We start from the raw sequence: 72,089 nt of genomic DNA, 5'->3' as shown, positions 1-72,089 counted from the left end.
TTCTGCATCATCTCCCAACAATAAACAAATTAAAAATAAATTAAAATTATACATTTTTTTAAAAAAAATCAATTAAAACACTTTTTAAAAAGTCATAAAAGCATCTAAAAATAATGATAGACTCCAGTTTTGAAGCAATTAAAACAGCATTTTCAAACACCGTATGTCTTGCAGAACGGTGCTGTTGAGTCCCTCTGCTGGAAGCATAATAAAGACGGTCTTAAGCTAACGTTCTTGAGTACAGAATACCAAAGTTTAGGTGAGGCTACAGAGAATAGACTTGCCTACAGATCTGTTTTCATCCATTTCCTTTGGTACCTTTGGTTCCTTTGGGAGCCTGCAACAGTAAGGGCTCCCAAACGAAAGCACACGGGAGCAGATCTTGCCTCCTCCTCCCCATTCGGCATCACGGTTTAATCTTGTTTTCTTAATCCCAGCAAACAAAAAGAAAACCCTTGATCCCTGAAAACTACTACCAGTTACCTCTCCTCTAGAGTAGAAACAACTGTAAGGAAGCATTAAACCCAAAGCAGAAAGGAGATTGAAATGTGGGCGTGCAGGGGAGGACAGCTCCAGGAGATCATCGCTCTTCCTTATCTGAAAGTGGGGAAGCCTCCTTAAAATGCCTTGGAAAGAGTGTGTGGCATGGTGTAGAGGCCTGAGAGAGAAACCACGTGTGCCTGCCTGCAGTGTCTCTCCTCTAAAGTAGAAACAGCTTAAATGCCTAAAATGTCAGGAAGGGAAGCCTGGACAGCCCCCCCCCCCCCCCCAAAAATGGGCCCGATAGAAAACAAATCTTTCAGTACCCCAGAGCAAAAACAGATATCTGCCCTCCTGAATTCAGGAGGCTCCTGAAAAATTGATTGGGGCCCCCACTGAAATCTGGGACACCAAAATAGATCATGGTTTACCTGGAATGCACAAGTCTAACAGAGAAAGCCCTGTTAGGTGTACTCACCTAACTTCATAACATGTTGGGATATGCTGAAGACCATCATCTGATAACCTCACATTTCTGGAAGGCTTTCTGGGATTGGGCAGTCCATTAGAAATCGTGACCCCTAGTCATTAAGGGCTTTATAGGTCAATACCAGCACCTTGAATAGAGCTCTGAAACAAATAGGCAGCTAATTGGTAGTTCTTAGAGGGCTACTGTTATATGGTTTCTAAAATGCACATTTGACACCAGTTCAGCTACTTCATTTTGGACTAGTTGCAATTTCCAGACACTCTTCAAAGGCATTCCTACAGTTGTGTGAACAAGATGTATCCTAGGTATGATCCACTGTAGCCAAATCTGCTTTTCTCAAGAAAGATCCCAGCTAGCACATCAACAAAAGCTGGATCCTAAGCTAGGAGCTTGATCTTTCAGAAGAAGTGAAAGAAATCTTGTCCAGAAAAGGCTGAGACCACAGCAGTACTTCCATCTGGATTAAACCCAAATCTATTCACTTACATCCAGTCTTTCACTGCATCTACACAATATTCAGTACTACCACAGCTTCCTTGGCATCAGTTGTAAAAAAGTTTAAACTTGCTGTGTATGGGTGGCAGTGGGGTGGGGGGACGGGATGGGACGGATGGACGGATGGACGATGACAACATGATGGCATTAAAAAGGTAAAGGTTGTCCCCAGACATTAAGTCCAGTCATGTCTGACTCTGGATTGTGGTGCTCATCTCCATTTCTAAGCCGAAGAGCCGGCATTGTCCATAGACACCTCCAAGGTCATGTGGCTGGCATGACTGCATGGAGCGCCGTTACCTTCCCGCCAAAGCGGTACCTATTGATCTACTCACATTTGCATATTTTCGAACTGCTAGGTTGGCAGAAGCTAGGGCTGACAGCAGAAGCTCACGCCGCTCCCCGGAATCGAACCTGTGACCTTTCGGTCAACAAGCTCAGCAGCTCAGTGCTTTAACCCACTGCACCACCGGGGGCTCCGGGGGAGGAGTAATGATGGCATTACTCCTCCCCAAATAAGCACCCCCTCAGATGAAATGAAGACATGGATAATTCCTCACATTTACAATACTTATATTTGCTGTGTTATTTTTGCCTGCTCCTTTTCTTTGGATGCCTAAACTGTATATCTTAAAGCTCACATGAAGTTGAAATTAACACTAAATATCTGAGGACTGGAGGAACATTTCATTTGAAGAGGTAAAATTCATAAGTGGGGATGCCTAAGTTTTATGCCCCTTCCCTAGCAGTTACATTTGGATATAGATAGCTGAGACTACAGTCATCAATCCAACACATATGTGGTTTAGAAAGTAAGATTCAGTACTACCATAGCTTCTGTTCTGTTGAAGAAAAGAATTCACAATTGAAAAACATGCATGTGACTGCTCTAGTCTGGAAGCACAGATGTACAGTATATACTATGTGCATATGTGTGCCTTCAAGTTGCCTGTTGACTTATAGTAACCTCATGAATTCCATAGCATTTTCTTAAGCAAGCCTTTGTCAGTTCCTTTCTACAAGTGCCCCCCCCCCCCCCCCACTTTAAAAAATACTTTGTTTTGGCAAACTTACAATGTAATTTATGGCGGAAAACATTACAAAACATGTCTCCTTATGTGAGAATTCATCCTTTGAATGTGATGCAAGCCCAAAAGCCCAGTGACACAATCCATCTCAGAAGCAGCAATGGCATGTTCTGGAATGTTGTCTTATGATTTTTAAATAGACTTACACGGTTGTCAGATTTTTTTCCCAGTTTTGACAGTCTAAACATGTATAATTAAATAGTGCCGTGTAACCACTTTAAACACTATTATTCTCCCATATGTGATGCATTCCTTAACTTACTCTGGAAAGAGGAAACCATGGAGAATAGGAAGCCCTATTGAAATCATCATCATCATCAATCTTCTATACTTACACTCTGCAACACAGCAAACTTAAAATAATAATATTATTATCATTACTTTCTTTTGTTTATGACCTGTCTGTCTTTGTTAATTGTAGAACAGCATTGAGTGTTTGCCGTATGTGTGTACTGTAGCCTAAGTCTGCTCAGGAAGATAGGCTGAAATAAAATATATTATTATTATTCCTCCCTCAAATGAGACCCAAATGAATGAGTTCTGCTGGAAGTTATCATAAGTCACCTTGGAAGATATGGAAAATTCCCTGAGAAAACATATTTTGTTGGACTTGTATAGGTTAAACTGCAGTCATCAATCTGACACATATGTGGTTTGGAAGGTAAGATTCAGTACTACCACAGCTTCTTTGGCATCAGATGTAAAAGAGAGATAAAGGGGGTAGTTTAAGCTTTAAGGAATGGGGACTAAATGAGGGCATTGCTGCCACCAAATATTTTATTTTAGGACTTTGGGAAAAGGTAGCCAATATGTCCCTTACAAATTAAGGTTAAGGTACCCATATTAACTGCCATATTACACTTGATCTTAGCCAAAAGGCCGAGAAGCGATATGGGAGATTTAACAGCATCCCTTATAATGAACGGAGTTGTATCTGCGGGGCACCTGAATTTGAGGATATAGCACACATTTTATTTGATTGCAAATTGTATCAAAAGGTGAGAGACTTCCACCTTGGTCCATATATCATAAGGACAATGTATTGGGATTCTCACATCAGAACAACATATTTTATGTGTGGCCAAGATCCAAAAATAACATATAAAACAGCTCTGTACTTAAGCAAAACAATATGTCTGAGAACCACATATGTAGGGCTGATTGGGGTAAATTGTAGGGGTGATAATGAAATATGATGTATATACTCAGCTTGATCAGTTTATCAGTTTTATCATGTCTTATCATATTTATTTACTGTATTATTATAAGTGTCTTATTTTAACTTACTACGTGGAGTGTGATCAGGTCTTGTCAGGCATGGTTGTTCTGTTTTTTATTGTGATATGGCCTAAGGGCTAATCAATAAAATTACTACTAACTGCCATATTATGAAACCAGCGGGCATGTATATATGATAATATATTAAACTGGGACCAAGCAAAAGAAAAATATGCATCTCATTGCCATATAATGATGGGATATTTCCATCCTAATTTTGGTTTCTGGTGGTATGTGCACTTGAAGACACTAATTTTGGTTTGTTATTCAATTCATTCAAATTATCGAAATGTATAATAAAAGGAGATGGAATGAGAGGTGACACTTTTTAGTAAGAGTTTTATCTCTTGGGTTGACTGATATAATTTTTAAAGGTTTTCAGCCCTGTCTAAGGAAATAATTAAGCCAAAAAGTCAGAATTGTTCTTCCCATTATATTTATGGAGAAAAGGGCTTCATTCTGGCTGCACTTAAATGATAAACCTTATGTGGTCTTCCATTCTGGGTTCTATGGTATGGAAAAACTTTTTTTTTTTTACAAAATCAATAGCCTTTTGTTTGGCTGTTTCTTATTTAATAACATTGTCTGTCTGCTGAATCAGCTGCAGTTTGATCGTGGTGTCCTTTCCTTGGAAAACTGTTATACTGTATTCTAAATGAATTAGTTAATTGTTTTGAGCTGCCTTTAGTTGTATCAGAGTGCTGGAAGTGCAGGACACAAATCCATGTATGTGCATACCAATATGGGTTATATTCAAGATTCCATGACTGCTAATTCAAATATTCCATATAATTTGGGGAATAAATTATTTATTGTTTTTTTTTCTATGAGTTCAGAATGGTGGAAATTACTCTCCAACAAATGTGCAGAGTCCTCATTTCTGGAGAAGTCTGTGTGGAAGGACTATTATTTATGGTATTTATAGAGGGAGAGATTTTCATGCCAGTATGTGGTGGCGCAGTGGGTTAAACCACTGAGCAGCTGAACTTGCTGATTGAAAGCTTGGTGGTTTGAATCTGGGGAGTGGGGTGAGCTCCTGCTGTTAGGCTCAGATTCTGCCAACCTGGCAGTTCAAAAACATGCAAATGTGAGTAGATCAATAGGTACCACTTTTGCAGGAAGGTAACGGTGCTCCATGCAGTCATGCTGGCCACATAAACTAGGAGGTGTCTATGGACAACACTGGCTCTTCAGCTTAGAAATGGAGATGAGCACTACCCACTAAAGTCAGACATGACTAGACTTAATGTCAAGGGGAAACCTTTACCTTTTTTATGCACACAACATGTTGTTGTATGTTGTATTTGAATTAGAAAGTTGTATCCTTGGCAGCAGCTACACCTCGCTGCCCCCACCCACCAACTGCCGGCAAGGAGGACGTGAAAAGGAGGGCAGAAGACTTTGGCTCCTCCAGAGTGGAAGATGCAGCCTAACACCAACTCTCCTCGGTGACAGCTACACTTTGGTGCCCCTCCCCATCCTCAGTCTACTGGCAAGTGATAGCTCACACCTGACTTATGACACCACAACTGATAAAAATCTATGTTCCTCTGGACTTTTACAAAACTGATCAGTAGCCTAATACCATCATCGGATAAGACTCTCCCTCCGCCTGCCCCAAGGACCCCATATCACATTTACCATCCCCTAAGAAGGCCCAGGACGTGTTTTTTTACCCTCCCCATTTTGTATTCAATCTGTATCTAAATAACTTTGAGTCTGATGGGATGGGGTATAAAAAAAGGGCTGAAATGCTATGGAGAGAGAGTTGGGGGGGGGGGGTTGGTGGAAGAGAAGGAGTCTACATTGTTAATTGCAAAAATAATATGTTTCACGCTTATGTCTATGTTTGATGTTTTTATAGTTTTAATGGTTATTTTCTACAGTTATATGTTATTAATTTGGATATGTGATATTTTTGTATATATGTGAGGCATTGAATTTGCCATTTATTATGTTGTAAACCGCTTTGAGTTTCCCCAGGGTGAGAAAAGCGGTATAGAAATGCAATAAATAAATAAACAAATATTGGAAGAAAGCCAAGGGGGAAAGTGCAAAACCAAAGTCACGGCGGAAATAGAAAAATAGACCACAGATTACTTTCCTAACTTCAAAGTAGGTGATGAAAATATTGAAATAGTTCAAGGTTTCCCTTATTTTGTCTCAGTCTGTAATCAAAATGGAGAATGCATTCAAGAAATCAGAAGAAAACTAGGACTTGGAAAGGCAACTATCAAGGAGCTAGTCAAGATCCTGAAGTGTAAAGATATATCATTAAACATCAAAGCCAGAATTGTGTATGCCGTCCTATTTTTGATCTTTATGTATTAATGGCGAAAGCTCCCATGAAAAGAATCAACTGCAGACAATCCCCAAGTTACCAACATCTGACTTACAAATGACACATAGTTAAGTATGGGGGTAGACAACAGGAAGTGAGAGAAAATTCATCCATGAAGGAATTATCGTGGGGAAATAGCGTCTCCACTTAAGCTTTTCCACCAATTTTTGTTCCCACAACAAGCCAAATTTTTTTCAAAATCCAATTGTCACAGGGACGAAAAATGAAGTGAAATCTTCTGAATGAAGACACAGCCAGAAAAACAAACACCACAGGGATGTTAACCCTTCACTATGTTATTGAAAGCTTAAAAGATTATATTTTTGGCTGGAGGTACAAAATGTACCTGTTTCAACTTACATACAAATTCAACTTAAGACCAATCCTACAGAACCTATCTTGATTGTAACTTGTGGACTGGCTTTAATTTGAAAGCTGATGCTGAAAAATATTCTGTGGATACCCAGGAGTGCATAAAAAAAGAAATAAACGACTCAAAGTTGAACCCTCTGTAGAAGCCAAGATGATTAAACTGAGATTGTCATACTGTGGACATGTCACAAGAAATAAGCTGACACAACACATTAGGAAAAGACAATACTTGGTTAGGTATAATGCAGTAGAAAAAGAAGAATAACAGTATAAGTGAACTGAGTTTGCAAAACCTGAGCAGGTCTGTTGGTGATAGGAAGATTTGGAGGTCTCTCCTTCATACTGTCATCATAGGTTAAAGCCAATTTGATGGCAATTAACAGCAACAACAATGTAGATATATACAATGTGAGCATACCACTTTGTTGTGGGCTAAACCATATGATGCTATGTTAGTTGTCTGTTAACAATCAAGTGTCCCTTTCATTTGGGAAGATAGAGTTTATTGTCTTCAAACTTTGAACATTCTTTGATAAATTATTTGAGAAAATCATTCATGTCTGCTTCAAAATAGGGCTGCATTGTATTTCTTGAGACAGAACAGAAATGCTGTACAAGTACACTGGGGCTGGTTTTTTTTTTTTTTACAACTTCTATTCTGCTTTTAATTTGCAGCCAAAATAAAATCGTATTCTGCTTGCAATTAAACATGCCAACAGAAATCAAAATCTGAGCTCTATTAACACCAGAATCCAATCCAGAAACACTGAAGTGAGCCAAACCTTGCCTGCATGTATCTGCTGAACTTTTCAATATCTCAGTTAATGCAAGTTATACCTTGAGCTCATTTTTATAGTTTGTCATAAAACAGTAAAATAGCTTAACATCAAGTATCAATCAGTCTCAAAAAATGAGGGATGCTGTTAGGACAGTGCATTGATTGGTTTTACGATAATTCTTCCACTCTTTCAGAAACCCCTATCTTTCTTTACACAGGAGAGTCTGAAATGGTAAATATCTAGGATTTTGGGATTGGGTGAAGGGTGGGAGAAGAACATAATAATTGTAGATCTTGGACAAGTCCTTGCATAGTTTGAATTTGGAAAATGTGGCATACACAACGTGCATTAATTATTTTTATTATTTTACAATATAAATATATTAGAACTGTGATCCCTCCCTCCTGAAAGCTGTTATTTAAAAAAAATTGATTATACATATTCTGTTTTAAAATTATTGTCTGCCTCCCAACATTTCACATACTAAAAACTGGACATGCACAGCCAAGAAACATTAGAGTGTCATCAAGATATAAAGGTATTAATGAAGAAGAATGCAGGTGAGAAGAAGCTACAGCAGTTTGCTTTTGCCTAAGGCTACTGTAAAGGATGGGATACCACTTCCTCCATTCTCTCTCCTCAAATTAATTGAGTCCAAAATAGTTTTGTGTTTTAACTCAGTTTATATCAGTTGGGGAGAAACTGTAGAGAAAGTGGGAGATGCAAGGAGCAGAAAGAAACTTGGGGCATATCTGGAGTGCCCCAATTTGAGGCCAATCTAGAGTGATGAATGCCACATTGGTCCTGGGATGATTTTGACCATCTGTCCCCCAGCTGCTTTGGAGGCTGTCTCTGTTCTGTTCTGTTCTTGCCTTCATGGTGGACAGCTGGGGTAACATAGGCTGGGAAACTTGGAAGTGAGGAGGAAATGCCTCTTTCCTTTCTCCCTTTTCTTTTCTGATTATCTTGTCACATCAACTAGTATCACTCCAGTTGATGAGTAATAGCTACTAGCCATGTTGCACCCATTTGTTGCTGCAATAATGGAAATAGGAGGGAAATGATATGGGTGGTAAGGGTGCCACCATGTGTCCCTGGGCTCCAAGGCTGGTTCTGCCTTGGAGCCAGTCCAACTACTTACATGAACCCAAAGTTGCACTTGGTGTCAGATTCTTGGGGAGAATTTGAAGTAATATATGACTTCTGTTATTGTGGTTCAAGAATGCATTAACCCAAATTGGCTCAGTGTGTTGTGCAGCCACCATGGATGTGACGGGGTGAGTGGCGCCACCTATGTGTAGAACTGTTAGTTGCAAGATTTAAACTGTTGTATCATGCTTAATCCTGCCTTTTTACCCTGCTTATGTATAGTTGGATTGATTGGTTATTTATAGCTGTCAATCAATGTTGTTTGCTCCAGTTGAATTGCTTTCTCAAGCTCAATTGCTTGGCTCCACCTCTTCCTGGAGGAGGGGAGTACTTCCTTTTTTTCATTCTGCCATCAGAGTGTCTATCAGATGGACGTGAGTAAGAGATCTGGCTCTAAAAGACCCTGATTAAATTACCTCTCAGAACCAATTCTAAGGTTTTTTACCCTTGGGACTCATTCTTTATGTCCAGATCATCCTGGACAACATTGAGGAGACCCAAGCGCCTTCAAACCGGTTCTTTTGGCACCAGAGGAAGGTCTTGTCCCTTCAACATAGGCCATTGGACTGGGGTTGTGTTTATTCCAATATTCACAGCCATTAAGGAAAGAGGAAACAGGAAAAGCTTCTCAGCTGCAAACTCCTTGGACTTCAGATATTGTAAAGTATATTTCCTTTATCCCTGTTGAAACATCAAGCTTATGCCTCAGAAAGATAACTCATTGTGAACAATAAATACCATTTCGAGTTATCTGTTGTGTTTTGGTCTTTGCGAGTTCCAGTTTTCTATAGGAGGGCAAGAAGCAATCCCCTGGGGAAAGATGCCACGTCCATGCCTCTTTCACTAAGAGTTATAGCCCCCAGGCGCGACGGCACAATGGAGCTGATTGACACCCCACCCCACTGCTTTTGAGATAATGGATCAGTGCAGCCGTGCCCTGGGACATTTTAAAACCATTTTAAAATGGGATGACAAAGGATTAATAAAAATTGTTCCTGAAAAATGGGCATAGTTGGAGGGTAAGCTGTTATTTTACAACACTGTCTTTCTGAAAGGTAGATCTGTCACAAGTTCATGGTGCTATTCTCCCATGAACTCAGTCAAAAGGTGTGGCCCATTTGGTTTTCTTCAAATGTACATAATATTCATACACATCTGGTCCTGGTCAACTGCTCTTCTTCCAGTAGTGATGCCAAGTTATCAAATGCAACACACATTTGGAAAACCAGACTACCAGGGAGTGGACGTTATAAGCATAAGGTTTCGACATAAAACTACATTTAATCTTGGAGGTTCTCCATATTTGTGGGCAGGTTCCATAGTTCATTCCAAAGAGTGATTCATTAATAGGAACCTTCAGGAAGGTAAGAAGAAAGGTTGCTTAACCCATATGACCTCTGGGGTTTACTTAAAGTTGAATGACAGTGCCAAGTATAACTTATTGGCACTAATTTATCACACTAAACATAATATTTCTGTCTTGGTAGACCAATGTGTATGTGTGTGTGTGTATGATTGATATCATCTATCTATCTATCTATCTCTCTCTCTCTCTCTCTCTCTCTCTCTCTCTCTGTCTGTCTGTCTGTCTGTCTATCAAGGAACGGTACCTAAATCCAGTTACTAATCCTGACTAACATCATCAACTCAACTGCAGAAAAGTAAATCAGTATTTTCCAACCCCTAGTTTTTTTAATGGGTTTACTTAGTTGGAACTTGTAATTGGCTCCAGGCCTATGTGTTAGATCTGTTAGTTGGATTTTACTTCTGGCTAATTCTAGATGACATTCACCAGCTGAATCTTTTTTCTAAAGTGTTTTTGTTTTGCACATATAAAATAAAATACCCTAGTTAAAATTTCCATCTGTGGTTTCATTTCAGATGCCAAAAGAAGAAGAGTCCTGTTGGAAAGTGAAGGCTTCTGTAGTTAAAAGCTTGCTTAAGCCTGATCAATTAGCAGACACTTCCCTTTTAGAAAAGAGGTTATTTTAAATAACATTTATACATATTTGATTACTTTGTATACTTTGATTACTGTATACTGTTTATGAAGTTATACAAATTATTTTATGCAATATATAATCAACAAGCAGCTACATTTTTAAAGGCTTGGGTGGAGAGGTAAAATAAAAACTGGCAATGTGTTCTTATACTAGGCCAAAGCTGAAACAGCTGAGGGCCTGATTCTGTTCAAGGATATAGGATAAGGATCTGAGTTGTATCTATACAATGAATTTGTAGCACTTCAATGCCAGTTCAATTGCCATGTTCCAATCAATGGAATTCTGGAATCTTGAATCAGTACCTTCCAATTATTGCAGTTACTCTTCTGCCATCCCACTTTTCAATTCCCAGTGGGTCCAAGCAAAAACAAACTCATGCAGCATCTCTTATCTGGTCCTTCCCTATATTGACCCCATTGATACTAATGTTATGTGGCAATGCGTATCCTGGTTTTCACCTGTGTAATTTTGAAAGGTATGTGTAAATGGGTCACATACTGTAATTCTCTACTATACCTTTAGAATTTGCTGGCAGAGAATTCTAAGTACTTAATGAAACTAGAGATCCTAAGACTCCATACAATGAAACCATTGTAGCCGAAGTAGCATAAAAAGGTTGTAACTGTACAATGTGGATAAACCCCTAGCTAAAATCAGAATGAGATTAGAAAGGAAGATGGGACGTTATGGTTGTTTTACTAGTTTCCCTTATGAGAGATTACTTAGACTGTGGAGGGGGCAACTGAGTCATCATAAAGCTTTCTGGCTGTGGAATGGCCAGTGGAGTCAACAAACAGAGTCCATCAGGTTAGTAATGAAACTGAGAATAAATGCAGTTTAATACCACTTTATTTATTTATTTACTATACACTGTATACCGCCTTTCTCAGCCTTATCGGAGACTCAAGGTGGTTTACAAGTCAGTACACATAACAGCAAAATACAAATTAAACATTAAAACAGTATAAAATCACAATAGAAGCAATAAAAACAATAAAAAAACAACATCATTATCATCAGCGTCTCCTAGTTAAATAACGTTGTCCAAGTTCCATTGTCAAGTGATTCAATTTCCTATGTCAGTTACACTGCATTTGTAAACGCTTGCTCATATAACCATGTCTTAACTTGTCTCCAAAACGTTAAGAGTGAGGGAGCCAATCTAATCTCCTTAGGGAGGGCATTCCATAGCCAAGGGGCCACCACAGAGAAGGCCCTGTCTCTCGTCCCTGCCAAACGTACTTGTGATGACGGCTGGATCGAGAGCAGGGCCTCCCCGGATGATCTTAAAGTCCTAGATGGTTCAGACAGGTAAATTGGGCCAGAACTTTAATGGCTGTGGCTTAATGCTATAGAAATTCGAGGAGCTGTAGTTTAATGAGACACCAGAACTCTTTGACAGAGAAGGCTAAAGATCTTGTAAAACCACAACTCCCAGATTCCATAACATTGAAACATGGCAGTGATAATCGTGTCAAACCTCCTTAATTCTACAGTGTGATGCACCTTAGGTTTCTGAAACATAGCTGTTGGCAACACTTGCTTGGAGATCTTTCAGATCTTGGAGGCTTGCATCTGTTCGTATTTGGCCTTTCATGACAGCCTATTTCTAAATTTAATACATCACGGTTTTATTAGTGGAAAAGGGCTGACACATGACATCATTTTACAATACAGACGACCATCTGCAGGACCTTTGGACCTGTGGGAAGAGCTGATTAAAATGAAAGAAGGCAAGCAAGATTCCAACTATATGAGCAGCTTACTTTTCAGCCTGGTTGTTACCGTAGCTATCGCTCACTAAAACATCACTGCCTTTCTTGCTGATGTCCTTCAGTTTGACAGAACATTTTGCACAAGTAATGAATTCAAAGTTTTGGCTTCAAATATAGTGATCCTGACACATTAAACTCATTGTCCCAAAATAGAGCGAGCAGGTGTTCTTTAGTATATGTTTGGAATGCATGCCCTTGAATTTTACAGGGGAATGCTTGCCAGGTATTTAAATAGAACCAAGTTTGCTTGCATGTCTGCTTCAGGTATGTGCTATTACAAAATCTTCCCCAGGTCCAGACTTTTTCCTCCCATTTTAGCACATGGAATTCATTTTCCATCACTTGCTGCTTGGATTAAATGGTCAACAACCAAAATTCAGACTCCAGATTGACCCTGAATTAGAGTTGATCTTTTTTCTTCTAGTGGTCCTTAAACATTTGACTATATTCACTGGCAGAGTGCAATTTTAGCATCCTTGAAATTCAGTATCATTTTAAAAATTTTGTTGGGAATTGTGTAATCCACTGCTAATTAAGAGATATATTTAGGTTGAAATGCCTCATGTCTTCTTCTGTAATCCTTCCTTTCATTTTTATCACACCTTTCATGTGGCACAGGACCCAAGATCTCAACAGCTGCTCTTATTTCTTTTTGGCCAAATATCCAGCAATATGGCTTGCAAAAGTTAATATAAATACAAAATGAAAACAATATGACAAAACAGAATCCACACATTTAAAGCAGCAATACATATTTAACCTTGAAAGCCTCACATTGAAACACAGTTTCATAAACAAACTCTAAAATGGATTTCCTTGAAATGCAACCCACTCCCCAAAAATGGTGGCAAGAGTAAAATACAATGGCTCATCCTTGGTCTCCATACTCTGTGGTTCAGTGAATTTCATTTGTTCAGTGAGTTCAATGGATTAAGGCTCCATTTACATTGCCATATAAAGCAGTTTCAGGATGCAGATTAACTTCATTGAACTGGATTATATGGCAGTGTAGACTCATATGAACCAGTTCAATGCAGTTCAATCTGAATTATATGCCTCTATATCTGCGAGAAGATCCACCCAGTCCATCCTCCAGGAAATAAAGGCCGACTGCTCATTGGAGGGAAGGATACTAGAGACAAAGTTGACGGACTTCGGGCACATCATGAGGAGACAGCAAATCCTAGAGAAGACAATTATGTTGGGGAAAGTGGAAGGCAAAAGGAAGAGGGGCCGACCAAGGGCAAGATGGATGGATGGCATCCTTGAAGTGACTGGACTGACCTTGAAGGAGCTGGGGGTGGTGACGGCCGACAGGGAGCTCTGGCGTGGACTGGTCCATGAGGTCACGAAGAGTCGGAGACGACTGAACGAATGAACAACAACAACATATCTGGATCTACACTGCCATATAATCCAGTTTCTGAATCCAGATTATCCAGATTATCTGATTTGAACTGGATTATATGAGTCTACACTGCCATATAATCCTGTTCAAAGCAGATCATCTGGATTCAGAAACTGGATTATATGTCAGTTTAAATGGGGCCTACACTTACCATCATAAATCAGTTCAAACTGCAGTGTAGATGGGGTGTAAGTAGGCATAGAAGTTAAGGGTGTATCTACACTGTAGAATTAATGCAGTTTGACACCAATTTAAATGCCATAATACAGTGCTATGGAATCCTGGGGGTGGTAGTTTTACTAGCTCTTTAGTCTTCTTTGCCAAAGAGTGCTGTTGCCTAATGACACTATATCTCCCAGGATTCCAGATTCAAGGCAATTATAGTGTGACTAGGCCAGGACAAATGGAGGGTGCTGTAGAAAGCACACTGTAGAATTAACATAATTTTACACTACCTTTGAAGTCTAAATTTAAATGCTACAGACTGCAGATAATGAGGATCCATGCCCAGTGAGCCTAGCTAACCGCCAATATTCCTGGTCAAAGTATGATGCACCAGTGTGACAAGTGACAGAGACTCTTTATTAAGATCTGCAGAAAGGATGCAATGTACACCACAGATGCTATAAATGTACAAGCATAACCATATTGTTGCGTGCAAGCATTTTTATACAGTAAAAACCCATTTGCTAACATTGCCTTTGTATAAATTTTCCACCCCAGTTTGTAATTGGCCAAATGTGGGGACTGACTGGCTAATGCGTGCATGCACAGCTGTGGATCAGGGGACTATGAAAGATTTATTATTTATTTATTTATTTCGGGTACTTTTACCCCGCCCTTCTCAACCCCCGAGGGGGGACTCAGGGCGGCTTACAAAAGGCACAATTCGATGCCTATACAAAAATTATACATAGTGTACAAAACCATAGTTAAAACAATTATCACAGTTAAAACAATCATAACAATCAATATACATCACATCATATAAAAACTATTCACATGCTCAGCGTTCGTCTTTCAGAGTTCCAAATTCCATTCCATTAGTCATTTCCTGGCCATTCTCAAAGTCCTTTCTTTATCTGCACGATTGTCCGAATGCCTGGTCCCAAATCCATGTTTTCAGTTTTTTTCCTGAAGGAAAGGAGTGATGTCGCTGATCTAATTTCCCCAGGGAGCGAATTCCACAGGTGGGGGGCCACCACCGAGAAGGCCCTGCTCCTCGTCCCCGCCAACCTCACTTGTGATAGAGGCGGGGTGGAGAGCAGGGCCTCCCCATAAGATCTTAGACTCCGGGGTGAGACGTAAAGGGAGATCCATTCGGACAGATACACTGGGCCGGAGCCGTATGGGGTTTTGTAGGTCAAAACCAGCCCTTTGAATTGTGCTTGGAACTGGATCGGCAGCCAGTGGAGCTGACACAACAGGGGAGTGGTATGCTGGGTGAGACCCAAAGATGTGTCTCTGATGGTCATCTTTGTTTAAGGATTAGATCAAACGGTATCAGAAATTCCTTTTTGGGGTCAGTGGGAGCTGGTGAACCTAGCACTGTCTCTGGCAGAAATCATAACTAGTTATTTATTTATCGTGTCATCAGCAACCATACCATTGTATTACATTTCTAACAGAACAAAACAAACAAACAGATGAAAAAAGACACATTTTGCAAACTTGGTAGTTGATTAAATGTCCTTTGACCAGTATCTGGCCACTTGGAGTGCCTCTGGTGTTGCTGTAAGAAGGTCCTCCATTGTGCATGTAGCAGGACTCAGGCTGCATTGCAGCAGGTGGTCCGTTAACTAGTTAATATACCAGTTAGGCATAGAGACATATAGGGAAGGGCGGGGTTGGGAATAACATGGGCAGTAGGCTGCAGGGAGGGATACAAAACAGACACATTGAAAGAGAGAAAAATATACATTTTATCAAAAGGGAGATTGGGGTTTTGTGTATTGTTGAAGGCTTTCATGGCTGGAATCACTAAGTTCTTGTGGGTTTTTTTGGGCTATATGGCCATGTTCTAGAGGCATTTCTCCTCATTGGAGTTTTGCTTTACAAGAGGTCCACTGCTGCAGGCTCAGTTCGCTGGGATGAATCAGCGCATATCTAGCACATATAAAATGGGAATAGGCCACAGGGGTTGCAGAGACCTCATGGAAAGAGAGGGAAAGGAAATGGTATCTAATTTGCTGCTATTGGTGGACTATATATCATCGGAGGGTGGAGTGCTGGGTTCAACAACACCTTGACTACCATGGAACTACCTTGACTACCTCTGGAATCATGGGAGCTGTAGTTTTACAAAGTCTTCTCTGCCAAAGACTGCTTCTGCCAAATCAAACTATATCCCCCAGGATATAGTCAAACTATATCCCCCAGGGCAGTTACAGTGGTGTCAAACTGCCTTAATTATACAATGTAGTAGCAATAAGATACTATCATTATTTTCTGGAAAAGGCTAACAACCTTGTATAACTACAACACCCATGATTTCAGAACATTGATCCATGGCAGTTAAAGTGGTGTCAAACTGTATTAATTCTGCAGAGTAAATTCACCTGGAGACTGTTCAAAATGTCCCACAGGCAACTTAAAGATCACAATTCTACTAGAACATCTTTGAGAAATGCATTTGTATGTATTCTCCAGATTAAGCTGTTAATCATGCTTATCTCCCCAAGCCAGCATGTGTAGACATTACATTAAACATCACAAACAAATATGTGGGTCAGACTAACTTACCTAACTTGTTTCATTATCTTTCTACTTTTCTCTTCTCCATGCCAGATTTAATTTATTGGGAAAAGATGGATGGTGCAGAAATATGGTATTGTCCTTCCACCCACGGAGTTTCACTCTCTCTTGGCAGTTATAACTTTTAAAGTCATGAATTTCCTGGTTCTCTGGGGAAAGAGATTTCATATGGAAGCGATTAATTAATGAAGTCACAATCTATCATGGAAGAGTGAGGTGCCAGGAGTAACACTCAAGCCAAATGCAGCCTCTATTGGAAGAGCTCCAACTTTCAAGCTGGTGCACTGTGGGCTAGTATACAACCAAAATACCATCTATTGTTGAGGTAATACAGAATTGCCAGACATCCTTTTCATAAATCCCAAGTCTTAGAAGAATGTGCCAATTTTAAAGAACTGCTCTATGTTTTAGGGTGCCATATGAAAATAGAAAGGATGGAATTATATCATGGCATTCCAGCACTATAAACCAAGATATGACTATACAATGCCATAATGTGTAATGAGTCTCCTTATGTAGAGAAAAAGTGGGATATAAATAAACATAATAACAATGATGATGATGATGCAGAATTTTATGGTGGACACAAGACACCCAACAGTCTAATTTATGTCCTCCACTCAAAAAAATTGATTTTGTCATTTGGGAATTGTCGTTGCTGGGATTTATAGTTCACCTACAATCAAAGAGCATTCTGAACTCCACCAATAATGGAATTGGGCCAAACTTAGCATACAGGGCTCCCATGACCAACAGAAAAACTGGAAAGGTTTGGTGGACATTGACCTTGAGTTTGGGAATTATAGTTCACCCACATCCAGAGAGCACTGTGGACTCAAACAATGATGGATCTGGACCAAACTTGGCACGAATATTCCATATGCCCAAATATGAACACAGATGGAGTTTGGAGGAAATAGACCTTGACATTTGGGAGTTGTAGTTGCTGGGATTTATAGTTCACCTACAATCAAAGAGCATTCTGAACTCCACCAATGATGGAATTCAACCAAACATGGCATACAGGACTTCCATGACCAACAGAACACACTGGAAGTGTTTGGTGGGCATTGACCTTGAGTTTGAGAGTTATTACCTACAACCAGAGAGCACTGTGGACTCAAACAATGATGGATCTGGACCAAACTTGACACAAAAATTCCATATGCCTAAATATGAACACAGATGGAGTTTGGAGGAAATAGACCTTGATATTTGGGATTTGTAGTTACTGGGATTTATAGTTCACTACAATTAAAAAGCATTCTGAAACCCACAAACAACAGAAATGGGGCAAACTTCCCACACAGAATCCCCCATGACCAACAGAAAATACTTAAGGCCATCCAGTCCAACTCTCTTCACCAGGGCAAGAAAATGTAATCAGAGCCCTCCTGACAAAGAGTCATCCAGTCATAAATATAGATAGATAGATATGATTCTCTCTCTCACACACAGATATAGTATCACAGTTTTGAAAGAGACCCTTAAAGAAGGACAATAATATGTTACATGTTCCAGAGTAGGCAAACCAGACAATCTCCACATCAACACTGACAAAGAAACAAGAAATACTGTTTACTCACAAGCATAAAGGAATGACATATATTAGAAACCAACACTTTCTCATTACTTGATTTTCCAGATCACCAGACTGGGCCACAGCAACGCATGGCAGGGGACAGCTAGTATATTATAAATTGATATTGGCATCTGCAAAAGTTTGGTTCCAGGATATTGAAATCCATGCACTTGTACATCACAGGCAATGTGAAGGTTTGCTTTTGGTGTTTTTTTTTTAATCCAAGCTGTGGATAGTTGAATCCATGGATATGGAGGGATGACGTTTTATGAGGCACCTTCTATATCAGGCTGTTAGGAATTGTGGGAGTTGAAGTCCAAAACACCTGGAGGGCCCTAGTTTGCTCATTCCTGCTCTATATACATGCTTGTCTATAAAGCTATTGTCCTCCCAACCCTGCTCTATGCCTGCGAAACGTGGACTGTCTACAGACGTCACATGCAACTCCTGGAACAATTCCATCAGGGCTGCCTCCGGAAAATCCTGCAAATCTCTTGGGAAGACAAGCGGACAAATGTCAGCGTGCTGGAAGAAGCAAAGACCACCAGCATTGAAGTGATGGTCCTCCACCATAAACTCCGCTGGACCGACCACGTTGTACGGATGCCCGACCACCGTCTCCCAAAGCAGTTGCTCTACTCCGAACTTAAGAATGGAAAATGGAATGTTGGTGGACAGGAAAAGAGATTGAAAGATGGCCTCAAAGCCAACCTTAAAAACTCTGGCATAGACACTGAGAACTGGGAAGCCCTGGCTCTTGAGAGCTCCAGCTGGAGGTCAGCTGTGACCAGCAGTGCTGCAGAATTTGAGGAGGCACGAATGGAGGGTGAAAGAGAGAAACGTGCCAGGAGAAAGGTGCGTCAAGCCAACCCCGACCGGGACCGCCTTCCACCTGGAAGCCAATGCCTTCACTGTGGGAGAAGATGCTGGTCAAGAATAGGTCTCCACAGCCACCTACAAACCCACAAAAATAGTAATCAAGGAAGACCATCTTATTCGTCCAACGAGGGATCGCCTAAGTAAGTATATACATCAATTCTTAGCACAAAGCTGTGTCAGAACACAGTTATAACGCAATTAATCCACTTTAACTGCCATGACAACACTACAGGAGGTTGGAGTTTGTAGTTTAGTGAGGCCCAAGGCCTTTCTGGCTGAGAATGCGAACAGGCCTTCCCCAAGCAGTCCACATGACGTTGCCATGGCAGCGAAAGCCAATAGTAATACCTCTGTAGGACCAATCACTCCAGCGAGAAGTCCCGCCTCTTTCGCCCCGCCCTCGGCCGGCTCAACCAATTAGATTGGACTCTAGGTTGTCTGTCAAGGTACCGAAACATGATGGACGGGGAGAGAAGGAGGCGGGTCTCTTGAAGTCACGTGACCTGGCCGCCAAAGCGGCGGAAGGGGAGCCGGTCAAAATGGCGAAGGTCTCGGAGATGTACGATGTGACTTGGGAAGGTAAAGCGCTGGTCCCGGAAAGGAGCGGGGGAGGCGGCGGGGAAACGGGGAGGCGGCGTCATTATGAGGTTTTCTGTGCGGGAGGCAGCCGCTCAGTCTGAGGGAGACATTGCCCTCGTCGGTGCCTCGGCTGTTTCCCTTCAGGGCCGAATTGCGCAAGGTGCGCTTCCTAAGTGGCATTCTCAGAACTCAGCTACGCAAAATTCGTATTACTCTCCCACTTAGTGTAGAATGGCGCAAGGTGCGCTTCCTAAGTGGTATTCTCAGACCTCAGCTACGCAAAGTTCGCATTAATCTCCCACAGTGTAGAATGGCGAAGGTGCGCTTCCTAAATTGTATTCTCAAAAGTCAGCTACGCAAAGTTCGCATTAATCTCCCACTTAGTGTAGAATGGCGCAACGTGCGTTTCCTAAATGATATTCTCAGACCTCAGTTACGCTAAGTTCGCATTTGTAAACCCCTAGAATAATAGAATCAAAGAGTTGGAAGAGACCTCATGGGCCATCCAGTCCAACCCCCTGCCAAGAAGCAGGAATATTGCATTCAAATCACCCCTGACAGATGGTCATCCAGGCTCTGCTTAAAAGCTTCCAAAGAAGGAGCCTCCACCACACTCCGGGGCAGAGAGTTCCACTGCTGAATGGCTCTCACAGTCAGGAAGTTCTTCCTCATGTTCAGATGGAATCTCCTCTCTTGTAGTTTGAAGCCATTGTTCCATTGCGTCCTAGTCTCCAAGGAAGCAGAAAACAAACTTGCTCCCTCCTCCCTGTGGCTTCCTCTCACATATTTATACATGGCTATCATATCTCCTCTCAGCCTTCTCTTCTTCAGGCTAAACATGCCCAGTTCCCTAAGCCGCTCCTCATAGGGCTTGTTCTCCAGACCCTTGATAATTTTAGTCGCCCTACTCTGGACACATTCCAGCTTGTCAATATCTCTCTTGAATTGTGGTGCCCAGAATTGGACACAATATTCCAGATGTGGTCTAACCAAAGCAGAATAGAGGGGTAGCATTACTTCCCTGGATCTAGACACTATGTTCCTATTGATGCAGGCCAAAATCCCATTGGCTTTTTTTGCCGCCACATCACATTGTTGGCTCATGTTTAACTTGTTGTCCACGAGGACTCCAAGATCTTTTTCACACGTACTGCTCTCGAGCCAGGCATTGTCCCCCATTCTGTATCTTTGCATTTCATTTTTTCTGCCAAAGTGGAGTATCTTGCATTTGTCCCTGTTGAACTTCATTTTGTTAGTTTTGGCCCATCTCTCTAATCTGTCGTTTTGAATCTGTCGTTTTGAATTCTGCTCCTGTCCTCTGGACTATTGGCTATCCCTCCCAATTTGGTGTCATCTGCAAACTTGATGATCATGCCTTCTAGCCCTTCGTCTAAGTCATTAATAAAGATGTTGAACAGGACCAGGCCCAGGACGGAACCCTGCGGCACTCCGCTCGTCACTTCTTTCCAGGATGAAGAGGAAGCATTGGTTGAGCACCCTCTGGGTTCGTCCATTTAACCAATTACAGATCCACCTCACCGTAGTTTTGCCTAGCCCACATTGGACTAGTTTCCTTGCCAGAAGGTCATGGGGGACCTTGTCGAAGGCCTTACTGAAATCCAGGTACGCTACATCCACGGCATTCCCCTCTTCCATAAAAAGCCTCAAAGCCTTTACAGGTGGATCATTACTTATCCGAAATGGATGGATTTCCTATCGTTTGAGATACTTTGAAGATGTGATCTCAGTCTAAACTCGAAATTCATTTATGAATCATGTAATAATAATAATAGTAATAGCCCAAGGGGGCTGAGGGCAGATTCCAACAGACAACAGGCAAACATTCAATGCCTTGAAAAATAATAGATACAAATACAATAAACAAACCAACCAAATCGCAACATCTAAAACCAAGTTATAAACATACAATCTAAAATTAATTAAGAACCTGAACTAACCATTACATTATATTAACATAATAAAATTGTTTATAAAAGCAATTTATAAAACCACACAAAAGATTATTTGCAATATTTAAAATTAATTATGTGGCCAGAAATGTCAACAAGGCTGATTTAATGTACATGTGATGTACACCTTTCACTGTAATTATAATAATTTTGTGAAGGTGGGTAGTATTGGACAGATGTGTTTTAAAGGCCATTTTAATTTGCTTTATTTGTTGTTGTTCATTCGTTCAGTTGTTTCCGACTCTTTGTGACCTCATGGACCAGCCCACGCTAGAGCTCCCTGTCGGTCGTCACCACCCCCAGCTCCTTCAAGGTCAATCCAGTCACTTCAAGGTTGCCATCCATCCATCTGGCCCTTGGTCGGCCCCTCTTCCTTTTTCCTTCCATTTTCCCCAGCATCATTGTCTTCTCTAAGCTTTCATTCTTCTCATGATGTGGCCAAAGTACTTCATCTTGGCTTCTACTATTCTTCCCTCCAATGAACAGTTGGGCTTTATTTCTTGAAGTATGGACTGGTTGGATCTTCTCGCTGTCCAAGGCGCTCTCAGAACTTTCCTCCAGCACCACATAATTTGCTGTATTTGCTGTATTTTAATTCTGTTTTTTACCACCCTGTTATTTAATTGGTTTTTAACCTTTGTCTTGCTTTTTTAAAACTGTGTAATGTGGATAGATGTTAGCCGCCTTGTGTCCCCATGGGAAGAAAGGCAGATTATTATTATTATTATTATTATTATTATTAATAATAATAATAATATATTGATACATCAGAAAGCAACGGTGTCACTCTCTCAGCCATCTATATAGACAGTATTGGAGTATTTTGGATTTTGGTATTCAGGATTTATTTATCGTGTCAGAAGCGAACTGAAGTTACAGTTGTAATGTATTTAGAAACACAAATGAAGTTTTAAAACTTGGCATTATACTAAAAGTCCTTTGATCAGTAGCTGGACACTTGGAGTGCCTCTGGTGTTGCCGCAAGATGGTCCTCCATTGTGCAAGTGGCAAGGCTCAGACTGCATTGCAATAGGTTGTCTGTGATTTGCTCTTCTCCACACTGACATGTCATGAACTCCACTTTGTAGCCCCATTTCTTAAGACTGGCTCTGCATCTCGTGGTACCAGACTGCAGTCTGTTCAGCGCCTTCCAAGTCGCCCAGTCTTCTGTGTGCCCAGGAGGGAGTTTCTCACCTGGTGTCAGCCACTGATTGAGGTTCTGGGTTTTAGCCTGCCACTTTTGAACTCTCGCTTGCTGAGGTGTTCCTGCGAGTATCTCTAAATCTTAGAAAACTACTTTTTGATTTAAGGCATTGGCTGATAACCGAACAGGGGGTAGGCCAGAGATGCCACTGCCTTGGGCCTTTCACTGTTAGCTGCTACTTCCGTGACAACGTCCATGATGAGGACCGTTCCGGTCACCCTTCTTTGATTTGGTGGCTTCAGTTGAAGCGAGGATTCGTGAGAACAGGCGCTTTCCAATAACAGGTCTCTCAAACGAATTTCCTTACGTGTCTAGATCAGTGCTTTACAACATTGTTTCTGAACACCTAAAGTTTAGGAAACTATGCTCCCGTTGGGTCCCGAAACTCCTAACAGAGGACCACAAAAACGAAAGATTTGAGTGTGCGATCAAATCAAATAGTCTGTAATCAAAGAAGGGTGACCGGAGCGGTCTTCATCATGGACGTTGTCACGGCCATCTTTGAATTGTCGTACCCACTTAGGCACTTCCTTTCACTCATAACAGTATCACCGTACACTTCACAAATCTGTCGATGAATTTCTGCAGCAGGCAGGTTCCTGCTGACAAAAACTGTATCACTGAGCGAACCTCACATGCGGAGGGTGAGTTGATAGTCTTAAACATTTTTAAAGCACAGAACAGAACTGTACAGGTTAGCTACAGAGCGGAAACTGAGCACAGTTGTTCCCGAGGCATGCCGGTACATGACGCATGCGCTCGTTGCGGTATACTCGCGAACTACTAGTGTCTACAACAAAACGGATCTTACTTAAAAAATACCCCTCGTATATATTGGCAATGTATAAGGATTTCTGAACTATTACTCTTACTTTGTATAAGTAAGCAATTCTTATTACTATACTTTGGAGAAAAAAACTCAATCTTGTGAGGCTAAGAATCTTGTAAGAAAGGTACATTCCCAAATCACAAAACCTAATCCATAAAGTGTTTCATTAACTAATTTATGAGGAAATACCAATATGACACTGCACATGTTTCATGCCTTGCACATTACAGAGCTCACATTGAGACATAGCATTATTGCAACAATGAAGCTATAAATCTGGTGTGACACATTGCATAATTTCCATTTGAGTGTTGTGCAGGCTTTCGCCTAATTTCAGTTTTTACCTTTTTATTATTTTATTTTAAAACTGTCACAGAAAATTGGACTATTGTAGCTAGTTTTCAAGGTCCCTCCCACCACTGTCATTCTACTTTTGGGGGGGGGGGGGGGTTGGGGGATGGGAGTACTTTGTAACTTGAACTTCTGATGCATAGACTCCATTAGCAGAATACCCTGAGACTTCCATAGCTCTGCTATTAGCAACCATCCAGTTCCAAGCAAGAACTACCATAATCAAACCACAGGATGCTATATCATATTTGTTTTGCCTAAATAACCAATCTTTAAAATAATACTTGTAATTTTCAAATCTGAGTGAATATGAAATCTCTGATAAACTGGTTGTTTGTTAATTGAATACCTACAGTCAACCTTTCACATTTGTTCAGTTTAGAGACACAGGATCCCCATGAAGACGAATAATAATAATAATAATAATAATAATAATAATAATCTTTATTTACACCTTGCCACTATCTCCCCAAAGGGGACTCAGGGCGGCTCACATGAGGCCAAGCCTGAAAATACAATACAGCAAAATAAAATTCAAAAAATTACATCACAACTAAATACATAAAGTAACAAGATAAAATAAGCAGTGCAAAATAACATAATAAAAGTTGAACATAGTGGGTGGGCTAAATGCACAAGATAAAATGATAAAATCCTGGATGAGATAGGAGTAGAAAAAGTGTATTTGTGAGGGAGGAGCCCAAGAAGGAGGAACAGTGGGGTAGGCCTTCATTAAGGATGTGGGAAGGTGCATCATGAGGATGACACTGTAGATGGAACAGACAGAAATGGGTTATATAGTCACTCTCCAAAGGCACATCGGAAGAGCCAAGTTTTTAGATCGATCTTAAGGGCTGCTAGGGTGGGGGCTTGCCTACAAATAAATCACAGTGGGTTTTTTTTCCTGAGAGAGAGGCTCTCTAGGAATATCTTTGTGTTCCACCACAACTTTATGGTAAACTTCCATTGGAAGCTGAACATAGAATCTCATTGGAGGATGTAGGGATTCCCAGATAAGATGTTCCCTTTACAAACCTAACATGACTGGAGAAAAAAAATTCTAACATAACTATAGAATCACATTGGGGGACCTAGATATTCCTAGAGAGAACATTTTAATCAAACATACATAATAAAATCATTCAAAATCAAAACCTCAGATATAGAAGGATGGGTGTGCATAGAAAAATAATTGAATTGTGCTGAATATTAAGTCTTTAATATATTAAATTGGAAGTAAGACAAACTCTTCTTGCATCCGTGATTTAAAATAAACAGTTTCCCAGGTTTTTTAAAAGAATGGTGTGTGCTCCATATATGCAGAATTCTAACTAGACTGTATGGCAATTGTTTCTTAAAATCTACATCAAAATCACAGTGTCTCTAATTATTTGTAATGGATAAGAATATTCTTCAGATAATGGATAAAGGTAACTTTATAACATGAGATTCTTTATCTCTCTTTGGCCAGACCTGGGACTGCACAAAAAAGTTTTTCGTAGGCCCCTTCTACACTGCCATATATCCCAGCATCCGATCTCAAGATTATCTGCTTTAAACTGGATTATATGAGTCTGCATTGCCAAATATTCTGGGATCAGATCCTGGGATATAGGAGCAGTGTGGAAGGGGCCTGAGATAGTGGGTTACTTTTGGCTTTGTGAATTAGGGTTCAACAGGCTGGTTTTGGGCTAAAAGCCTACTAACATATTGTATGTGGATGAGCATGATTTCTGTTTTTGTAATCTAATTAATTTTTGACCTTAAATGCAAAGTTCATCACCTAGATTTTCCTTTTTGTATGCCCGTGTGACCTGATATGTATTAGTCTCTGTACATACAATCAGTCTGTATATAGAGAAAGGCCAAGTTGTATGCCTTATAAATCAACACATCCTATACTATCTTAAAGCAATAATGTAAAGTAGAATTTATTGCCATATATTAACTGTGGTCTGACAATATTTTAAGTATAATTTATAGTTTCTGCATGTTGTGGAATTAATATCACAAAACCTTCATGCTCTATGTCTGCTGCCTGTAGTTATAGTACAAAACCATACCACCACATAGGAAGTGCAGAAGGCTGACAGTTAGCTCTTTGCATAAGACAGCTGCCAGCTCCCTCTATGTAAACAGTGCACCAATTACTATGATACCTGAGCAGAGTGGAAATTGTTTCCACATGGCTGTTTTTTCATCTTTATAGGAGGCAGTATAGTGGACTGAGCAAGTGAGGTCCTCTTTTCCACATCAGTTTTTCCAGGCCCTAGGGAGCTACAATATTTCTTTAGAAGGGGGCCTTCATAGCTGTAAAACCAGTTTGCCTTGTTCAGAACAGCTACTGGAAGCACACCTTATGAATAAAGTATGTTAAAAGCTGTAAGCATCCCTAAAGTTTTTTTTTCTGCCCGTATAATGTTCTTGTGGACAAATAGATTATTCCTTCAAATAGGTGAAAAATAGTTGTTCGTAACTTGGGGAGTGCCTGTACTCAGTAGCTAACATTTTCTAGCCTCTGCATTAATAAAGTTATTAATAGTGGGCCTACGTTACAGGTTTGTACAACTTATCAAGACAACAGTTAAAATGCTCTGAATGTAAAGCAAAAATCAGTGCCTTTATAAAGATTGTAGATTTTTGTCTGGCCAAGTATGATGACATGAGGTTCTCCAAATACATGGGGAAGGGGAGAATTGGTAGTCTTAGATAGTGCAGTGACTGCAAAGGAGAGGAGAGAAAGTTAGACCAATAAACTGCAGGTAGAGGAAGGAAGAAGTAGTATTTCTTCATCTGAGAAGTTGAGGGAATAGATATAGATGTCATTCCTTACTCTATTCTTGTAATATGAATAGTGAAAAGAGAAAATGGTGCAGCAGTATTTTTGGAGGAATATGACACTGGAATAAAGGCACTGCTTTATTGTTGTTATTAATATTATTATTATTATTATTAATTATGTTTACTTATATCCCACTTTCTCTCTCTATAAAAGAGACTCAGAGAGACATAGAGTAAAACCAAATAAAATACAATTTAAAGCCGAAGCTTTCCTTAAATTTTCATGACACTGTGATTGTGGTAAAGCTGGGAAGGATGAAGTGCTCTTCTCTTCCTCTCCCTAAGTAACACTTGGAAAGAGAATATAAGTATTGGCTCATTTCTTAATAATTTATTATATCCATCTGCCTCCAGTGTGCTCTGAGTTGTATACATGGGTATTCTTCCCTACTTTGACACCATAATATCCCTGTAAGGCAACAGATCACACATATCTACAAAGAAATTTGTGAAGGAGTATATGGAAATGGAGCTCTTGATTTATAGTTACACCAGAGTGCCATTTAAGAAGTGTGGGATGAGATGTCATCAGCAGGGAAAGCAATAAATAAATAATCACAATAAATATGATCTTGTTGACTTCTTAAAACAGATATTCCCATAAACTACCTATAAATCTAATTTGTTTGTTTCAGTTATATACTACCTGTCTCCCAATAGAGACCAAAGGTGGCTTGAAACGAAATGAAAAACTAGAAACATTTTTTTTAAATGACATTTGGTTATGCAGTTGGCAACCTTCCCATCCACAAATGTTATGCCTGTAAGTATTTTCTAGGGGGAAGAACTCTTTGAGAAGGAAGAAAATCTCCGTTTCAGTACATTTAGACTTGGACAGCATTCTGCAGTCTGCACAGTCTTGAGATATAGAACAACATATTCTATATTAAATGCTCAGTGATGAATATAGTTCTTGAATACTTACCATATACCATATATACTCGAATATAAGCTGACCTGAATATAAGCCATGGCACCAAATTTTACCACAAAAACTGGGAAAATGTATTGACTCAAGTATAAGCCTAGGGTGGGAAATGCATCTACTGGTAAATTTCAAAATAAAAATCGGTACCAATAAAATTACATTAATCAAGGCATCAGTGGGTTAAATGTTTTTGAATCTTTACATAAACCTGTAATTTCAGATAAGACTGTCCAACTTTGATTAAATCATTATTCTAACCTTCTTCAATGTAAATGTGCTCGTGCATTCTTCCAGTAATCACCATCGTTTATTTTAACTATACATTTTGGAGAAAATGCTGTGTTTATATGAATAAGGAAGAGTGGGAAAGACTGGCAGCGAGAGAGGAGGAGAGGAAGGTGTGTCCTGCACCAAGAGAGGAGGAGAGGAAGGTGCGTACTGTGTGAGAGTGGAGGAAAGGAGAGAGAGCTGGGTTGCTGTTCAGAGAGGTGAGGGTCCTGGCAGGAAGGCGTGGGACTGAAAGAAGCCCTTCTTTCAGCCCCATGCATTTCCGCTAGGACCCTCACCTGAGTATAAGCAGAGATTAGGCTTATTTTCAAGTATATGCAGTAATAGCCTGTTGGCAAGTAAAACCTGACATATTAGGAAAATGTGACCTTATACTATTGGAAGTGTTACTAGGAGTCAGAAGAGAAAGAATTGGTGGAATGAGTAGCCATCTTAATAGGTGTTAGTCTAAGAGGAAAAAAATTATCTGGGTATTACTTTTCCCATTTGGGTATGCCAGCCGCATACCCAAATGACATTTTAAAAAGGGATTCTTTCATCCCCACACCTTCCTGCCAGGAGCCTCACCTCTCTGCACAGCAACCCAGCTCTCCTTCCTTTCATCTTCTCTCGTGCATACACACCTTTCTCGCCTCCTTTCTACAGTGGCCTTCCTCTGAGGGGTTATATAATGAGGAAAAGCACCCATGAAGAGCATGTCGATAGCTTAGAGTCCAGAAAGAGAAAAAGAGGTTGCAAACATATTTTTGGATATTAACCCCTTTTTTCTCCACACAGTTTGGAAGATGCCCTATTGAATACTGTGGAACTTATAACTTTGTTGTTCACTTTGATTTTAGGTTAGATGTTTTACTTTCTTTTAAGACTTTACACCCACGCACTTGTTAAGTGCATTTACGCTCCAATTAAGTGAAATAGGGTTACTTTCAGGTAATTGTGTTTGCAGTTGTATCATTGATGGTACAAAGTCATAACTTGTCACAACCCAAAGCATGATTATTTAAGTGTTTAAGCACTCTTGAGTTATTGAGACATGTGTATGGCTTGCAAATGAGAACCTAGTTTACATTTTAAATAGTTTGCATATAATTTAGCATAGTAACCACTGCCCTTGTTGGCAATGGATGTAGCAATCTTCCTCTGGTCCTTTTTATGAACCAAGGGAATGAGAGCCTAATATGGCATGACTTATAGAATCATAGAATCATAGAATCAAAGAGTTGGAAGAGACCTCATGGGCCATCCAGTCCAACCTCCTGCCAAGAAGCAGGAATATTGCATTCAAATCACCCCTGACAAATGGCCATCCAGCCTCTGCTTAAAAGCTTCCAAAGAAGGAGCCTCCACCACACTCCGGGGCAGAGAGTTCCACTGCTGAATGGCTCTCACAGTCAGGAAGTTCTTCCTCATGTTCAGATGGAATCTCCTCTCTTGTAGTTTGAAGCCATTGTTCCACGTCCTAGTCTCCAAGGAAGCAGAAAACAAGCTTGCTCCCTCCTCCCTGTGGCTTCCTCTCACATATTTATACATGGCTATCATATCTCCTCTCAGCCTTCTCTTCTTCAGGCTAAACATGCCCAGTTCCCTAAGCCGCTCCTCATAGGGCTTGTTCTCCAGACCCTTGATCATTTTAGTCGCCCTCCTCTGGACACATTCCAGCTTGTCAATATCTCTCTTGAATTGTGGTGCCCAGAATTGGACACAATATTCCAGATGTGGTCTAACCAAAGCAGAATAGAGGGGTAGCATTACTTCCTTAGAACTAGACACTATGCTCCTATTGATGCAGGCCAAAATCCCATTGGCTTTTTTTGCCGCCACATCACATTGTTGGCTCATGTTTAACTTGTTGTCCACGAGGACTGCAAGATCTTTTTCACACGTACTGCTCTCGAGCCAGGCGTCACCCATTCTGTATCTTTGCATTTCATTTTTTCTGCCAAAGTGGAGTATCTTGCATTTGTCCCTGTTGAACTTCATTTTGTTAGTTTTGGCCCATCTCTCTAATCTGTCAAGATCGTTTTGAATTCTGCTCCTGTCCTCTGGACTATTGGCTATCCCTCCCAATTTGGTGTCGTCTGCAAACTTGATGATCATGCCTTCTAGCCCTTCATCTAAGTCATTAATAAAGATGTTGAACAGGACCGGGCCCAGGACGGAACCCTGCGGCACTCCGCTCGTCACTTCTTTCCAAGATGAAGAGGAAGCATTAGTGAGCACTCTCTGTGTTCGTCCACTTAACCAATTACAGATCCACCTCACCGTAGTTTTGCCTAGCCCACATTGGACTAGTTTCCTTGCCAGAAGGTCATGGGGGACCTTGTCGAAGGCCTTACTGAAATCCAGGTACGCCACATCCATGGCATTCCCTGCATCTACCCAGCTTGTAGCTCCATCGAAGAAAGAGATCAGATTAGTCTGGCATGACTTGTTTTTGATAAATCCATGTTGACTATTAGCGATGACTGCATTTGTTTCTAAGTGTTTGCAGACCGCTTCCTTAACAATCTTTTCCAGAATCTTGCCCGGTATCGACGTGAGGCTGACTGGACAGTAGTTGTTTGGGTCATCCTTTTTTCCCTTCTTGAAGATTGGGACCACATTGGCCCTCCTCCAATCTGCTGGAACTTCTCCCGTTCTCCAAGAACTCTCCAAGAACTATCTTTTGTCATTTAGATGTACAAATAGAAAATAACCCATTATCACCTATCAAGTGGGACCAGAGATTGATCTGTTGAACCTGTATCAGCTGTTGCATCCAAGTCAGAATGGATCTAAAATTATCTGAAAAGAAATGTTCAATCTGTTTGCAAGATACTGTCATGTAGTCTGCATTCTCTTCTTGTCAGCCAAGGCATAGTAGGCTCCTGACCATTTGAAATAGGACCGCTCTTTACAGATTCAATTATGGAAGCTAAAAATGCTGTCTACATGATCATGGAAGGAGAATTGTAGATATTCTATGTAAATACAGGACAAGGGGTGAATTTTGGTGCAGAATGAAGTGATTATCTTATGCAAAATCCATTGTTCAATTCAGTGGCTTTAAACGGATAAGAGACATTTAATGAACTATAGTATTTTTATTCATTTTCTTCAGATCCAGCCTGCTTTGATACTGTTACCCAACATAAATAATTATTTTTATTGGATTGAAATAATAGTAATCCCTATTGAACTGTAGGTGACTTCTTTAAAAAAAAATCAAGGATTAAATTTATAGTGGTTTATTGTGTTCAATTTCTTATATTTAGCTATTGAGTGGCAAAATATATCTGTCTCCTCCCAGTTTTCCATTATTAGAAACCTTATACTTCAATACAGAATCATTATTACATTTGAAAGTTACACTGGCATCAAGTCTCTCATAGTAGCCAAAGTAAATTAGTGTAGAGAACTCTCATTATTTGTGAATGCTTACAGTCTAGACTTTGGGCTGTCAGCCTCACTGTAATATGTTTGATATTCATTCCCATTTTTTGTCTAATTTTTAATTTCCAGAGGTCGTCTTAAGTCAAGAGCCATTTAGTTTTACTCAGGCACGTGAAATGTAACCCTGTGGTGGTTTTGGTTGACTTTCAAAATAAAATACAGCACAGTAACAGGGTGGTTTCTTTCTCCCCAAAGAGATTTGAGATCATTATTTGTGGATGGAAGCATATGTGGGGTGGGAATGTTAGGGAAAAAAATTAAATTTAAAACTGACAGCTGGGGCATTTTGAAATGTCAAAAGACCAACACATTTAAAGATGTGTATGTTTAATGTGAATATATCATTTTAAAATGTTAAGTTAAATCTTTGTATGTAGCAAGTATTCAGTAAATAGAATAGAGAAGTTTTAGAACAAATATAGTGAATGTTGAGGTCCCCCCCCCCTCCTTGATTATTGCCGTTGTTTATCTTTTTGGTCCTAAAACTCTAGTCTGAAAAAGCCTCTTCATTTATGAAGGGTTATAATGATTTTAATGAACAAGGTGAATTTTAAAACGCCATTGGATAGCTTTTAAATTTTTGTCCTTAATTAAAAGGGCTTCTTATCTTTAAAAACTCTTGCTTATTAATTGGATATCCTGGTTAGTAGTATATTTAAAAACAAGCGAACTTGCAATTTTTCTGTAAATTTATGTTGACAGGTAACTTGCATACATGTACACACATTCTTGGAAGTTATTTTTGTTGTATTTTAGATGTTTAATGTTTTGACATTTTTATAAATTTGATGTTAATACGTTAGAATACTGATGTTAGAATGCTGTTTTTGGTGAAATGATCATTCTTCCCAATTTTATAAAATGTGGACATAAATGCTGTCACTTTGATTGCTGTGGATATCTTAAATTTATGCTTTCTACGTCGGTTTATGATTTTATATTAGTTGAGGAAATAATAGAGGGAATGACATCCACATACATTGCTATTACTATTGCATAGTTGTAACTAAAAAAAGGAATCTAATGACAATGGAATAATGTGTAGTTTAAAGGCATATTGGAAAAAAAATCTTTAGCATATCCAGTTGGTAAATGAAAGATATTCTGTTTCTTGTTATAGCTGATACAATGAAGAAATTAAGCATATAGTCATTTTAAGATAAAACTGTTCAAGATTCCAAATTCAGTTCAGTCCATGTTTCTTTAGGAAGGACTTTCCAGAGTGATAGTAAAATGCAACCAGCTCTTTCATAGAGAGTTTAAGAAACAATAGGCACACTTGAATATTATGATAAATGTAATTAAAGACCTTAGAAACTTAGAGGTTCAGCTTGTCTATACAATAAAGCTCCATTTTCAGGATTTTGACATAGATATATACTGTGCTAGAAGAATGGAAAACTCCATTAGCAGAGTTGCACAGGAGTTCACTATTTCAGAAGTAGTGTGCACATACAATCTTTAGTATGCAGCTGGTTGCATTGGAGAAAAACTTTTGGGTTGTTCTAAAACTAGACATTCATTTCTGTTAGCACAACATTACACTCAAGCCTTCATACTGAACAGTATGTTTGGCACTTCCTATTATTCAGAATTGGGAGTGCTATGAATCAGTCACTCTAGTCATGCAGGGAAAGCAACAAAACCAAATAGAAGTTATCTTGGGTAGGATTGGATTTATTTTTTTTTTTTGTTTCTCAATATTCCCTGTAGCAAGTGGAAAAGTAGTATTCAACATGCTAGCTAAGTAAGAACAATGTTCTCTGTTACAATAGAACTTCCCTGTTGTCAATCTCATGATTTTAGTTTTAATTATTTAAGTGGTTTTGAATAATGAGAGAAATGAATGTAGATGTGGTTATAAACAAGTAATTTTAGTGCAGCGAAAACATGGACTGAAATCAGTCTAGGCATGCTTCTATTTGCCACCGATCTGACTATCACCTTAAATGATGAACTAATCGTAGACACAGAGATAGTGTCTTTATGAAATGATGAAACATAATTTCCCCTGCATTTTACATTTTCAGTGCTAACTGAAATATTTTGTATCACGACATTTTGGTGGACATGCAAGGGTACAGGATACATTATATAAGAAATACATTTTTGATCACTGCCAGCAAATGCACAACTTCAGTAAACTTACCGTAGTATGGCTTCTACAAATTGCACCAAACATGTTTTTAAAGCTTCAGGCTTGGAATTACTAAAATATTATACAGCATTTTTAGCAGGGAGAAATACACACCTCAGTTTATTCTGGTTTTTTTATGTGGGCGTTCTTTATTTGCTTTGTATTTCAGAGATGCGAGATAAAATGAGAAAGTGGAGGGAAGAGAACTATCGGAACAGTGAGCAAATAGTAGAAGTTGGAGAAGAGTTAATTAACGAATACGCAGCTAAGCTTGGTGATGACAGTAGGTCAAATTTCCTTTATGTCTGTTGTATTCTTTATTCTGTCCGTCTGGTTTTTTTTTTTTTTATTCTCTTGTTGGCCTCTATATTTTTTTACTTCACTGTTCTGATGCATTTTGATATATGGTGTGCCCATAACTTTTGTAACCTCAGGATCTGCTAGTACTTTCCAGTCCTGATCTGCTTTCCAGCTGAAGGGTGTGACCAGAAGGATATATGCTTAATAGGATGTATATAGCCTGGCCACTACTCAGGAGAATTCTTTTGAGAGCCCTTGGCCAAACGCCCTTGGACAGATTTCAGCCATTGGATGTCTTCACTCTGTGGAGCAATAGCTAGAGTTTGAAATGGAGAAGGAAAGTTAGTCCTGAAATTAAACATAACTTTAGCTACATGGAATCTCTGTAAGGGTTGCTTTTATTATATTTTTGGGCATGAGAGTCTAGGGCGTTTCTGGATTTTCATTACATACAGTCTGACTGAATGATTCAGGAAGATTGTAAGTGCACAGTCCTAATTCTCCCTAGACAGAAACTTGGCACATGGTATCATATACCAGAAGGGGATTGTTTAAAAGAAAGTCACAATAATGCAATTCCTCTTTATATATGTGCACAGGATAACGGAGCTGAGTGTTTTATGGCAAGAAAACTTTATAAAGTTGAGTAGGGTTCTTATTTAGGCAGGAAGGGAATAAGTATCAGTGATTTGTTTTTAATGAGCTCATTCTACTTTCTCTTTTTTCCTTTCTATAATTCAGTTAACTTAATTCAGACAGTATGAGGAGTTTATTTCTGGCAAAGGCCTCCAAGATCAGGACGGGTGTACCCTTCTTTATTTAATTTTAGGAAGTTTTGGTCTCACTAAACACTTAAGTGAATCAAAAAGAAAAGGGCAATATTTCTGAAATGGGTTCATTGGTTTTAACTTGAGCCAGAAGGCAAACATTCTGGCATGTTGCCAGGGGTTGTCACTAATATATCTGATAATGAACATTAGAATTTCTTCCACCGCCCGCCCCCCAAGAAAAAAATGATAATAAACACATATAAGAATACTTCACAGTCACCTCCTAATTCCTTATTTCATAGTTTGGAGGTGAACATTGGAAGTGCTGGACAAAACTTAGTTACATATACTTCCTTCCTCTTGAATCTAATGTAAGTAGAGAGTGAGGAAAAGGACGATCTTAATGTTGAATGTGACGTTCACCACTGTAACTTCACGTTGTAAATTATAACAGATTTGTAACAACTTCTTGTTTCTAAATATGTCATTATCTTTACAACTTTAGTTCTTGAGGATAAACACAGTTGGTATCTCCCCTCCCAATGGTGTGCACTTGAGGTGTCTATTAATACTCCAGAAGTCAGCATAATTATTTCACATTTTGTGCTGTCACATCCATATTTATTCTTAAAGACTGTAGTGTTTGACAAATCATAGAGGTAAACTGGAGTTTAGTCAAGAAGTTAACAAAGGTTATCAATCTATATGTTTATAGTAAGTAAAGGATGGACCGGATATTAGTTCAGTTTCTGTTGTAGAATAATCTGGTAAACTCCCAAGATCCTTGCAGCATTTACACAGAACAGGTGTAAATACATATTCATGCTTTCCCTCGTTCATTTCTCCTTGATTGTTCAACACCCTCAATGTAACAAGAAATGCTGAAAGTAGATGGAGTAGATTTGGTCAGTGAAATAATACCTGTATTTACTCAAGTCTAATGTGCCATCAAATTTAATGTACACCTCAATTTACAAAACCCTGAAAACAAAAAAAGTATTTGCTGCTGAATGTAATACACAGCAGCAAAAATGCACTCTTTATCATTTGGCCATTATTGTTGCTTCGTGTTTAGAATTCCTTCTTTAAAAACAAAAGTGTAATAACGCTAAAGCTTCTAACAATGGAAAAGAAAACCTTGGGGCACATTTATGTCATATAGAATCATAGAGTTGGAAGAGACCACATGAACCATGTAGTCCAACCCCCTTGCCATGAAGAGACCGCATGGCCCATCTAGTCCAACTTCCTGTGAAAATAATCCACTTTTAATGCCTTGACTCAATGTTATGAAATAATGGGAGTTGTACTTTTACAAGGCCTTATGCCTTCTCTGCCAAAGGATGCCTCACCAAACTACAAATCTCAGGATTATATAGCATTGAACCATCGCAACTAAAGTAGAGATGGTGTCCCTCAAATAGGAGCTCCAGGTGCTCCAAAAGCAGTTTTCCTATTGGCTTTGGCTTAGCACTAAGATTACCATATTGCACAAATTTATTGCACACCCTAATTTAGGAAAGGTAATTTAGCCAAAAATTGTGAGCATTAGATTTCAGCAAACAGGGTATATATGATGAATTGAGAACACAGTATTGGCAAGAGTTTATATCAATTAGAGAGCCTGAGATTCATAAGGAGGTATATGACAATCCAGAAAAGAACTGTTGTTTTCTGTTTTTCTGACTTCCTGTGAACATCTGTTTAAGAAAACTTTGAAATTTCTAGAACCAGCCTACTTTTTGTATTATGGTGATTCTGAATTGTTGCCATATTTAATTTATTTGTTTGGATTTAACATTTTAATATTTATTAATGGAAGTACATATACATCATAATATTTTAAAATATATTGAGTTATAAACATATTAAAGTGAAGATGGGTTCAAAATTTCACAAGAGATTACTTATAACAGAAGTGCAGAAAGAAATGTAATTGATTGTATTTGATGGGTATGTGTTGGCAATTGTTTTGAAAAAATCAGCTTTTTAAATTGCTGGTGTTTTTTTTTGTGTTTTTTAGTTTGGATAATATATGAGCAGGTGATGATTGCTGCATTGGACTGCAGCCGGGATGACTTGGCGATGGTGAGTGTTCCTTCTGACTTGTTGTGAAATCCAAATATTTTGGAACTCTTTGCATTCTAATAATCTCCTTTTCATTATATCTCTTTTCTGCAAAAAAAATTAATGCCTTATGATAACAATCTCTCTGAAATAGCACGGAATACATGTCTTGGACAGCATTCAGCATTCAGAGGGGGAAATTGATAAAAATTGGAGAAGCTACCCTTGCATTAGTAGGCTAGGCTGGATAATAAGTAGATAGCAGGGGAAATTTCTTTTTTCACCCAGAATTACAACTTCAGCATTTTATAGTCCCAACAAACATACCCTTCCAAGCACCCCCCCCCCCCAATATATTGTTTAATGGTGATCAGTCATTTTGCAGGCATCAGAAGGTACTTATTTTGACATAACATATGAAGAAGGAACTTGGCTTCCTACATCCTTTCCCCATATTATTTATTGAACTTTAATAACATCTTGTTCTTGAAGGATAGATGTATCTCCTCACTGCTATACTCAAATTTGTCAGTTCACCAGCTAGCCTTTTGAAAATAAAATAGTGGTGTATTCTAGTAAATCTATCAGTTTTCACAGTGATGGTCCACCATTTCGGAAATATAGTGTTTTTAAAACGTAGCTGTCTGAAAACTATGCTTTCTTCCTTGCTAATTCTGGAATATACATTTTCCCTTTTTATTTATAAGATTGGCAATTATGTGTATCTGTTTCCTCCACCTCAACAAATGTGCCCTATTATATGTAGATGGAGGATCAGTTTTAGTCCTCCAGAGGAACAAGCATGCATGTAATGGGTTTGGAGAAATAACTGTGTTTTAAAAATTATTTGAATAGGCTTATACACTTCACATGTTCTTAAAAGGAAAAGAGTCTCTATACTATGCCTTTGCTTGTAAGCCCTGCAGGTCTTTCAAGAGTTGTAAAAATACTTTCAGATTCTTATATACCAGCTGAATGCCAAAATAATGTGTTACCTCCATATTGTAAAGAAATTGTGATATAAACCCTGCAAAATAGTTGGAAATATTTTTGTCAATCTGGTGCTTTTTTATGGAGGATCTAGTTACTATCATGCATGTGGGTTTTGGTGCATAGCTGCTAACAGAAATCTTTCTTGTATTATGGACATTCTTTTTCTTTTTAATCAAAAGGAGCAACCCACAAAATAGCTCTCTCATTTTCTTTTATATTGCAGGGCCCATAAGAATGTTTAGAGATTAAAAATTTACAATACACATCAATATTCTGCTGCTTCTGCTGATAAATATTGTAATTTTATAATACATCAATGAAAATATTTTGATTTTACTATGGCTGAACAATGTGATGCCAATGTATAGAAGAGCCCTACATCATCAAATTTATACTTTTAAGCCCCCTTTTAAACACTAATAATTGCCACAACAGTTTTAAGCTTGAACTTCTGCCCCCAAAGTGTCCTATAAGAATCTCAGCATGATTCAAGTGGTGAAACTGGCCTCCATATGGAAAAGAGTTTTCAATCTTAATGAAAACTTTAGATTTTTATTGATCCACATACTTAATTGAAAGGACGTTCAACACAATCATAATTCTGACTGGCTTTTTGCCACAGCTGCAGATACCAGATTCCAAATCTGTGTTTGTGATCTATCATCCTGCCTTTAGAAATCCAATGAATGAATGCCCTGTGTTGTAAAGCAGTTGTGCCCTACTTTCAAAGTGAGTTGTGTTAGACCTTCATTTGCCTGTTCAGCTGAACCTTTGGCCCCTTCAGGCTGTTTTTTTCTGCCGTGTAACATCTGTTAATGTGACTTATTTTTTATTCTCTGACCCCAACTCTTTCATGTACCTGCGTAAATACAAAAGGTGCATAATTTTAGTGAGATCACTTGGTTTTGGCCTGCCACCTGTAGTACCTGCATGTCTAAAATTGAAGACTGGATCATTTAAAGCAACACTTCCATTAACAGTTTCTTTATTCAAAAACTGTCAATTTCCTCCACTTACCTTAGAATAAAAAAATAGAAGGCAAGAAATAGAGGGTAGGGAAGGAGTTACGCTGTCACATATGAAAATCTTTAAATTAATTGTGTATACAGTCTGCAGAGCTATAAATGTGGACTAATTGATGTTACCTTCTAGCATGAAAACAAAATAGAAATTAAAGCGGTCAGTAGACTGCATTCAACTGCCTATTCTTCTTAATCATCCTTGGGGCTCTTGTTTTGAGACTTTCACTATTCAAATATTTATAGTAACTTAGATATCCTGTTCTAACTCAGTTTTTCTTCTTCCATGATTTCTTTGAAATACAGAACTTCCAGATATAATTGTCTTCTTTCCTATTCTCCTTTTCCATTTCTCTTCTTTTATATTTTATTTTACATATATAACTTTTTGCTCAAGCCATCATCTGTCTTGATTTCTTCCAAACATAGTGTTTTTGCAGATTCCTTCATTCATTTTTTTTCCTAATTACATCTGGGATCAAATTTCTAGTAGCAGCTCAGAAGAGGGTTATTTTTTCAGTTTAGGAAATGCCTGCAGTTGACTTTAATATCTGTTACTGACTTATCCCATAAGCATGTGTGTTACCATAATCAAAACTCACAATCTAGATGGTAGGGTATAGTTTTATACTAGACGTGTTTTCTCTGAAGCCCTTTTACTTACATTTAGACGTAATCCCACACAAATGCTTATAAAACAAAACCTCTAATTTATTAAGGACTTTGGATCAAATTGTGATTTAGACCCACTTATTGTAAACCCATTGATAAGAATAGGATTTGCTAGTCACATGTCTTATGTATATATTCTGTAGGTGACGCTATCATTTATTTAGTCTGTTTTTGTTTTGAATTCCTTGCAAATTGTAGTATGCACTTGAAACATCCAGAATAGTTTTATCTATACATTTTAAATTAGTTTGGTGTGTGTGTGTGTGTGTGTGTGTGTGTGTGTCTAATATATATATATATATATATATATATATATATATATTGTATCTTGCGGTCTGGGCTTTGTCTGTGTCTTGGTATCTCAAACATTGCTGGGAAGGTCTTGATATGCTGTGTTGGCTTGTATTAAAAGAGGCCACTGCTAGTTGATACTCTCCGTTACCATATTCAAATAAACAACACTTGAATGTTAGTTTCTGACTTGAGAGAAAAAAGGTTCCTTACTTCCTGCTTTTTTGTATATGGTGTTCTTCAAAATACAGTTTTGTCTTCAAGAACTAAGACGGCAATTCCCAGGGAGCCACCGAGTTAAGCGGTTAACTGGCATGAGATTTGAAGCCATGGAAAGGTAACTAAATGTTTGAAAAATCTTTTCCAGGCCTAGATTTATTATATCTGTGTATCTGTAACTCACAATCAAAATTTCCAAGAAGGGAGCGATTTTTGTTTACTTGATAATATATAATTATCACTTTTAGAAAAAAAATCAGAATTTAGCCTGCATAAGTATAGCAAACAGAAATGTTATCTTAAGGTATTTATAGAAGTATATGTACAGTTATCAAAAGTTGTAAGTAGCACAGATCAACTTTTTCAGAGGCATTTTTGTGATATCCATAGCTTTGTTCATTGAATATCTACTGTCTTAGTAAGAGTTGCAAATCTTACAACTGGAATTTGGAATCTTGGATTTTTTTTCTTCATAAAGAGACATTAAGCTTATGTTTTAAGAGATAATAGTTGAACAAATCATTTGAATACTTTTCCCATATCTCAGAAATGAAATTGCAATCTCTGTCACTACAGTGTTCATAAAGATACCATCCATATATTAAAACTATTGCCTAATTCGGAGTTGCAACATTGAAATGTGTCTAGGGATAAGGATGAGAGAGAAATACTTAAAAATATTTCCACCGAAACCCTTGTAATGTATGTATATTGGAGCAGGTATAAGTTATATATGGACGGAGTGGAAGAGAATATCAGTTGATTGTGTATGTTTTGATTGCGTGTTTTATGGTAAACTGAGCCCTTTCCCCTGTTCTTGCTGTTTACCTGGATTCCAGTTCTAACTAGAATAGTTATATGAAAACTTTTGAAATGGTAGGATTCAATCTTACTGATTTATTTATTAAAGAGATGCATTTATATCTCACTCTTGACTGAATCATCATTAAGGAAACTTATGAGAGGTTGATGTCATAGAAGAAAAAGCCATGCAAGGATTTATTTATAAAAGTGAAAATGTGTATGTGTGTATATTTGTACCTCAAAGGCTCCTACATGAATTGATGGAAATAAACCAAACTTGGTACGCACACCCTTCATTATCCAACTTAAAATGCTGACAGGGTTTAAACTAAAAATAAAATATTTTGTTTGTTGTCTTCTTTTGTTGTCTTGTTTTTAAAACAACCAAGATCAACGATTTAAATTTACACACACAAAAGCAGCCCCAGTTGTGTCAGAATACAAATCCAAGTAGTTTAACGAACCAGATGCAGATTTATGTCAAAATTAGAATGTTCCTTTAGCATATATTTCTTTCTTTATTTATTGCATCAGGAGCAACCCAGGGTACAGTTGTGATGTATTTGAGAAAACACAAAGTTTAAAAACTTGGCATTATATTAAATCTATATCTGTATTTCTTGCTGGGTTGTGAGGAACGTATATGGCTTTTCCAAAACTCTGCTGAATTCACCTGTTATTATTCACGTGTTACATCAGGTATGACGATGCCATCCAGCTGTATGATCGGATTTTACAAGAAGATTCAACTAATACTGTAAGTTGAATGGAAAAGTAACTTTAGTGTTTTCCAGATTTGTGGCTTAAAATTCATCAAATATAATGAATTTAATCAGTTTGCCCAGACATTGCTCTGTCTGTCCACCTCTCTCACACAAACGTTATGCTGTTTAAGACTTTATCTTACTGTGTTTTGTCTGTGCTGTAATGTCTAAACTGTTCCTTATTGAGCACATAACATTAATGTTAATAAAATGTCCTCATTTCCAAAAGGCCAATCAAAAGAACAATATATTTTAATGAACTTTCCAATAGTCTGGTTTCAAATTTATATTGTATATGAGAGTCAAGTAGTTCAGTGAAGTTCACATCAGTATTCTGCAACTGGGATTATATAGCACAGTTATAACTCTGATAAGATATGACAAAATTTTATTTGCTTTTCATTTAATTCTGAACTTAACTAAATAAACTAATATAAACACAAAGTGATACTAAGTTTTCCATCAAAACCTATACACTTCTGGAAGTTTGTGATGCACTTTAGGGGAAAGGCAACTAAAAATAAATTCACAAAACAAATACTTGCAAAACTTTTGTGTTTTTCCCTAAAGTGCAATGTCTAAAACCATTTAAAATGGCATACATGGTTTGGAAAAGAAACCAGATCCAAAGACATTAATAAAATGTAATGTATTAAAGTAGATGTTAGAATAAAGTCCTTTTCATTCATTACCTTATTTCTTGTGGCATGTCATATGTGTGTTTTGCAACATTCCCATAAAATGCATTCTAAGAATATTTACAAAAAAAGCAACTTTTGAAAAAATTCTTGAAAAAAAGTTTATGTGGATATGGACTAAAAGTAAATATCAGTCCAAGGAGGATGGACTGAATGTACTTTTGGGAAAATTAAGCAAAATCTAGTTCTACAGATCTGCCCATCACTAGTTTCAAGAACTTCCAGTTCTTCAAAATATTCATCAGAACCACTGAGTCTTTCAATTCCTAGAAAGATCAGTGCAGTTGAATAAAATACAGTACAGTGTGTTATGGTACAATTACATATGGTTTCACCTACTTCCATTGGACAATTTGTCATCACTAGAAATGTTCTGCCTCTGCCAGATGTTGCCATAGAGTTGTGATGTCAGACCTACCAAATTCTATAGGGTAGACCCTCCAATTAAACTCTATAGTAACTTTTGGTAGAATTTGTTCATTGACTATTGTTCACTATCATGTTACCATGATACGTTAAAGAAAGTTTTCCCTGCAGATTCATGTGTTGTTTTCTATTTTTGTCTAAAATTCTCTGCTGCAGTCCTTCTAGACACCTCGGAGGAATCACCTTACAATTGGTGTCACAGTGTCATTAGTGTGTGAATATTACCACTCTTCCATGCACCCCCTCTTCACTTTCACATGTCCATTTAATTCCAAGGGAAGAATAACAACTTTAAGTAGATGTTTGGAGTCATTTTTGGAAATAAACAATCTGAAACTCAATAATCATACAACAGCATTTTCTGTCTTTAACTCAGACAGGCTGGATATCATATGAGTGGATTTGCTCTTGGCTCCTTCTAGAAGAGCAATTCCTGTAAACCTACTCTTATTTCCTCTTCTTTTGATCATAGTTAACCTGGGTTAAGTTCAAGTACACCATAGTCCTCTTCCTTTCTAATAAGGCTGGGATATTTGGAATGGCAAGCGCCAGTTTTGAAAGACTCATAAGTCATCTACTTGGCATTCAAGCCTCCTTCATATTATCTCTCATGGCACAGGAAATCTTGTCTGGGATCTTTCAGGGTAATTTTAAAGCTGAATCAGGATGTTAACAAGTTACTAGAAGTGGTTCACCTTTGGCATAATATCATCTTCAAGAATTTTTACAAAGATCACTGTGAAATGAGTGATATCCCTGTAAATATTCATATTCACCGTTACTTGGATACTATTCTGATCTGATCAACTTTCCAAGACATCAGTGGATGTTGAATGGCTGATGGATTATGGCTTTTTAATAAACAGGACTGGGTGTCAGCTACACTACAACTATGTGCCTAGTCTAGTTTTTACTTCAGCCTCAAAAATCACATGTCCCAACTTCCTTCAGGTACAGCTTATAGTCAAATCCTGTATCTTAGTTAATGAGAGTCAAGTAATTTCAGGAGAAGGTGAAAAATGCAAGATGCAACAGATGTCAGCCACAAGGTTTGGGGAACACATTGTTGCCCGTATCTGGCACAAAATAAATGATATATGAAGGAGACATGGCATACTGGTACTGGTTGTATTCACACAACAGTTACATGTGAGGCTATTTTGTTTAAAACAGGCAAAATTACAGTGAAGACTATAGCAACAGAGAGGGAGGAAGATGCTCACAATTTTCCTGCATGTCAGTGGGTTGGATTAGATAGCTCTTGTGGTGTCTTCCAACTCTGTGATTCTATGAATTTCTGATCCATCCTGTTACTAGGTTGGGAGGAAGCCAGTGTGTTTTCCCTAGAGGTGGAACATGTTCAAGAAATTTTGAACATAAAGGCTTGTTGACTTGGGTGGATGTAGATGGCATGGAGCTATTTTTTGTCTTGAAGTTTTCCACATGATAACATATTGCCCATACAACTTTTGTGCAGGTTTCATGCTTCCTGACAGAAGTTATGGAGACTGGTGCTATGAGGATCACTTGTCCCCCTGGGGCTGAAATAGGACTTTCTTTCTTTTTCCTTAGCTATGCAGGATTTTAAGGAAGATGTGGTTGGAAAGGGCCACAATCATTGCATTGTTTTATTTTATCATATAGTTGGAATGGTTAAGCCTGTGCCACAGTCCAGGTTCATTCCTACATTATTCTTTAAAAAGAAAAAAATACGTTATAGAGAAAGACCTTTGCCTTAATATCTTCAAGAGGAAAGTTTTTTCTGTATCACTGGTCCGTTGTGGCCCTGAGAGGGAATTGAATGCTTAGCATATTATTTCAGGAGAGCCCTTGCTATAGTCCCTGACAGCATGCAGGAATTTACACATGGCATTAAAACCACTGACAGAAACTTCATAGGAGTATTTGTGAAGTGCCTCCTTAAAATGCTTGCCATTGAAAGTCTTCTTTATTATGTGTAGTTATTAGATTGGAATAGGAGATTTAGAAATACAAGCTTTTTCAACCTCTCCAGAACTGTGCATTCTCTACCGCAGAATTTGAAATATAGTTCTCTCCTCCTATTTTAGTTTCCTCTAAATAATGACAAAGTGGATATGATATGAAATGCTCACCCACTCAGCTTCAGATTATGTTTATTTCTTTTCAGCTGTCTTCTATGTAACAGGGTGTCCCGTTGTTACTTTGGATTAACATTTACTTTTTGCTTTGCTGTGAAATACCTAGTTGATCACAAAACTGATTTATATCAAATGGATCAAGCTGATTTTCTCAGCTTTACAGTTAGTTCGATTAGGAAGCATACTATTGGAATGGCCCAGAAACATAAAGTCTACTCATATGTAGATTGAGCTTTTCCCTCTCTGCCTCCCTCACATGTGATCTTTCTCCGCCAACAAGGCAAAATGTAACAGAGAATGCAATGTCAAAGTGATACTAAGGATTTATGCTTTTAAACATATTTTAAGAATATGAAGGATGCCCCTGACCTTTGTATTTTTGCATTTTTTTCTTACAAATTAGCCCAGTTCCTCATCTTGGCAATTCACATCATTGTGAACAAGCATCTCAAATTTGCCAGACAGTAATACTCAAAAGAGTGCCACTATGTGATGAACTACCAAAACCATTTTTTTTACAATTCTTAAAAACTGTGCAAGTTGAGCAAATGCCTTTTCTGCAAGAAGTGTGGCTATTTTGGTTTTTCTGAGTTAAAGAATGAAGTTTAAATAGAAAGTTTTGATAAATTGTCAGGTATTGGAGTTGTTTATATGTCATCTACTTGTTAATTATTTCCATGTGCACATATGGCTGCTGTAGGAAAATAAATGCTTCATGGTTTAAAACTGAAACTATTGCTGAGTTTGTCTTGGCACTAACTTGAGCTTAAAGCAGTCTCTTCTGGTGTGCTGACACATGGAGTTGCTTAGATATATTAAACATTTTCTCTTGTTTGGCAAGTGAGACATAGACTTTTGTTCACGTAAGTCATGTAAAAATCACGCATTGCAGGAGCTGACAGTTTCAAACAGGAAAGATAGGGGCTGCATAAGGATTAAAAACAAGTTTAATATCCAACAGCTTTTTCCATTAGTGTACCGAGAGTTGTAAATTTTCGCTTATGTAATAGAAAAGTGCATCTTAGTGCCAGTCATTGTTACACGCTGAAGCTGTGAAATGTGGATGGGAGAAACATTTTAATGGGCAAAAGAGATGTTAAAGTAGATTCATTTTTTGAAAAATCGTATGAAAAGGAATACTTGAAACCCTAAATTAAAAATGGGGCATGTAAAAATCATAGTCCATATACTATGTAATATAGCCTTGATGTGAAGTGAAAAGCAATTCTGAGCAATGTGTCTCATGCGTGGCCAGATTCTGTTATAGTCCATTAGCCTCAGCAGTTGAATCCTTGGTCAGGAATTCATCTCTTTCTCCAAGCTCTTGATGTGTGCCTTATAGATTTGTACTTTATATCTTCACTTGCGTTTAAAGCCTTCTCCAAAAAATAATTCCGTATAATGGAAGAAAACAGATGAAAATCAGTTATGAAAGAGAATCATATCATAAAAAACAGAGTGCATGAGAGGAAATTAGGCTTGCATTTGTCCTTATGGACTTCAGAATCAGGAACCACAATCATTCTACCTCTTCAGTCAGTCTGAAGTTGCTTTGAAAAGAAATAATCATCTTGCTGTCATCATTTCAGGACTTTGGGGCTTAATAAGTGCTGATTTTGTAATAGAAGAAAATTTGTGCATGAATTGCGCATGAGCTTTGTGATGACTTTTTGAAATTTCATTTATCATCTGATATCAAATCTGTAGCTGCCTAGAATCAAGGGCAGTCTATTTCTGTAATGAAGAAGTGGTCATATATGTGTGTAACTAAAACAAAATTTCAAAAATTTAGTCCAGTGCTTTACTTCAGTAATGTGCATCTATGTGCACCCCTTCATTTGATGTAGGTCATTTTACAATTACAGACATATCCTGTAGTTCAGTTTCAGTTACAGTGTCAGAAATTGAATTAATGGGATTGAAATTTGACAAAACAGGAGAGAGTTGTGAGAATCTTTTCCACAGGCAATCTCCAAATCCCATTTTTCCTATAAAATATAATGATAGGCAGGCAGGAAGACTACAACCATAAATGCAGTGAAGCCTGATGTGTGCTGATGGTTTGGTAAACTGGAATCCTTTCTCTTGATTTCATAACCCACTGTGACTACTGAATCGTGGCATAATGGTACAGGGGACCAATGATCTTCACCAAAAACCATCATTTTATTAGTTTAAAAAAATACTTCAAGAGAGCTTCTTAATCTTGTGAAAACTGGTTCTAAAGTACTGGAGGTTTTATTTTTACTGACAAGACTCATAACTTCGGAAAATTTGTCTCCTACTAAGTATTCTTCCCCTCCAAGCAATGTATCAGTGTCTCTTACTAATGAAATTCAGAAGTTGACACATGCTCAAATCCACTTTGAGTCTACTTAGTGCTAATTTTATTTTATTTTTTTAAAAAAACCATGACAAATGGAGGATTAGTTCTTGAGCCAAATTGAGGATTACTAGCCCATTTAAAAGGTATAGCTTGGAACAATTCATTGTTTAATAAAGAAATTGGTCCATGCTAAAGTACTTTGGCTCATTTGATACTGATTATAACGTAAGTGTTTCTTTAAGATGACCTATATCTTTCCATTAAGAATGATGGCTTTACAGGGCCAGCTAGTAATCTCTATAGAGTTTTGTTCTGAATGCTGGGAAATGGATAGGGGGAAAATTCCATGTCACCAGTTCTGCATGGTCAAGCAAAACGTATCTGATTGCAGACACATTTTGACCAAGACCTGAAATACTTTTTCAATGAAAAGGGGAAAATCCCTCTTGTATGTCAAGCTAGTTCTCAAGAATCTCTTGTTTAAAAAGAATTCCAAACACTTTTAGGCATTATTACTACCCTGTGTATAGTATATTTCTTGTGCATTTAAGAGAAGAGGACTTCTTACCTATTGTTCTATCAATCAGTTGTACTATGAACAAGCAAGCTTTCATCTTGGATAATTTTATGACTAATTTTAACTACATACATACACTTCTTACATCCCCATACTGAAAGAGATTGTTTCATAAAACCAGAAGAATTAAAACTTTATCTTAATATGATTTCATGACAGATTTGTTCCCACAATATTTACATGTTTATTATTTAATTTATAATTGTATATTATTATTGTTATGTTAGATTTCTGTTTGTGAGACATTACATTTTGTCATAGTAATGTTGGAAACCAATTTTAGTCCCCCCGCTGGGATGAGAAAAGTGGTTTACAAGTGAAGTGAAGAATAATAATAATTGCAAAAATGAGTGAGAATCTTGGGTTTTGTATTTTACGCTTAGCTTGAAAAGGGTGTAGTTATCACATTATGATCTTTCTATTTTAGTTTCTTCTGAAACTCACCATGATGTAGAAAAGATTGTAGTTCGAGTATTAAACTTGTAGTTTGAAATGCTAGTTGAAGACTGAGTCCGAAATTATTTCCCACTCAGATAGTTTAACTTCAATGTGTTTATAGTATAGTATAGTAACAGTAGTATGTATTTCCTTACAACTATGGGGATAGTACAATGCTTACTTAACCATGTATTTTCAGTGGAATTCGTGTGTTTATACCACTTAGAATTTTTCCAGCATGGTGATTTGCTTTTCCCATAGAAAATCAGTGTATCGTGTGGCTTTGACTATCTAAATCTGTCAATCAGTATTTTAAAGTATCGTGCAGCTGTCTCTGCCAATTTCAAAACCAAATTGGACCAGAACAGAATCACAGTATGTATTGCTTCAGATTGGTCTAGAGAAAAAGTAATCTTGGTGGTGACAGTTTTTTAAAAAAGCAAACAGTTTGTCCTGAACAGTACTATATAAGAAAAAAGAGAGGTGAGAAGGAAGCACAATGTTGTTCATAGACAGCTTTGGCTTCCAGTAAGGGGCATGAATATTTCCATTCAGTGCTGGAAGGAAAGATGGTATGTGATCATTGAGCAGTATATATTCAGTTCTCTGATGCAGATTCTTGTGCTTTTGCTAAGTTTAGTAGATAACTAAATCTAGCTTTTAAAAATCTAATGATGGAAACAGGTTGGGGAGTCAGGCAGAGTAATGTGGTAGCCAGTTAAGGAAATCCAGTGAAGTTTCTTGATTATATCAGTTCTGTTTTACCAAATTAAGAATTTTAGATATATTGAACTTGGTTGTTGTTGGTTTTAGTATTAAACTTGGGAACTGACACTGTGAGTTAAAATACATCAAATGAAACTTGGAAGCAGTGTTCATTTTTTATAGTTAGCAGTAGCGTCATTTCACAAATTTCTCAGAGGTCCATAATTTTTTTAAAATATATGTTTAAAATGTTTTTTGAATAGCTAATGGACATTTCAGATTTCTAGAATTCATTAAAGTTGCTTGTAGAGCAAGGAATTCCACGCACTGCTTGATACAGGTGACCTTAGAATTAGGTATTGCTCGCTCTCCACCAGCTTTGTAGTTCTCCGATCGAATGTCGGGTTGGGGTTAGCACCAGATAACGATCAGTTGATACATGTGCTCTAGAAAAGGATATAATGTTTCCCTTAGTTAGAGGCTTAGGACTGTGAATAGCGTCTGTTGTGTGGGAATACGGTGGTTTACAAATAGAGCAGCAGCCGCTGGAAATTCTAATTCCAAACCATTTGAGGAGGCCCTCCTTGTGTGTTTCTGAAGGAATAGCATTCAGAGGTGGAAAGAAAGAGTCTCTGTCATGGTGATGAACTATCTGTTCTGTGGCTGCAAAATGCAATTTGTTTGTTTGTATGGGTTTTATAAGCAGGATCATTTGGCTTGGTAAATTTGGCTAGTGCTTGTACTCTCAAACTAAAGTTCCTAGGGTATATATTTTAATTTATTTTCTTATTATGGCTTTGTTAATTCAGCGGAACCTGATGCCAGACAACTTACTGTTTAACCCGATTTTTCGTAAAGCTTATTAAACTGCCAGGAGTCATTTGTGCAGCTTATGCCCATCTTTTTTGTATGGTCAGTGCGACACTTGGAAAAGTCTGCTTTTAAAAAACGGATTTCTAATTTGAGAGTCATGTAATAATTCTCTTAAAAGTTTTCCTTAATGCAAACAACATGGGATATATCTGACTTTCCAAAACTCCAATGACTGGTAGACTGCGAGAGAGAAAGAGGGGAGTGCATATGAATGCCACACTGGTAGATGCTGGACTAGATGAAGATTGGGATCCCCACTGCTTTGTAATTATCAGAATCTGGACAGCCACTTATTTGGATGAAATGATGCATACAGTTTGCACATAAAAAGTAAAAAGTAATGTGATAGCTTAAAGAGTTTTTAAATCACTCAGCAGGCTATCAGAGAGTATATTTATAAACTCCAGCTGAGTAGTTGCTCAGCAGTAGAATTGTTCTGGCACTGAGATAATAATTTACACAGTCAAAATGCCTTTTTCACAAATAGCCAGGGAATTATGTGCACATAATCCTCTGTTAATTTCAACCCTCAGGCGGCAAGAAAGCGCAAAATTGCCATTCGAAAAGCCCAAGGGAAAAATGCTGAAGCCATCCGAGAGCTGAACGAGTATCTGGAACAGTGAGTGTTTTATAAGAATGCATATTGTGTTTTTTACTTCTAATAAATCTTTTTAATTAAAATGGAATTTACATTTGATGTATTTCTTTGCTGTTCATTTTACAGAATCTTTCTTTTAAAATAAAAAAGGCTTATCCCCTCCTTTTCTTTGGATAGATTTGTTGGTGACCAAGAAGCCTGGCATGAACTTGCAGAACTTTACATCAATGAACATGAGTACGTTATTTATGGAACACATTTTACAAAGGATGGTGGGGATTTGTGTGGTTTTTACATGTGAAAAAGAGACCCTTGGGACTGTTTTCTTAAAGTATTTGTTGGAGAAAGCCTATTTTACTTCAGTGAAACAAGCAATATATAACTATTTCATTGTAGTTGCCAGATCCATTCTCTCTCATACATACATACATACATACATATATATATATATATATATATAAATTTAAGAGAGTCAACTTTTATTTCTAGATTGCTTGTAGAAATACATTTCACTCTGTTTTGCAAAGTTCCTTTAAGCAGACATATTTTGAACAAATATTTTGAACAAACATCTAGTTTATTTTGCTAGATTGCAATTACAAATATTCCAGAATTAAGAAACGCCATCTGTGAACTGCATTTGAAGTATGGGAGTTTTCTTCTGTGAGGAGGTATATTAAAGACGCAATTTAGAGTATATATTAAAAAAATAGTAAAGGAAAAAAGCCTTTTCAATGAGGCTGTATGGTCTCCAGGGCAAAAGACTGCATTCAGTCAAGAATGCTGAGTGTTGTAGGAATTTTCTTATTGTATATTTAATGTTTTTGTCAGCTTTTTATTGCTTTAGTGACAAGAGGAAATCCCAGTGTGAGTGGATTAGCTCAAAAGCTTTGGTTCAAGTTTTCTAATATCATGGTATTAATTGTAATCTTTATTTCAAGGCAGATTTTTGCAGGTTTCTTTCCCCACCCTGCCACCACCTTTGTTTTTTGAGCCAGACCTAAATCGTACTAGTTTTCTTGCTTCCTTTCTTCCTTCCTGTCCTTTCAGAGAACAAGAAAATAACGAGTATCTTAGGAGAAGGTACCCATTTCCATTGGGTACCACAAAAAGGAGAGGCGAGAGGGAGATGTCACAGAGAAAGAATAATAAAAATATCGCATTGGTCAATTATTTTTTAAAGGATAATTATGCTTAGATTGTTTTACGAGATGTGTTTTATTGTTTACCTGTGCTGCGTTGAATTTTTGCCAGATTTGTAAGCCTTCTTGAGTCCCCTCTCAGGTCGAGAAAGGCGGGATAGAAATGAAGGAAATAAATAAATCTTAACTAATTTCACCTTCCAGATTTTCAGAGAAAAGCTTTTGAATTTTATTTTTAATAGTATAAAGGAGCTATTTAGCTGCAAAATATATTCATTAGTAGTTATACTGACTTATCAGTATGCACGTGTGTAGAAAATGAATTAACTGCAAATGTTTGTCTTGAGGGAAATAAGACATTCCTTGAATATCTAGGTAAGGGGTTTAAATTGTTATGGTTTCCATCATGACAAGATGAGTTTATCTCGCCAATAGGCCATTAAATGAAAGAGGTGGCAGTGTATCTGTATATTTATTTCTAGGCCCCAAGAACTGAGTGTAGTCTTAGTCCAAATTCGTATTAGACTCACTGGGAGTTGTAAGATTTGTTAATCATCATTTGGATAGTGCCATGTCTGCTGTAGTTGTTTAAAATAAATTTAGCTCTCTCAGTGTGTGTGTGAATTTTATTTCCTGTGCTAAGTTAAAGAAGAGGCATTTACTTTGTTTACTAGGAAGATACTATATTATCTTTAGTCAATTCTAAGAACATTGAAAATCTTTCCATTCTTCCATAAATACTTTGTGTGCTTAAGTAATATTTTCCGTATGGATCTTTTCTAATGGTGATAATTACTTTTATGATTATGAAAAAAAAAACATTTATCAAAGTTCAAACAATGCAAGTTCTTTCTGCAGATCTATGCTCTTTAGCATCAATTATCTGAGATGGTACTAAAGTTTACATACAGTGTAACCATATTTAAAAACCACTCATTTAGTCTTGTAGAAAGTAGACAAAAATGTAATTGAACATAAGGTTGAATATAATCAACATGTAGCTAAATAGTTGTTTTTTTTGATGAATTGAATGCTAACTGAATCACCTATTTGAAAAACATAAATATTTTAAAAAGAAAATGTATTTAATAATAGACACATAGATAGATCCCAATCCTATTTTCTATAGGGAATAATCACTTACTTTTTCTGGAGTTATACTAGACTGCTTCGGAATAATATCCATGTTTCTTTTTACATTCTCTACTGAGAATTTGAATGACCCGTGCTAGATTTCTAATGTTAGAGATTCAGTCAGTAATACGGTATAATGATTAAAAATTCAAATTAAAGTAGTACAGTTTTGTTGTCCATTAAAATGTCATTTTGAAAAGGAGTGTTAAAATTAGAACCACTAATTTTTGCATGTGGAGATTTAATTGTTCATCCTCAGCCTTCCTTGAACTGGTGCTTTCTTTATATTTTGGACTGTAGTGAACATCAGCTAATATAGTTGGCCCTACTCACTGATGAACATTCTGCTATAAAGTATTAGTGAGACATCAGATTTGAAATGGCTTCTGTCTGAGATGATGATAAAGATGATGAGAAAGTACTTTTTTACCCACTTCTCCCCGTGGATTGAAGTGGGGAATAACAACATATAAATATACAACATATATAATCATTTTAAACACATTCAAGGGTTCATTATCTGCAGTGAAACTAAAAGCCAATTCAACAGAAGTGAACTATATGGGTTTTCCAATCTAATTCCCAACACCATAATACTAATGCAAGTAGTTATCTGTGTGACTTGCAGAAGAGTGATTTCACTCTTCCTCATTTATTGATTTTTCCTATGCAGATACTTCTTCTGTATAGCCACTAAGTCCAGCAATAATGCAAGATAGCTGGGACTTGTATCCCCAAGACATTAGATCTCCTCTAAAAAAAAAATTAGATCCCCTCTGGAACAATATGGAGAGTAGTTGAGGGGGCTTCCACAAATATAATTTATTTATTTTTTTAAAATTACCTAAATGTTTTAAGTTGGTACATTGGAAAATAGAGACACAGGAAGACATTGTTGCTGAGGAAGTTTTCAGATGCATTGTGAAAGAGTAGAGGCTTTGTTTTGATCTTTTATGAATGATGCAGTGAATGGTTCAGATATGGAAGCTTAAAGTAAGTGTTTTGTTGGACAAAGCCTTTTCTGTTACAATTTGGAGTTAAATTTGTCACACATCTATCAATGCCTGTCTTCTGAATGAATTTTTATTTGTGTGTGTGTGTGTGTGTGTGTGTGTGTGTATAGGTGCACATGTGTGCACATGTGCATGTAATACACACACACACACGATTATACTTAAAGTGTCAATTGCTTTTTTGCATGCCATGCAAACTACACCATGAAAGTTGGGGATGTGAGATCATACTGAGAAATATTGTGAAATTATCTGCAGATGGACATATCTGTCAGCAGCTTTTCAGTCAATATATCCCTTTTTCAACTGCTATATTTACAGGAATCTGTGTTCGCTGTCTCTGCTTAGACTAGTTCATACTGACTCTTTCTCCACATTTTTAAAGGAATAGACGTGTTAGTCTATTTTCACTGTAACAGAGGGGAGGCGAGAGATGACACCTTTATAAAAATAACAGATTCTTTTGGCATAAGGTTTCATGGATTGTAATCCTCCAGAGCTCATGCTACATGCTAAAATAAACCTGTTAAGTCTTAAAAAGTACCAGAAGATACCTTAAAGTTTTGTTATTTTTCTCCATGGGGTGTTTTAACTGTGTGTGTGGGAGAGGGGTTTGAATAGGTTTCAATTTCATTAGTCCTTTTCCCCCTTCTCCTATAATGTGCAGAATGGGACTTAAGAAACTCATCTTCAGTGAGATTGTGAACCCCAGGTGGCTTCCAAAATCTTGTATTTTGCTTGTGGTTCCATTTACAAGTCTCTCTTTGCATATTAATACTCAAAAAATTGAAACGGAACAGCTGGGTTCCTTGTAACTTTGCTTTTTCACTTTCTGTAAAATGTTAATGTATGCTTTCCTACAAGCCCACATTTTTTAGTGTAGAAATTCTAAAATGTTTGAAATTTTAAGAAAATAACCAGATCTCTGTGGTGTAGTAGTTTGAACTATTGACTGGAGACCAGAGTTTGAATGGATCATCCATCTTGTGAAAACTCAGTGGTGGACTAGATAGGCCTCTGAATTCCCATTCAACCATGAAAACCCACTGGGTGATCTTGGTCAAGTCACACTTTCTTAGCCTCTGAGGAATACAAAGGCAGCTCACTTCTGAAGCAATTCATGGTAGCTTCAGCTTAGGGTCACCATAACTCAGAACTTACTTGTAAACTAAAAAAAAAAACACACACACACACAGTTAATCAGATCAGAGAAAACTCATGCTCTTTTCCTCCATTTTAACTTCTGCTTTCTTGATTCCTTTTTCAGCTATGCAAAAGCAGCCTTTTGCTTAGAGGAGCTCATGATGACTAACCCTCATAACCACTTATATTGCCAGCAGTTTGCAGAGGTGAGTGCTTCAGAACATTTTGGGCAGCGACCAGTTGGCCTGCATGGCTTGCAAGTTGGCAAACTATGTTGTCCACAGCATTTGCCCACTGGATAGTACCGCAGCTGCCACTCATGTTCCTTTGCCACACTTGAATCAGCCTTCCTCCTCCTAGTACATCTGGCTGAGTTTTCTTTTCCCAGTCAGAACTTGTCTTTCAATATGTGTATCTCAAGAGGGTTCTTTTGGGGCTGGAAGGAATGCTTGAATTGCATATCAAATATCTCACATATTTTAAAGGAACAATTCAAGCTGTATTAGTCTGGTACCATTTTCATTGTGGGAGGGAAAATACCTAACTTGTTTCCATTTTTGAGATTTATGATGAATGTCTCAGAACTTTTCAAAATGTTATGATAAAAAAGTATGTTGAAGTAAAACTTGCTTGCCAATCATACATTTACAACAGGTTAAATATACACAAGGAGGTCTTGAAAACCTTGAATTATCAAGAAAATACTTTTCACAAGCATTGAAGTTGAACAACCGAAATATGAGAGCATTGTTTGGACTTTACATGGTGAGTCTGAAGGTGTTTTAATTTTTATCCTAAAATAATTCAATTTAATGCTGAACTTTGGGCAAAAAAATAGAGGGGGTTTTTTGAAAAGGGGAATTTTGCTAAGCTCATGGGGGAGATTAATAAATCTATTTCATGAATCTAGTTTGGGCCAGTTCTCTCTAGCTATGTGCTAGATTTATTTAATGTTAATAAATTCCTATTTCCTGTCTCTGTTTTTATAATTAATTATGTCTTGCCGACAGCTTTTTCAGCCTTGATTGGCATGATGTGTGATTGATTGATTGATATTATATTTCTAACATAAGTCATAATTATACCTACTAATGAATTGTAGATATTTTGCAGATTTTCAGCGTGATTACACCTAAAAATGATCTATTAGGAAAAAAAACAGACTTCTTCTGACTTCCAGAACTTCCCAACATAGGGAAGAAATAACTGTCTTTACTTATATTGTGGCTCTGTTGTAGAGAAAAAAGTATTGTAGTATTTGTGCACCACTCTTGATTTATTAGAGCAAAATAGATGTGTGTTTATGTTTTAAGTACAGTATTCCTACACTGAAATCTTTATAAAAATTCATTACCATTTTACTGCAGAGATGGACAAAATTCTACTATTGATTTAGAATAGTGTTATTAAAATTAGAAGTATATAGTAATATTTTTTAAAAAATAGAAAAATGAGAAATTAAAACTAACGTATGGAGCTTATAGATTAATTGTTATAGTTGTATGTGTTTAATAGAGGGGTTGTGAGGTTGCAGTGGTTAGAATGATTGTTTTAGATTGAGGTTTGTTGTTGTAGGCTAGTGTTTTGAATTAAGAAAAGCTTGTTTTTGTGGTGTGGCGGATATCGTCTTTTTGTTTGGTGTAACTCATCTCTTCCTATATGCTTTTGTTTGTCTGTGTGATGGTAGGTTTGTTTCTTAGAAAAATGTATTTAAAATATCATCACAGTAACCTCTTATTGTGAAAATAGTGAAACAAGGCCCTAAAAATTGGGAATAGAGGCAGGGCAAGGGATGTGGAGCACAGATAATCAGAACTTTCCTTCCTAATATTGAATTGCTAGTGCTTCCTTTTCATTTGTCAGTCAATATTTGATTATTTACGACTTGAGCCAGGGTATAACATCACTAAAACAAGAGATAAGGCACTTTAGAAAAGGCAGAGGAACGAGAGACCAAATTGCCAATATCCGCTGGATAATGGAGAAAGGCAAGGAGTTTCAGAAAAACATCTATTTCTGTTTTATTGATCATAATAAATTGTGGCAAGTTCTTGGTAGTATAGGCATACCAAATCAGCTTGCCTCTTTCCTGAGGAATCTGTATAAGAACCAAGTAGCAACAGTAAGAACTGACCATGGAACAACAGACTGGTTCAAGATTGGAAAAGGCATACAGCAGGGTTGTATACTCTCACCCAACCTATTCAACTTGTATGCAGAACACATCATGCGATGTGCGGGGCTTGAGGAATGCAAGGCTGGGGTGAAAATTGCTGGAAGAAACATTAACAATCTTAGATATGCAGATGATACCACTTTGATGGGCAAAAGCGAGGAGGAGCTGAGGAGCCTTCTAACCAAGGTGAAAGAAAAAAGTGCAAAAGCTGGGTTGCAGCTAAACATCAAAAAACCAAGATTATGGCAACAAGAACGATTGATAACTGACAAATAGAGGGAGAAAACATGGAGACAGTGACATACTTTGTATTTCTAAGTGCAAAGATTACTGCAGATGCAGACTGCAGCCAGGAAATCAGAAGACACTTACTTCTTGGGAGGAGAGCAATGACCAATACGGATAAAATAGTGAAGAGTAGAGACATCACACTGGCAACAAAGATCCGCATAGTAAAAGCAATGGTATTCCCGGTAGTCACCTACGGATGTGAGAGTTGGACCATAGGGAAGGCTGAGCGAAGGAAAATAGATGCTTTTGAACTGTGGTGTTGGAGGAAAGTTCTGAGAGTGCCTTGGACAGTGTGCAGATCAAACCAGTCCATACTTTAGGAAATAAAGCCTGACTGCTCATTGAAGAGAAGGATATTAGGGGCAAAGATGAAGCATTTTGGCCACATAATGAGAAGACAGGAAAGCTTAGAGAAGACAATTATGCTGGGGAAAATGGAAGGAAAAAGGAAGAGGGGCCGACCAAGGGCCAGATGGATGGATGGCATCCTTAAAGTGACTAGCTTGACCTTGAAGGAGCTGGGGGTGGTGACTGCCGTGGGCGGGTCCATGAGGTCACGAAGAGTCAGAAGTGACTGATCAAATGAACAACAACAACAAAACACAGAGAACAAAGTACACAGTTAAATACAAGTTAAAATCCACTGATGAAATGCAGATTAAAATTCACAACTTAAAATTGACTGAGTAGGCTTGTCGGAGGAGATGAGTAATTAGCTGAGTCTTAAATTCCGACAGCTGATTTAGTTGTCAAAGCTCTTCTGGCAAGTCATTCAGTAGTCTTGGGGCGGCTGATTAAAAGATCCTCTGGGTGATGGTTACCAGTTGGATTCTGGCAGGCTGGAGTAGCTGTCCACCAGAGGACCCAATTGTTTATGGTGGATTGTACGGGAGAAGATGCTCCTGTAGGTAACATGGACTCATGTAGGGCTTTAAAGGTCAAAACCAATACTTTGTACTTTGCCAGGAAACTAATTGGCAACCAGTGGAGTGACATTACTATGGGTATGATTTGCTCGTTCCTGAAGGCTCCTGCGACCAATCTGGTGGCAGTATTTTGAACTAATAGTGGAATTTCCCAATTTGGTACAGAGGTAGCTCAATTTAAAGCACACTGCCGAAGTCCGATCTTGAGGCTGCCAGCGTATGCACTGCTGTCTTTAGTTCCTCTGATTATAGCAAGTGACACAGCTGGCGTATCAGCTAAAGCTGGTAGTAAACAATCCTGATCATCACATTTGTTTGGGCTGATATTTGTGGAAATGGATCTAGGAGTAATCCCAAGCTGTGAACACAGTCTTTCAGGAGGCGTGTAACTCATCCAGAAGCATTTGAGATGAAGGATAACTCAATCCATATCTCTTTGAAGATGCAGGTTCCCAGTGGATTTATCCAGCTAGGTTCTGGTTTGAGTATTTTGGAGATACAAGTGTTACCTTTTTGCAGTTATTGGAGAAACACTAAGGGAATTTTGGGACGCGCGATACTTTCTAGATTGAGGTTTTAAAGAAGTTCCGAGGTTTATTACTCCCACAGAGGTAGTTCTGGTGTAGCTATCTAGTCTTCTTATTGTTCTACTTGTTCTCCATTGCTAAAACACACTCATATAGTTGGTAAATTGCAAAGATCACATTAAAACACTTTGTGATGAATCCAGTTGTTACTCCCAAGTAGAATGTACACGTTGGTTCAGCTGTTTTGAAAGATGCATTAATTTAATCAGTCTACTTTTAGTTGGGTTTAACAATTGTCTTTAAAACTTACGTATTTCAAGAAAGCTTTAAAATAAGATGTTTTGGGGATTTTGATCCTGATTTGCAGCTTTTAAAATAGCGCTACAAATTTCTGTTAACACTTCTTAAACACCAGTGTTCTGGAATTTATAAAAATGTGTATGATTAAAGCACAGTCTATTTTTATTGATGGGCGTGGAAGAAGATCAAATACTGACCTGTAGTTTTATGAAATTACAGACAAAACCTTTTCCTCTCAAGGTCGTTTGTGATCCATGCTTTACTATCTGTTGACAAGGGTTGAGATTCTTTCATGCTGCCAAATCAAATAAAAATTCCCATAGAATCAGCAGTCAGGATGTGCTGTCTAAATGTTAGCATGTTCTAGAAACGTGATCATTCTTGCTCTGGGTATGTTAACAGCAATTCTTACTTTGAAGTTGTCCTAACGTCCTATATTTGAGGATTTGTAAGTGAAATAATGTGATTTTTATGCACAGCCAGGCCTTCGTTTTTAAATATATTGCCTCCAGGGTTCCCGAATTGTTACTATAGCAATGGCTGCTATCCAAAGTAGCTGTTTGTGATATTCCTTGAGGTTTACAGCAGATCCCTCTCCTTTATTGGAAAGTGACTTAGGAATTCCCTGGAGTTTCACAAATGGTTTTCCATGTGGCGTTAGAAGATGTTAGCTGTGAAGCATAAAAACAGAGAAATGCAGGACTTAGTTGCTGATGCCCATTGAATCCTGATTCACCACCATATGTACTAAGTGCTGTTGTGTATCAGAATGAAATCCTTAATTTTTTAAATTGTTGTTGAATTCTTATTTAATTTACACAGTTCTGTTTTTAATGCAACCTTTTATTGTTCAAGATTCAATTACTATCTTTTCCTCCCTATTCTAGTCTGCCAGCCACATTGCTTCAAATTCCAAGGCAAGTGCAAAAATGAAAAAGGACAATATGAAGTATGCTAGTTGGGCTGCAAATCAAATCAATAGAGCTTATCAGGTGAGTATGGAACTAAATTCTGTAGTGCATTACTATTAACTTGTGTGGCTTTGTCTTTTAAATGTGTATATGAGTTGCAAAACCAGGAATTTGAGCAAGGTCAGAAAGACACTCTGCCTATGCAAATCCAGTAATGCATGGATTATTTTGAAAATCTCCTCTTTGGACTATTGAATAACTATCAGTCCTTGTGCATTAATATGTGTGGTGCTTCTTCAACTATAAATATCATCATTTGCTATTCTTGTTACCATGTTCCATCCTGACATTTTGACCTGAAAGGTTGTATGCTTTTTTATAAAGGGAACTATTCCTTATGGTATGATTGGTTTGATCTTTATTCTGTGGATGCTTTAAAGTTTTAGATCATCTCTTCGACTTCTAAAACTCCCCTGCAGAACAAAATAGCTGAGCAATAGCTAGAGACTTAAAAAGAGAAACCAGGAACTGCACCATACCTCCTACTATCATAAAAATGACTATATAAAATTAAGTGATTACAGCTGATGAAGTAGCTTTTATATAAGGTCATGACTTATTCAGTGGGTCTTTTTGGTTTTATTTTTAATTACCAAAATTGATAATTCATTTCCTTGACCTCTTTTGTCTGAGATAAAATGTAGCAGTGATTTAAAATTTTAAAAAGATCTTTTTGTATAAAGTTTGTATAAAGTAATTTAATAATCTGTAATAATTTGGCCTAAGGAAGATTGCGTATAAAATGCATGCATCTTTCAAATGCATCAAAGTTTAAAAGAAAGACTGATACTAATTTCTATACTTAATGCTGTAAAACCTCAAATGTGTATGAACTCAAGTACTCAGAAAGTCATATATGCTTAATCTCTGAAAGAAGCAGAATGAATTAGAAAATTCCATTTGTATTTTTGTAAGTTTATGATCAGGTTCCATAGCTATTGTAAAGTTATGTTGGAATTGGATCAAAACAATTGTAAATTGGCCCGTCTCTGAGTTGATACTTACCAGAACAGTTCACATTTTGACACAACTAAAATATATTTGAAACAAATGTCAGAATGTCTTTGTGACTTCATATGTTTGTTATGCATTGCATACTTCAGCTGTATTTTAGCAGAAAAGTGACAAATACCATATCTAGCTCAAAACTGCAAGGGGAATTTAAGTATGGAGTATAAAATTACATTAGAAAAATTAGAAACTGGCCAGAATCTCATGTTTACACCCTATTATAGAAAAAAAGCTCCATAGGAATCTTTCCTGGCTAAAGATGAAACCTTTCTTGACCCGTATATACTTGAATGTCTTCAATTGAATTTATATATCCACATTTAAAATCACTGGAGAACCTAAGTTCTCCAGTGAATAGATTGAGAACTTGGAAGCTGACAAGTGAACATGTTAAACGTGAATATTCTCTGCTGCTAAAGGTTGCCATCTTGTGAGATAAACTGTGAAGTGTTGATGTGACAAATGATCCTTTCTTTTAAGAAAAAGCTTATGACATTGAACAAAATCTCCTGAAGCTAATGTTGATCTACCTTGTCCAACATCACACAGTAACCAGTCAGTTGTCTCTGGGGAGTCTGCAGAATATGAGTCCAAATAGGCACTACATTTCACATCCTTCAGTACCTGATACACAACAGCATACTGCAGTGAATGGTAGTGACACAAAACCTTCTAGACTAGCAGCTATTAATGACAACATCATCCATGGAAACACAATGGTGAACTGGATAGGCCTTTGGTCTGACCCAGCAGATTTAATTGTGTGTTTATGAAGAATTTTCTGCTAATAATGGCATGTCTTCCTCAGACTTATTTTGGGTTTTGATATGTCCATTTAGTTTCAGACCTATCTTCATAGCAATATGATTTATTTGAAACTGGATAACATTTTTTTTCATGCATCTGATGAAGTGGGCAATATTCCATGAAAATTCATATCTTGAGTATTCTGCCGAATTATGTAATATTAGATGTTACAGCTTGAGAAATTGTATTATGTAATTGTTCAATACTGGCCCCATCCCTCACCTTCTTCCGTAAGAACTTGAAGACTTGGTGGTTTCATCAGGCCTTCGATAATGACTAGTCTCAAGTCTCAAGCCCTTGGTCCAACAGTTAAGACTTGGCCTTTTACCCAATCAGTCCGCTGTCATCTGAGGGCACCTTTTCTTCCAGCCCAGACCTTTTTGATAGTCCTTTAATTGGCCCTGGAATTGAGTGGCCCCAGTCCCCTAGTAGGGCCATTGCTGAGACCGATCCTTGCACTGTAGCATTCAGCCAGCCCCATTTTTTTCCTTCTCCTTGCACTATCCTTGGCCCAGCCCGTTCCAAATAGTCCAGGCCCCTTATTTAAAACTTTGCCCCTGGCAGCTTACCTTGCATGAAGAAGAGAGCCAAACTGGTTTTACATTAATTTTAATGTATATGTTGTATTAACAGTTTATGCCTATGTTTTTGTTTTATATTGTATGTTTTTGTATTATTTTGCATATGTGGAAACTGCTCTGAGTCCCCTAGGGGAGATTGGTTGGTATATAAATAAAGTTTTATTATTATTTATAATATTATTTCAAATACTGGAATTGTTTCCCTTTGACAGTTAACATAGTATCGCTGTCTTAAAACTTAACGTGTTTGCTTTGCTTTTAGCATTCATTTATACTTTAAAGTTTTCAACCTACATTATATAATTCTTTGGTTCTTACCTTCATATAGAGTAATAGTTGACATGGTGCTAAATAACATTATGATGGAGATATTGTTGACAGCTTTTAAGATGTTTTAAGTTAAGGTGGGATATTTGAATTGCAATTCTCCCTGCATTTTAGACAGTTTTGTTGTTTCTGATTTATAGTGACATTAAGGTAAATCTGTAGAGTTAAAAAAAGGGACCATAGCAAGCCAAAGGTTGGAAGCTGTAGATATTGATTGGAAAAGCCGCAAGGAAGGAGACAGGAAAGTTACTTTGGAGATAAATGTATAGGATGTATATGTGTATATTATATAATGGATTAATGGGGTATATATTATCTCTGAGTGAATGAACTGCATATGTGTGTGTTTAAGGGGTTATGGCAAGCAGGGAGCATTTTGTGGAGAGTGGTGATTTTGAAGGAAGAGTACATTTTTGTGGGTCTTGAGCAGGCATGGGCAAACTTTGGCCCTCCATGGGTGTTTTGGACTTCAGCTCCCACAGTTCCAAACAGCTGAGAGAGCCAAAGTTTGCCTATGCCTGTTCTTGAGTATAGTGAGAGAACAGTATGGGTTTGAAGGTGTGATTTATATACTGCCTTGTAGCCAGATTTTGAAATGAGTGGCTTGTGGGGGTTTTTGCCACCCCAGTCTCCCTTTCTGTAAAATAGATATTGTGCGTAGATGTGCTTAGTACAATGCCTGCTTTGTGAATGGCCATTTCTCTTTGGCACTGATTTTATGACAGCCACCTTGTGTAGGATCGGACTAGATTAAGATAGATACAGTGTTTAGCATTGAGGTGGTTTCTGTAAGTGTTTGTACTCACCATGTTCAGGTACATCTTTCCATTAGCCAGTTTATAAAAAAGAAAATGTGCCTGTTGGTTATAATTGGGAAGGATATTACTTTTTTTAGTCCCGAAGCGTTGGGAGGTGAGTAGACTTTACTGTATAATGGAGCTAATCCAGAATGGCTCCTGCATCCTTATATAAGGCCAAGTTCTCAGATGTTCCTGCTTGTAGTCACGTGGTTATTCCCAGCAGGGATTTCAGGTATTACAAAAATGTACTCACAAAATAGTAAATATGAAAACCTCTGTTTGTTGCATGGCTATTGAGGTGGTAGAGTCATAAGTTTCATTTCATGTTTAACAAATAAAAAAGATCATATCTTTTTTTCTCCATAGTATGCTGGTCGCAGTAAGAAAGAAACCAAGTACTCTTTGAAAGCTGTAGAAGACATGTTGGAAGCCCTGCAAATCACCCAGTCTTAAGCCATAACAAACCTGTTCAGGAAGCAGAATTCCTTTTTCTAACTCTGCATCTAATCTCCAGTCATCTAAAACTTACGTTAATTTTAAATTGCGAACTGTGTTAATAGTGGGTTTGTGAAAGTGGCTATCATAAATAATGTGTTTTATAAAGATATGATCCCTATTTATTGCCACTGTGATGAAAAGCCACTGAAATAAATAAAAGGAGCAGATTTTATTGAACATCAGTCTCTTCAGATCTTATATGTGCAGTGAATGCTTAAGCCCATAACCTGATACTAGAAATAAACTTAAGTGATGATAAAGCAGGATGATTTATTACATAGTACGTAAGTAGGTGTGCTGGAAACCTGTGTATGAAAATGAATACCATATGGGTGGACAACGTTTTTCTGAGCAGAGAAGGTGATGCAGCAGTACTAAATAGACATTAAATTAGTACTGTTTCTATTCAGTCTTTATTGCTAACAATGTGAATTGTCAGTGCTTTGTTATGTCCTTCTTCTGTGTAATATGAAAATACATGTGTCCATAAGTTTGATTGAACAGGACATCAGTACTGAGTTTAAGCAATGTTTGAAGTGTGGAAGGAACTGTTGTTATGTTTACTTTCATGCTATTATTAAATTCACACTTTAAATCTCTCTACTTCTATTGTTCCCTTTCACATGATAATGAGCTAGGATGGTGTAGTGGATTACGTATTGGACTAAAGTAGGGTTTGAATCTTCCTTGGTCATTGAAACCCATTGGATGACTTTGGGCAAGTCACACTCTCCCAGCCTCAGAGCAAGGCAATAGCAGACCCACTGTGACCATATTTTTCTAAGAAAACCCTGTGATAGATCAATCTTAGGTCACCATAAGTTAGAAATAACTAGAAAATATACAACAAATACCTATTATAATATTTATTTATTTCATGTCAAAGGCATTGCATAAATAAAAATGTTGTAAAGCAGTTCTTTTGGATTGGAAAGATTTGCCATTTACAAGAAACGTTGCCCAGGGGACACCTGACTGTATTTTACTCAGTCTTCGAGGAGGCTCTTTAATATATTCTTTAATAGGGAGCTATACTAATTCTACACCATAGCATCTTTTTAGTAAGCTATCCAGATTTGGTTTCTTTTCTGAATTAGTTCATTTTGCTCTGAACTAATTTGTTCTATATTTTATTACTTTTACTTAAATAAAAGCATCTCAAATCCTCTGGGAAAGTCAATTTCTAGACTAATTATGAATTTGTTGTTCTGTCTTGTTGTATTACTGTAGAACACCTCAGCATATTCCTTGCCTAAGAAAACCCTATGAAATTCATGGGGTTGCCATAAGCCAACAAGCAACGTGAAGACGCACACACACACACATTCTCTAGTTATGATCTTGTTTACTGGGTTTCTAGCATAGAAACACATAAGAGAGAATAAGCAAAGCTTTATCTTCTAGTATTAGATGTTCATTTAGAACAGGACTCATGCAAGTTCTCCAGGACCAGGAGCATTTCCAGGTCTAAATACAGCACCAGAGCAAACTGTTGAAATTCAGTATGAACACAACCTTTGTGTACAAAATCCCAGCAAGACAGCACAGCTTGTTTTCGTCGGAGCTGTGGCATAAATGAGCAGAAATTCATCACATTTTTCCTCTGTGGTATGGGCAAGGGGGTTAACGTTTCCCCAGGAGACAGAGAGGTGGAGGAGATGGGATGGAGGCTCTGTGTGTGTGCTTTAATGAGATAGCTACAGTCTTAAAGGAAACTTAGGAAGAGTCAGGCACATAAGCAAATGAATATCATGATTTTGCTTCATTGTTTAGACATGGTATTTTAACTACTGAGCTTGAGGTCCTCAAGAAATATAGGACGATTGCAAAAAATGAATTCATTGTTTTTATGGCCTTCTAACAGTCTTGACAGCACAGGACTGTTGCGAGAAGAGATAGTAAAAATGTGTAAAACAGATAATACAGGAGTGATTTTTTTTTTCAAAAATCTACTTTTGTAACTCCTGTCAAATATTAAAAAACACTGAAAAAATCAGGTATGCATCAGTTTTGCAGACTATGCAGATACACTGCCTGGAACTCTGCAGTACTTGAAAGACCATGAATATATTGTCCTGTACAGAGTGCAATGTATCATCCCCTTACATATGATTCCACTTGTTGATGGAATCCATACATAGACTGACAAGTGGACTTGTCAATGTGAAGATTCGTTTTAAATCTTCACTTTATCCACTTTCACATAAGGGTTCTTGAGTGCCATACATGTTACATCTTCCAACTTTACCACACAAAAATAAGGAGTTAGAGACCGCCTCATTCCTTTTTTCCATCAGTAGTCACCTCAATCCACCCAGGAAAATCTATATATACCGGGCCCTAGGGAGGTACATCTGGAAGCTACAAGGCGCAGAGCTTTTTCGACATATGCTCCAATTCTGTGGAACTCATTGCCTCCATACATTAGAGCAATGTCAGAGTGCAACCAAGGCACTCAAGACTTGGCTGTTTGGTTGTGCATTTAAGTAATCAGATCTAATTTGCCAAATAGTCACTGTTGAATGTTTTTATATTGTGTAAATGCTATTTTAGACTGTAAGTCGCTCGGAGCACCTTGGTGGAGAGCGACTAATTAAGAAATAAAGTGGAAGTGAAGTGAACTTAAAGATGAGATGATTATGACAATTTCATGCGCCTAAAGCTGCTCTAAATATCCTTAAATGAGTGTGTGTGTGTGTGTGTATGTGTGATATCTCGTTTCAATAAGAACAACAATAAACTACTAAAAGTGTTCCAGTTACTTCTACATCCTTGCTCCAAATGCCTTTTGCTCACCTTAGATTACCAAACTACAAATCCCAGGATTCCATAGCATTCAGCTATAGCAATTAAAGTGGTGTCAAAGTGCATTCATTTTACACTGTAGATGTCCTTGGGTAAAACTGGACCCTTACTCCCACCTCTATGATTGGAGTTTTTCCCTTTTTTGAACATGTCTTTAGGATGACCTTAAAAGCAAACACTTATGGTGATCTTAAATACAGCTTTGGAAAATAAAGCTATGTTTTCAGGTCTATGTATTTCTATGTATGTCTATTCATTAATGTCATATGTGTTTCAGTACTTTTTTATATATTTTGAAAACCAGAATATAGAATTTTTCTCCTATATCTGTAAACATATTGGGAGAACATGCCATCTAGAGGAGAAAAGTGCACCAGTAATGTTTCTTCACCTGATGCTGGTTTCTGTTTCTTAAAACAAATACCATTTTCAAAGATCACTAAATAAGTTCAAAGAAGTGATATTTAGTTGATATTTATTTTTCAACCATGTTCTAAATATCAGATTACTGAGCTGGTGTGCAGCATCTAACACAGGTTAAGTATCCCTTGTCCAACATTGGATCACAAGTACTTTGGATTTCTTTAGGTTTTGTAATTAGTTACTATATTTGAAGATACATAAGTGGAACACAAATCTAGTACATATGAAATTCATTTATATTTCACTTACGCACTCAGCCCACATATAATTTTATGCAATATTTTAGTAATTTTGTGCATGAAACACAAATATCACAATCACCCACATAAATGGTTTTGGATTTTGGAGTATTTCAAAATTCCAGATAAGGGATGTTCAACCTATAGTCTTTGGGGTTTTTTTATTTAAAAAGTTGGATGTCTGTGTGGCTCAATCTGGGATAAGAACCCTTGATCCATGTGTGTCTTTCTGCAGCTATGAGGGGAAAAAAGACTTATTTCATTCTCAGCAGCATCAGGAAAAAGAAATGCTTAGGAGCTGAGTTATCTTTTTCCTTCTTGTGTGCCTTCAAGTCATTTCTGACTTCTGGTGACTAAGATAAATCATGGGGTTTCCCTGTGTTTTATTCAATGAATGCCACTGCCTTCTTTTTTGAGGCTGAAAGACTATGACTTGCCTGTGGTCATGCAGTAGGTTGCCCTGGTCTTCCAATCCAAACTCAAACAACTTACTTTACTTACTTAGGCGATCCCTCATATCCTGAGGATGATGGACCTCAAAATGTAGTGTCTTGATGGTGGGTCAGTAGGTGGCTGTGGAGCCCTATTCTTGATCTGCATTTATTTATTTATTTATTTATTTATTCACTGCGCTTATATACCGCAATTCTCAGCCCTAGCAATTCTCTCCCGCAGTGAGAACATCAGTTTCCAGGTGGAAGGTGGTCCTGGCCAGGGTTGGCTTGACGTGCCTTCCACCTCCTGTGTCGATGTTAAAGCGTCCCAGATCCCTTGCAATAATAGCAGTCCTGTGTTCAGGATGTTCACTTTCTGTGTTGTCCAACATTGTCCGTACATTCCGTGTTCCAAAGTTTATTTTTCTTTTTTGGCCACAATGCGGTGACCCCTCTGGACACAGCAGTCCAGTCAGGGATAAGAGAGACAGACTATGTTTAGGTCACCTTTTCTAACTCCTTTCCTGTGTGGGGTGAGCAGCGTGGTTTCTAAAAAGGGCTGCTCAGTCATGAATATAGCTGCCAGACTACTCACCTGCTTGGACTTTGAGGTAGAATGACTGAATCCATATCCACCACCCAGTTTGTGACTTGGGGCTTCCAGATTTCACAGTCCTGCCCCCGTAGCCACTTGTTGAGCGCCACGGAACTTCTGTTTGTTTGTTTGTATTTTTCTTGGAAGACTCAACTACACCAGAGCTTTCCAAACTGTATCACTATACATTATTGTGTCACCTTCAGTGTACACAATAATGTTTCACACGAATGTAACAAGAAATCTCTTGAGTCCAAGTAAATAAACAGTAAACCATATATTTTGAAAATATATAAATGAAAGACTTCCATGAGATACGTTGTGTTCCCATACTTTTCGTTCTTAAAATTTATGCATGTATCCATTCTTTTTATAAGGGATTAGTTTAATCAAACTGTGTTGCAAAATGATGCATATCTAAAAAGTATGCCCCCAACGTGAAATGTTTGGAAAGCTCTGTACTACAGCATACTGGCTTTCTTCTCCATACTTCCTCCAAATAAAATACCAATAATTACTCTTAACTAACACCTGAGCATTGTCATATTCCAACTTGCTTTGAAAGTATGAAATGTTAACTTCCTTTTGGAGTCATTTTAATGTAAAAAATGAAATACTTTAAACCACCCAAAGTGAAAACAAAGATAAATAAAGAAAATGAGAGTAAGAGGGATTCATTGTACAAAAATGTGCGCTCTGAGGTAATATAATTAGTTTTAATAATGTAGCTGAGAGGCTGGTGGTTTACCTCGCGGTGAACTTGCAGTATTTTTATTGCATTACATTGTTCTTCATACATAGTGTTTTCAAACTAGCAGATGTTGATGTTTTACTAAGGTGTTTTTGGATAATGATGATTTGTAGATTGTTTTGCACTATGTTTTGTAAATTGCACTTGTTCTCATGTTGTACACCGCAATGAGTCGCCCCCGGGCTGAGAATTGCGGTATATAAGCGTAGTAAATAAATAAATAAATAGATAAATAGATACTTCAAATTTTAAATTACAAGGAAGAAGCTGGACATTTTGAAGTGGAAACGACTCACCCCAAAAGCTGATTTTTTAATCATTTCACACAGAGAGAAAGCGTGTGTCTTGAGTTTCCATGAAATTAACAAACTTCAAGAAGAAAATTAGTTGTGAGCCTTCAAGCCATTTCCAACCTTTGGCAAACATATTACAAGGTTTTCTTAGCACAATTTATCCAGAAGAGGGTTGCCATTGCCTTATTTTGAGGCTGAAAGTGTGGCTTGTCCAAAGTCACACAATGGGTTTAATGGCTGAGCAGGGAATTGAACCCAGGTCTCTAGAGTCATTCAATGCTCAAGCCAAAACACCGCACTCCAATCCCCAGCACAGGCCTTTCCCCTCTGAACCTCTAGGCAAGGATTAAACCCAAAACAGGAGATGATGGAATTTATTTATTATTTATTTGAAGTGCTTTTACCCCGCCCTTCTCAACCCCCTAGGGGGGACTCAGGGCGGCTTACAAAAGGCACAATTCGATGCCTAACAATTACAACATACAATACACTATACAATACACAAATTTACCACATAATATCACAGTTATAACTAATTAAAACCATCAGACAGTATACTAGCAGCAATAAAACATCTTGTGATCAGTGTTCACCAAATCCAAGTCCGTAAACCATTTAGCATCGTCATTGTCCTTTCCTACTCTAGTCATTATTGGTTGTCTTTGTCCATCTGCCAGCTTACTCGAACGCTTGGTCCCACATCCAGGTTTTTAGCTTCTTCCTGAAGGAGAGGAGGGATGTGGATGTCCTAATTTCCCCGGGGAGTGAATTCCACAGGCGAGGGGCCACCACCGAGAAGGCCCTGTCCCTCGTCCCCAACAGTCTCGCTTGTGATAAAGGTGGGGTTGAGAGCAGGGGGCCCCCAGCAGGTCTTAAACTCTGAGGTGGGACGTAGAAGGAGATACGTTCGGAGAGGTACGCTGGGCCGGAGCCATAAAGGGTTTTGTAGGTCAAAACCAGCACTTTGAATTGTGCCCGGAACTGGATCGGCAGCCAGTGGAGCTGACATAGCAGAGGGGTGGTATGCTCCCTGTATGACGCTCCGGTGAGTAATCTAGCCGCCGCCCGTTGGACTAATTGAAGTTTCCGAACAGTCTTCAAAGGCAACCCCATGTAGAGCGCGTTGCAGTAATCTATTCAGGATATAACAAGAGCGTAGACCACCGTGGCCAGATTCGACTTCCCAAGGTACGGGCGCAGCTGATGCACAAGTTTTAATTGTGCGAAAGCTCTCCCAGCCACCGCTGGAAGAGCTGAGGGCTTCCAGTGATCATATCTAATAACCTTCTATATGACAAAAGCTCTGCTTTTTTGGCTGAACCAGATGGTCCTATTTGCACGGACAGGACCTTTCAGGGTTCACATTAACCTAACTTGCCTGCTTTCTGTGCAATCAATATTGAAAAGAACCAGTGTAATGTGGGGAGTTACATTATTAAATTCATGTGGTCGAGTTTCTAGTCTCAGTGAGCTGCATCACTTTGGGTCTAGTCAGGTTAATTCACTGCACTGCTGTTTTAACATTTTAGTTTGTGTCATTGCTTTTTACTGTTATTATTGACTGTAGCTGTGTTCTGTATTAATCCATGCTTAAGCCAAATTCTTCCCTCTCCCATCTTGTTATGCAAGCAGTTCATAGCTACTTAAGTTTGTTTTTGTTTTTTTCCATGTAAGGAGTAACTTGAGTAACTGCAAGTCACTTCTGGTGTGAGAGAATTGGCTGTCTGCAATGATGTTGCCCAGAGGACGCCCGGATGTTTTGATGTTTTAGCATCCTTGAGGGAGGCTTCTCTCATGTCCCCGCATGGAGAGCTGGAGCTGACAGATGGAGCTGATTCTCCGGATTCAAACCTCTGACCTGTCGATCTTCATTCCTGCCGGCAGAGGGGTTTAATCCATTTCGCCACTTAAGTGGAATTCAAAAAGTGTAACACTTTCACATAAGCCTAAATTCTATTCTTAGTTCTGACCACAATAGTGCCAAAAGGATTACCTACTTGTTGACTCACCACTCAGTTCCTGATTTCATGGATCTACTGTAGTTAGGAGTACCTAGTTCGCATTCTTGTGTAGTGCATAACTATTAATCAGTGTCTTCAGTGTACCATATTATTCACTGAGATTACAGAAATAGCTACTGTGCATTTCTGTTGCATAATAGGACCATCGACTAAAATACTTGTCTGTATTCGGCAGAAACATAGTGTCCAACTGCCATATAATTCCATGACTGTAGATTTATACTGCATAAGCACAGTGTTGTAAATTGGCCCAAACCGTACAGTTGTGTCTCCCTGAAAAGTTCACATTAGGTATATTAGGGAGTCTAAATACTTATCAGTCGGCCAGCATCTGTGCATGGCTCCTGTTATTTTATTTTTGCTTCATTCCCCATAAATTCCCTTCATGGCTTGTCTCTACCTGTAATTTCCCTTTTCAAATGTTCTGGATCATGCTGGAACATCCTACTCTTGGCAGCTTTCCCAGACTTAGTTATCTCCTCTAAGTTGGATGAACACCCAGACTTGATATCTACATGTGTATAAGCTTCAAACTACAAATTAGCAAAGCTAATAGGGAAAAAAAAAAACGTATGAGTTGTCTGTCTCAGCTCACTGGTCAAAACAAAACAAAACAAACCCCTTTCCTGTTGAGCTTGCATTTGTATTTTTTAAAAAGTATGCCTAGGAAGAACTTAGGGTGGCTTGGATATGATTAATCTGAAGACGAAAAGATGGGATATGATAGCTATCTTGAAATATTTAAAGGGGTGACATGTAGAACAGTGTATCCGAATCTTCCTAATGCCA

At 37.9% G+C, this 72,089-nt stretch overlaps 1 protein-coding gene and 1 pseudogene across 2 annotated transcripts; one reads left to right on the top strand and one right to left on the bottom strand.

Moving 5' to 3' along the window:
* Window positions 1-3,348: 3,348 nt before the first annotated feature.
* On the bottom strand, window positions 3,349-3,444 carry LOC132775265 (U2 spliceosomal RNA; annotated as a pseudogene).
* Window positions 3,445-19,342: 15,898 nt separating this feature from the next.
* On the top strand, window positions 19,343-64,338 carry EMC2 (ER membrane protein complex subunit 2). 2 transcript variants are annotated; one of them, XM_067467331.1, is made up of 12 exons: window positions 19,381-19,452; window positions 26,016-26,174; window positions 33,602-33,715; window positions 36,526-36,590; window positions 39,796-39,881; window positions 41,267-41,324; window positions 50,028-50,113; window positions 50,270-50,329; window positions 54,649-54,730; window positions 55,179-55,289; window positions 59,632-59,736; window positions 63,608-64,338. In XM_067467331.1, the coding sequence occupies exons 3-12, from the start codon at window positions 33,604-33,606 to the stop codon at window positions 63,692-63,694; spliced, it is 852 nt and encodes a 283-aa protein (XP_067323432.1). In that variant the 5' UTR covers window positions 19,381-19,452; window positions 26,016-26,174; window positions 33,602-33,603; the 3' UTR covers window positions 63,695-64,338. The 2 variants fall into 2 exon arrangements, with proteins under 2 accessions (XP_060631759.1, XP_067323432.1); XM_060775776.2 differs by lacking the exon at window positions 26,016-26,174 and having other exon boundaries at window positions 19,343-19,452.
* The last annotated feature ends 7,751 nt before the right edge of the window (window positions 64,339-72,089 follow it).

The sequence above is a fragment of the Anolis sagrei genome, chromosome 4, assembly GCF_037176765.1.
Source record: "Anolis sagrei isolate rAnoSag1 chromosome 4, rAnoSag1.mat, whole genome shotgun sequence".
Taxonomy (NCBI): domain Eukaryota; kingdom Metazoa; phylum Chordata; class Lepidosauria; order Squamata; family Dactyloidae; genus Anolis; species Anolis sagrei.
The sequence above is the reverse complement of the archived record's forward strand: the minus strand, read 5'-3'. Positions and strand labels throughout refer to the sequence as shown.

What these genes read in the sequence shown, in the direction of transcription:
- EMC2 (XM_060775776.2), top strand. Translation starts at nt 19,413, where the DNA reads ATGGCGAAGGTCTCGGAGATGTACGATGTGACTTGGGAAG. An exon ending in AGATTTGAAGCCATGGAAAG is followed by an intron (nt 39,882 to 41,266) that starts GTAACTAAATGT and finishes GTGTTACATCAG; the next exon opens with GTATGACGATGCCATCCAGC. An exon ending in AAATCAATAGAGCTTATCAG is followed by an intron (nt 59,737 to 63,607) that starts GTGAGTATGGAA and finishes TTTTCTCCATAG; the next exon opens with TATGCTGGTCGCAGTAAGAA.